Here is a 60,948-nt window from a genome sequence, read left to right on the forward strand (position 1 = left end):
TTGTGCAAAGTGGACTTTCAGGAGCTTTGGCCTCAGTGTGATGTTCTCCCCTCAAAGACGTGACTCTTCATCTGACCCGTCTTCGTCTCCTGCAGATCTTTACTGTTTTCTGCACTTTTATTTTGTTAAACACGTGTAGGACATGAAGTTCAGACTGAAGTTCAGATGAAGTTCAGGTGAAGTTCAGATGAAGTTCAGATGAAGTTCAGATGAAGTTCAGGTGAAGTTCAGACTGAAGTTCAGATGAAGTTCAGGTGAAGTTCAGGTGAAGTTCAGGTGAAGTTCAGATGAAGTTCAGGTGAAGTTCAGATGAAGTTCAGATGAAGTTCAGGTGAAGTTCAGATGAAGTTCAGGTGAAGTTCAGATGAAGTTCAGGTGAAGTTCAGATGAAGTTCAGGTGAAGTTCAGATGAAGTTCAGGTGAAGTTCAGACTGAAGTTCAGATGAAGTTCAGGTGAAGTTCAGGTGAAGTTCAGACTGAAGTTCAGACTGAAGTTCAGATAACGTTCAGGTGAAGTTCAGATCAAGTTCAGATCAAGTTCAGATAAAGTTCAGATAAAGTTCAGGTGAAGTTCAGGTGAAGTTCAGGTGAAGTTCAGATGAAGTTCAGGTGAAGTTCAGATGAAGTTCAGGTGAAGTTCAGATAAAGTTCAGGTGAAGTTCAGATAAAGTTCAGGTGAAGTTCAGATGAAGTTCAGGTGAAGTTCAGATAAAGTTCAGGTGAAGTTCAGGTGAAGTTCAGGTGAAGTTCAGGTGAAGTTCAGGTGAAGTTCAGGTGAAAGTGGAGGTCTTTAATAACGTCTGACAACAGGGATTTACGAGCACGTTTCCTGACGGTTGATGTGGTCAGAGCTCAAAGAAAACTCACGGTGAGAAGGTTCCACAGGAGGAGCCGGGTCGGACACTGAGCTGCAGTTCACTGGAAAACAGTGGAAAAAAGCTTTGAGTAAATACGATGTTTATTCTCAGATCGGTGTAAAACAGACACGAGATACTCACTTCTGCAGTGAGCTTCCACGAAGCCCTGAAAGACAGAAAAGAGAACTTAGAACAGAGTCTAGAGTTCTAAAGAGCGGTGTGTCTGCAAACTTTGTTGTTGTGTCGTTCTCATGTTCTTGTGTTCTCATGTTCTTGTGTTCTCCTCATATTCTTGTGTTCTCATGTTCTCCGTATGTTCTCGTGCTGTTCTCATGTTCCCGTGTTCTTATGTTCTCGTGTTGTTCTCCTCATAGTTTTGTGTTCTCATTATCATGTTGTTCATGTTGTTCTTGTGTCCTCATGTTGTTCTCGTGTTGTCCTCATGTTCTTGTGTTGTTCTCATGTTCTCATAGTTTTGTGTTCTCATTATCATGTTGTTCTCGTGTTGTCCTCATGTTCTCACGTTGTTCTGATGTTCTTGTGTTGTTCTCATGTTGTTCTTGTGTTCTCATGTTGTTCTCATGTTCTCGTGATGTTCTCTTGTTGTTAGCGTGTTGTTCTCATGTTGTACTCGTGTTCTTGTGTTGTTCTCATGTTCTTGTGTTGTTCTCATGTTCTTGTGTTGTTCTCATGTTGTTCTTGTGTTCTCATGTTGTTCTTGTGTTCTCATGTTGTTCTCATGTTCTCGTGTTGTTCTCATGTTGTTAGCGTGTTGTTCTCATGTTCTCGTGTTGTTCTCACGTTCTTGTGTTGTTATTGTGTTCTCATGTTCTTGTGTTGTTCTCATGTTCTTGTGTTGTTCTCATGTTGTTCTTGTGTTCTCATGTTGTTCTTGTGTTCTCATGTTGTTCTCATGTTCTCGTGTTGTTCTCATGTTGTTAGCGTGTTGTTCTCATGTTCTCGTGTTGTTCTCACGTTCTTGTGTTGTTATTGTGTTCTCATGTTCTTGTGTTGTTCTCTTGTTGTTAGCGTGTTGTTCTCATGTTTTACTCATCTTCTCATGTTGTATTCGTGTTCTCATGTTGCTCTCATGTTGTTCTCATGTTGTTCTCGTGTTCTCATGTTGTTCTCATGTTGCTCTCATGTTGTTCTCATGTTGTTCTCGTGTTCTCATGTTGTTCTCATGTTGTTCTCATGTTGTTCTCATGTTGTTCTCGTGTTGTTCTCGTGTTCTCATGTTGTTCTCATGTTGCTCTCATGTTGTTCTCGTGTTCTCATGTTGTTCTCATGTTGTTCTCGTGTTCTCATGTTGTTCTCATGTTGTTCTCATGTTGTTCTCATGTTGCTCTCATGTTGCTCTCATGTTGTTCTCATGTTGCTCTCATGTTGTTCTCATGTTGTTCTCATGTTGTTCTCATGTTGCTCTCATGTTGCTCTCATGTTGTTCTCATGTTGTTCTCGTGTTCTCATGTTGTTCTCATGTTGTTCTCATGTTGTTCTCATGTTGCTCTCATGTTGTTCTCATGTTGTTCTCGTGTTCTCATGTTGTTCTCATGTTGTTATCATGTTGTTCTCATGTTCTGGTGTTCCGATGTTCTCATAGTGTTCTGGTGTTCTCATGTTGTCATGTTCTGGTGTTGTTATCATGTTGTTCTCATGTTCTGGTGTTCTCATGTTGTCATGTTCTGGTGTTCTCATGTTCTCATAGTGTTCTGGTGTTCTCATGTTGTCATGTTCTGGTGTTGTTATCATGTTGTTCTCATGTTCTGGTGTTCTCATGTTGTCATGTTCTGGTGTTCTCATGTTCTCATAGTGTTCTGGTGTTCTCATGTTGTCATGTTCTGGTGTTGTTATCATGTTGTTCTCATGTTCTGGTGTTGTTATCATGTTGTTCTCATGTTCTGGTGTTCTCATGTTGTCATGTTCTGGTGTTGTTATCATGTTGTTCTCATGTTCTGGTGTTGTTATCATGTTGTTCTCATGTTCTGGTGTTGTTATCATGTTGTTCTCATGTTCTGGTGTTCTCATGTTGTCATGTTCTGGTGTTCTCATGTTCTCATAGTGTTCTGGTGTTCTCACACTCACTTTTCATGTTGTTATTGTGTTGTTCTCATGTTCTTGTGTTGTTCTCATACTGTTCTCATGTTGTTCTCATGTTCTCGTGTTGTTACAAGCCTCGAAATAACGGGCCGGACACGGTCAATGACCGGCGCAAAAATCAGTTTTGACCGACTCCAAAATCAACGCTCCGGACACAATGACCGACGCAAATTTTTCGCCGTAATATACATTTTTAATAGGCAAAAACAGCGCGGTGAACACGCCCAAAGCGATTCCTCTGCACAAACTCGGGCGCGCTGTACTACAGACCACGATTATTGCTGTAGTTATACAGCGGAGGAAGGCAGCGGAGCGCATGTGCGCGGGCATTTCCATCGATTAAGTTTCGTTTTGACAGACATGCCGCTTCGCAGTCTTCTCGCTTCTCATTGGCCGAGCGGTGTCCGTGATCTAATGTCGATGAAAGCGGGCATCTGATTGGCCGCTGCGTTCGGTTGCGTTCGGTTGTACTCGGAAATGCCCGGTCTAATTTTGCGCCACAAGTGATATCGAGGTTGGCGGGCGTCAATCTCTCCTCAGTTCGCAATTCAGTCTTTTTAAAGTTGTTTGCAACAAAAGCTGTAATTTTGCACATTAGGGACAATGTCAATGTGGAAGTATCCAAGGGCCCCAAGGGCCCCGCCCCCTTTGGAGTTGTTAGCATCGGGGCAATGTATATATGTTAGTAGTTTATTTTGTAGGCTGTGATTTTATATATTCCACAGGATCTCCTTGTGTTAAATGCTGGTAAACAGTATTTATTTTGTATCTAAGAAACATTATTATATTAAATTAAACAGTATTAAACATCATGATCTCTGGTTTATAGGAATTCAGTATTTGTGCTCTTCATATCAAATAACAGATAAAAGTACTTTGAATTGTTTTACATGCTAATAACCAGGTTTAAAACAACACATTTATCTTGTTCTTATGACGCCGCGATGCCGCGCGTGCTTGTGGGCCCCTGAAATTGCTGGGGGGCCCCTAACTTTTTCAGGTAGGGGGCCCCCCTGGCCCCTAACTTTGAAAATCTATTTTTCAGCCTGTAAATGATAAAGAGACATGTTAATAAAAGTTCATTTTTCATTAATTATGTTATTCTGTTTTCCTTTCCTTGTGACCGATTCAGAATTAGCCATGACAGGTACCAAATGATCGGTACCTGTCATGTTGACAGGGACGTAAAAATAATTATTTCAAGGCTTGTGTTATTGTGTTGTTCTCATGTTCTGGTGTTCTCAGTGTTCTGGTGTTCTCATGTTGTTATTGTGTCGTTCTCATATTGTTCTCATGTTCTCGTGTTGTTATCGTGTTGTTCTCATGTTCTAGTGTTCTCATGTTGTCATGTTCTGGTGTTCTCATAGTGTTCTGGTGTTCTCATGTTCTCCTCATGTTCTCCTCATGTTCTCACACTCACGTTGCAGTTTGCTGTGAAGTGTGTGTAGTCCAGACACTTCTTCAGGGTCAGAGTTTGTTCTGTGAGATTCTGGACCAGTTTTTGGTCGACTTCAGATCTGAACGCCATCACAGTTTTCTGCAACACAAAGAGCTCAGAGTTAAACGCCTGAAGCGTTTGAAACGTCTGAAGTGTCCGAAGCGTCTGAAACTTCTGAGTCCTGGTCCTGGAGCTGAAACATCTGAGAGTCTCAAGAGCCTCGTGTTTCAGGGCGTCGCCTCCAGAGACTGACACGTGAAGAAGCAGAAGTCCTGGTCCTGCACTACATATGTACTTTTGTGTACATAGTAAGCTTATTCTACTATAGCAGATTTGAATTGTTTTTCTTTTTGACTTACTTATGTTGTTTTATCATTGTTTTATGCAGTGTTGTGCCTGAACGTGTTCATTGAACGAAAGTTCTTGAACGCGTTCATAATTTTGGTGAACTTGAACTGAACGAACGGTTTTACTGCTGACGAACGATAATGTGAACGCGTTCATTCTGGTGTCTGTGAACGGCAAATTCGTTCTTTTTATTTTCGTTCAATACGTGTCAGATTTATAGAGACTTCCAGGCGAAAAACACACAGTTAAGTTGCCCAAAAAGAGCCTCTGGCAAGTGTGAGAGCTCCAGAGTTGTAGAGGCCGATAGCGGAGACAGAGATTTTGCGTGTCGCACTGCACTGCGCATGCGCATTAAAACAAAAAGCAGCACGGACACGACCGCAGCGTGTAGTCAACAGAGCAGCAGGAGTCGCCCTTCTATGACCATTTACGTGAGTTTTATGATGAGGTCGGTGAGGATGGGAACAATCTAACATTTCTGTGCAAACTTTGCCCATCAAGTTTTCCCTTATGTTTTTGAAAATATACTGTGGGGCTGAAAGCTGCAACTGCTGCTAGTGTGGACTGAATGGACAGCAACACATGGGGGAAGTCTGTCCCATCAATGTGATTGTAAATCCTGGGTAAGGATTCAAAATTGGATATGAAGATGAAATCTGACACATATTTTCAGCATTAAACTAATACAATAATTGCTGCCTGTGGTTGTATTTGGGCAGTGGAAATAATTTAGAAAAATGATTGCATAATATTTAAAAAAAATAACTGAACTAGTTCATTTTTTGGAGCTGTGAACTTAGTTCAAAATTTTGAATTATGAACTATGAACTGAACTAGTTCATTTTAAAATTTGTGAACTATGAACTGAACTAGTTCATGTAGAAAGTGAACTTTCCCAACACTGGTTTTATGTTGAATCAAAGTTCCTGTTTGTAAATTCATGACAAAGGGAAATAAACCTTTTCTGATTCAGATTCTATTAAAAAACAAAAACAAAAAAAAGCACTTTCTAACTTAAAATAAAACACGTACTTGTTCTCTCGGCCAATCGTGTCTTAACAAAGTCCAAATAATCACATTTAAACACTTATATATTAGGCTGCCCCAAAAAAATTGTCTGTTTGCTGTAACCCGACCCAACATTTTTCAAGTGGGTCGGTCGGTGAATTCTTATTTTTTTTACTTTGAAGGCAAAAAGAAAAGATCAACATTTTGCCATTTTTTGACTCGGAGTGACCGCCAGGGGTCAGGCTTCAAGAGTCCAGGGGTCGGGCTTCAAGAGTCCAGGGGTCGGGCTGCAACAGTCCAGGGGTCAGGCTGCAACAGTCCAGGGGTCAGGCTTCAAGAGTCCAGGGGTCGGGCTTCAAGAGTCCAGGGGTCGGGCTGCAACAGTCCAGGGGTCGGGCTGCAACAGTCCAGGGGTCAGGCTGCAACAGTCCAGGGTTCAGGCTTCAACAGTCCAGGGTTCAGGCTTCAACAGTCCAGGGGTCGGGCTGCAACAGTCCAGGGGTCAGGCTGCAACAGTCCAGGGTTCAGGCTTCAACAGTCCAGGGTTCAGGCTTCAACAGTCCAGGGGTCGGGCTGCAACAGTCCAGGGTTCAGGCTTCAACAGTCCAGGGGTCGGGCTTCAACAGTCCAGGGGTCGGGCTGCAACAGTCCAGGGGTCGGGCTGCAACAGTCCAGGGGTCGGGCTGCAACAGTCCAGGGGTCAGGCTGCAACAGTCCAGGGGTCAGGCTGCAACAGTCCAGGGTTCAGGCTGCAACAGTCCAGGGTTCAGGCTTCAACAGTCCAGGGGTCGGGCTTCAACAGTCCAGGGGTCGGGCTGCAACAGTCCAGGGGTCGGGCTGCAACAGTCCAGGGGTCGGGCTGCAACAGTCCAGGGGTCAGGCTGCAACAGTCCAGGGGTCAGGCTGCAACAGTCCAGGGTTCAGGCTTCAACAGTCCAGGGTTCAGGCTTCAACAGTCCAGGGGTCGGGCTGTAACAGTCCAGGGGTCAGACTTCAACAATCAACCCGATCAGGCGACTTAATCTCCAGATTTTAAGAAATTTCAATCGACCTTTTGTACGTCATTATCCTTTATTTTGGTAGCGAAGGCGAGCGGGGGGAACCATGGATGTATTATATTATCTGGATAGGGTACGCCCCCTCTGCCTCTGGCTCCAAATTGAGTAGTGGCCACTTCGCAGAATTCAGCCTTTTGGTCAGACCATTTCAGGAGTTCGGCCTCTAAAATTACCGAAAATGCTAAATACTTTTTAGTCTAAAAATAAAATAGAAGGAATTTCACTCTTTGACTGTTTCTAAAATACTTTAAAAAATTAATTTTTGACCTCACAGTGAATGGTGTACATACAAATTGTGTTTGTATGTCAATCCTCACGTTTCACACATCGTTCCATATGAAGTGTAAATCAACGATTACAGTTAACACAAGCTAACACAAGCTAACACGAGCTAAAACAAGCTAACGTTTAGCTACACTAAAAGATGCATTGGAACGACACGCCGTGATGGCTCATGCCTTCTGCAAATAAATAACTCATTATTTCTCCTACTAAATGTTCTAAGAGACAAAGGGTTAAGCACAGACCAAGGGAAACTAGAGAAAGAAGGGGAAATATAGTGATGTTTGTATTATGTGCAAAAACTACCAATAATTCAAATATAACCTGCTGAAATGGGTAATATCTTATATATATAAATGTAATGTCGTGTACTCACAGGGGCTGAGACTACATTTGAGGTTTTATTACCAATTTAATAATGAAGTGTGCTGTGTTTAAACACAGCACACGCTTGTTTTCTATAGGAATGTCATGGATTTACTTCCATGGAATATGTAGAGATTTAGAAAACATGTCAATTATGTTCTAACTTCTAAGGTTTAAACTTATGCAAAAGTAAACAACTTTTGGTTCTAGCTTTAAAAATGAATGTGAAAAGAGGAACTTTTGTGTTACAGAGCGAAATGTAAATGTGTCAATAACATATTCCAGTTTTTAAAACATTATATATCGATATTCTAATGATTATTTTTCTCATCTTCTCCAGAGTGAAGCAGCCGTCCAGAGCAGAGCTGTGTCCGTCCTGACCAGTGAGTTTGGTCCCTGTCTGTGCTGACCAGGTCACTACAGGTCACTACAGGTCACTACAGGTCACTACAGACACAAGTAAACTCCTGAAGGTATTTTAATAATAACTTGTGCCTCGACTTAAAGTAAACCGTGAGTAGAATAAGTACTTTGAATTTATAAAATGTCTGTGAGTTTTGTTATGACCAAAAAACACGAAATAATAATTGTTCTGCAAAAGAGCCACTGCTGTGTCATATGTGTCTGTAAAGCAGCTTCAGGACAAACATTTGAAGTGTATGTTATATGACTTGTATCATCTAAAACATGTGAAGTGTATGTTATATGACTTGTATCATCTAAAACATTTGAAGTGTATGTTATATGACTTGTATAATCTAAAACATTTGAAGTGTATGTTATATGACTTGTATCATCTAAAACATGTGAAGTGTATGTTATATGACTTGTATAATCTAAAACATTTGAAGTGTATGTTATATGAATTGTATAATCTAAAACATTTGAAGTGTATGTTATATGACTTGTATCATCTAAAACATGTGAAGTGTATGTTATATGACTTGTATCATCTAAAACATTTGAAGTGTATGTTATATGACTTGTATAATCTAAAACATTTGAAGTGTATGTTATATGACTTGTATAATCTAAAATATTTGAAGTGTATGTTATATGACTTGTATCATCTAAAACATTTGAAGTGTATGTTATATGACTTGTATAATCTAAAACATTTGAAGTGTATGTTATATGACTTGTATAATCTAAAACATTTGAAGTGTATGTTATATGACTTGTATCATCTAAAACATTTGAAGTGTATGTTATATGACTTGTATAATCTAAAACATGTGAAGTGTATGTTATATGACTTGTATAATCTAAAACATTTGAAGTGTATGTTATATGACTTGTATCATCTAAAACATTTGAAGTGTATGTTATATGACTTGTATAATCTAAAATATTTGAAGTGTATGTTATATGACTTGTATAATCTAAAACATGTGAAGTGTATGTTATATGACTTGTATCATCTAAAACATATGAAGTGTATGTTATATGACTTGTATCATCTAAAACATGTGAAGTGTATGTTATATGACTTGTATAATCTAAAACATTTGAAGTGTATGTTATATGACTTGTATAATCTAAAACATTTGAAGTGTATGTTATATGACTTGTATAATCTAAAACATGTGAAGTGTATGTTATATGACTTGTATAATCTAAAACATTTGAAGTGTATGTTATATGACTTGTATCATCTAAAACATGTGAAGTGTATGTTATATGACTTGTATAATCTAAAACATGTGAAGTGTATGTTATATGACTTGTATCATCTAAAACATTTGAAGTGTATGTTATATGACTTGTATAATCTAAAACATTTGAAGTGTATGTTATATGACTTGTATAATCTAAAACATTTGAAGTGTATGTTATATGACTTGTATAATCTAAAACATTTGAAGTGTATGTTATATGACTTGTATCATCTAAAACATTTGAAGTGTATGTTATATGACTTGTATAATCTAAAACATTTGAAGTGTATGTTATATGACTTGTATAATCTAAAACATTTGAAGTGTATGTTATATGACTTGTATCATCTAAAACATTTGAAGTGTATGTTATATGACTTGTATAATCTAAAACATGTGAAGTGTATGTTATATGACTTGTATAATCTAAAACATTTGAAGTGTATGTTATATGACTTGTATCATCTAAAACATATGAAGTGTATGTTATATGACTTGTATAATCTAAAACATTTGAAGTGTATGTTATATGAATTGTATAATCTAAAACATTTGAAGTGTATGTTATATGACTTGTATAATCTAAAACATTTGAAGTGTATGTTATATGAATTGTATAATCTAAAACATTTGAAGTGTATGTTATATGACTTGTATCATCTAAAACATTTGAAGTGTATGTTATATGACTTGTATAATCTAAAACATGTGAAGTGTATGTTATATGATTTGTATCATCTAAAACATTTGAAGTGTATGTTATATGACTTGTATAATCTAAAACATGTGAAGTGTATGTTATATGAATTGTATAATCTAAAACATTTGAAGTGTATGTTATATGACTTGTATCATCTAAAACATTTGAAGTGTATGTTATATGACTTGTATAATCTAAAACATGTGAAGTGTATGTTATATGACTTGTATCATCTAAAACATATGAAGTGTATGTTATATGACTTGTATCATCTAAAACATTTGAAGTGTATGTTATATGACTTGTATCATCTAAAACATGTGAAGTGTATGTTATATGACTTGTATAATCTAAAACATTTGAAGTGTATGTTATATGACTTGTATAATCTAAAACATTTGAAGTGTATGTTATATGACTTGTATCATCTAAAACATTTGAAGTGTATGTTATATGACTTGTATCATCTAAAACATTTGAAGTGTATGTTATATGACTTGTATCATCTAAAACATTTGAAGTGTATGTTCTATGACTTGTATAATCTAAAACATGTGAAGTGTATGTTGTATGACTTGTATAATCTAAAACATTTGAAGTGTATGTTATATGACTTGTATCATCTAAAACATATGAAGTGTATGTTATATGACTTGTATCATCTAAAACATTTGAAGTGTATGTTATATGATTTGTATCATCTAAAACATTTGAAGTGTATGTTATATGACTTGTATCATCTAAAACATATGAAGTGTATGTTATATGACTTGTATAATCTAAAACATATGAAGTGTATGTTATATGACTTGTATCATCTAAAACATATGAAGTGTATGTTATATGATTTGTATCATCTAAAACATTTGAAGTGTATGTTATATGACTTGTATCATCTAAAACATTTGAAGTGTATGTTATATGACTTGTATCATCTAAAACATGTGAAGTGTATGTTATATGACTTGTATCATCTAAAACATTTGAAGTGTATGTTATATGATTTGTATCATCTAAAACATTTGAAGTGTATGTTATATGATTTGTATCATCTAAAACATGTGAAGTGTATGTTATATGACTTGTATAATCTAAAACATGTGAAGTGTATGTTATGTGAATTGTATAATCTAAAGCTGTGACATGTTCTGTTTGTCCCTCAGTCAAACGATGGAGCTGAACGGAGGAGTTTACTGAAGTCCTTTGCACCAGAAGACTGTGCAGCCATGGAAACAAAGTCTTGTTAAATACTGAGATATTCAGTATTCAGTATGTTCTATTTGACTTATACAGGTTGTTTTATCATTGTTCATTGTTTTATGTTGCACTGAATCACCAAGACATGATCTTATGTTTGTGAATTCTGTTCTTTGACAATGGCAATAAACCTTTTCAGATTCTGATTCTAATAAAGTAAAACTTTTTTGGAGCCATGCCCAATGAGCACACTCCATAGGCTTCAATGGCGGCCATCTTGCCTTCCGGGGGCTTGGGGGGAACATGCGGTGGACACGGGCGCCGCCATGTTTGTTGTGATGACGCTGATGGGTGTGTTTCAATCCCAATTTAAATCAAGCCACACCATGATAGAGAATGAGATGAGCGATGGCCAGATCAGTGGCGCCAACAGAGGCAAACCAACAAGTTTAAGATAATACCGGTTCCCTTGTTTATGGTCTGATTTGTTACAGACTGAAAATGATGACGCTTATGCATTGCGAGATGTGTAATTTGTCCCTTGGGATGAAAGATAGGTTTACCAGCGCTATAAAATTATTCGACATGGCGCTTTAGGAAAGAACTGTCGGTGAGTCGGCGAAATATTTGAAGAATTTTAGAATGAAAGAATTTGACGGTTTTTAACAAAATTCAGATTTTTTTCAGTCGGCTAGTTTTATACCAGGTCGGTCAGGTTACGGCAAACAGACATATTATTTTTGCTCAGCCTTAGTCATATTTATATATATAAATTATTATTATTGTCATCATATTTATCATGATTATCGTCTCACGTTCTCATTTTCCCAGCTCGGCTCGGTGCAGTCCTGTGGGAGTCCAGGGCTCAGCTGGTACTGCACCAGGCCTCCAGGGAGCGCTGTGACGGAGCAGGACAGGTGGACCACAGCCGAGAGCGCCACCATCGGGTCCATGAGGAGCACTGCACACAAAACACACGATACAGTGAAGGTCTGAGCGCCCCCTGCAGCCGGAAACATGTACTGTCACTTTAAAGAGCGCCCCCTGCTAAAGAGCGCCCCCTGCAGCCACAAACATGTACTGTCACTTTAAAGAGCGCCCCCTGCAGCCGCAAGCATGTACTGTCACTTTAAAGAGCGCCCCCTGCAGCCGCAAACATGTGCTGTCACTTTAAAGAGCGCCCCCTGCAGCCGCAAACATGTACTGTCAGTTTAAGTATAACGATCCAGCTCTTGATCTGATGATTCGTAAAATCAGCGGCTGGTCCATTATGGGCGCCAACTACGTCAATTTTTTTTGTGTCTGAAAACAATATAATTGATTCAGAAATATCTTATATTCTTATTAGTGTAAATGTGTAAAAAAATAATATATATATGATACTTTGTGGTCAGCTGCGTGGCGCAGCCTTCGTCACTTTTCTACGTACCCGTGCGTTAGGGCCGCGGGTTAGGGTCGTGCGGCGTTTTGAGCCTCATAGAAAAGCAATGGGGATTTTTAGCCAATCAAAAGCTATAGGAGAATAGCGATTGAGGGGCGCTTTCTCCAGCGCCCATTTTAACGTAGTGTTTACGCCATGAAGCTGCGCTGTTTACGCTGGAGAGTGGAGCGACACTCATGCGCACACGGCACACCTCACAGGGAAACATGGCGGCGTCTGTGCGATCTTTGCTTCAGAAGAAAGAAGACTGCAAATAAAGGAAAGTGGACCAGCCCCCTGAGGTCAGACAGGAGGTTAAAGAGAAATCGTCATCTTATAGGTTATTTATTGAAAAAAACTGCACCCCAAAAGGAAAGTGTATTATACACAAATGACTCAGGACTAAACATCAACATGACAGTTTTATGCAGCTAAAATCTGGAACATTCTTCCTGATGATGTGAGACAGGTTTTACTCTGACAATGTTCAAATCTAAGATAAAAACTGTTTTGTTTAGCTGTGTTTATGACTGACTGCACTCTGCACTTCTAATTAGTTTGTGCAAAAATAAACAGCGGCATGCGTTTGATTGTGCTATTACGTTGCTAATACTACGCTATTAATACGCTATTACTATGCTATTACTATGCTGTTGTAATGATTTTTGACAATCCATTGAAGATAAATTTTTGTTTCAGTGCAGTTAAAATTTGTTTGTTTTAGTGAATATAATCTCACTTCTTTTCATGAATAGATGGTTTGGTTATTAGAAAATCCATGAAAAAAATGCTATAAATGACATGTCTTTAAAACAACTTTCCATATAGCAATGTTGTCAGTGATGATTAAATCTAAAAATGTTATACACATGTAGTTAAGGTTCACTAATGCCACTTAGAAGCTGATTAGGTTTTTTAGTTTTTAGTTTATTTTATGAAACAGGCACCAAAATAATTAGTTTACTTAATTAATTCAGTTGTAGATGTGTATTTAAAATACAGTCAATGTAAAATATTCACATTTGGACATGTGTTTGTCACATAATGTCAAACAACCCCCCCTATATTTTTAATCACCAGCGCCACTGCTTCAAATCATGATTGATCTTTTTCACTTTCACTGTCAAATGTTTCATGAACTTTGACTCTTTTGTAACTTATTGTTTGTTTGTGCTTTTTATATTGTTACGTTGGAAACTAAACTAAACTAAACGTCTTCACTGTAAAAACATGGAGGAGGAGAACCCGGAAAACACGGCAGACAAACCGGTCTGAACCGGAGCGTCACGTCACTTTCCCGGAGGAAACTTTTCATAAATTCATGAACGTTTAATGATGTTGCCTCGTGCGCATTCTGGAGCCATAATGTCATTTACGCAGAACCACCACGTTTTTAAAATAACGTGTTTGAGTCTGAGGAAACGTGTTTGAGTCAAATCAAATCAAATCCATTTATTTTTGTAAGGCCCAAAATCACAACAACAGTTGCCTCTGAGGGCCACAGGGAGAAATGCCGAAGTCGAATTAAAGGAAAAGAAAATGTCACTAAAAGTCACTCACCCAAAAAGAAGACGACGGCGTTCTGCATCGGTCCACTCCAAACAAAAAACAAAAGTGAAGTGCGTCTCAAACAAACACGAACTAACAAAGGTCTGAGCAGTGAGAGAAATGGAGAAAGTCCAGCTGCTTTTAGCTCCTCCTGTTTTTAAAGAACTTTCACTTTCGAAATACAACAATCCAAGCAGAAGGCTCCATCTGATGGTGATAAGGAGTTATGACAGAATCTGATCATGATCTGATTTCTGGAGTTATCGGATTATGTAAATGACAAATACAGTTCCATCTGATGTGAGTGATCTGATTTCTGATGTGGGTGATCTGATTTCTGATGTGAGTGATCTGATTTCTGATGTGAGTGATCTGATTTGTGATGTGAGTGATCTGATTTTCTTTCTCAACTTGTACTTTTTGCAGTATTTGCAAAAGTATCAGTACTTTTTTCCCATTTAAATAATTCAAAAATAACTGATATTCCTTACGGAGACCGTAAGGAATATCAACATTTTTTAAATATTTATTACATTTTAATGTCTTTAGATGCAAAAGGTGTTGTTTTGAGCTCGATCGGACGAAAAACCGAGGACAAGTACAATTTTGAAGATATAAAAGTCAAACGTGGTGGTGCCACTTTGTTTCGACAAGGCTGACTTCCTGTTTATCATAGAGCGATGCTGCCAGGTGTGTTTTACTCGTCAAAAGTAGCTCTATCACTGTCCCAAGTCTCATGTGCCTAGGCCAAAGATGAAGAGTTTCATGTTTTCTCTTTTTTGAACTAGTTGGCGCTGTTGCGACGGGCGTTCTCACAACCTCCATTTTATTCGAGTTCGGACCAAGCTGATCGCGTCTATGCCCCCATGTGTGACATTCATCAATGTTCAGGGTGTCAAAAATGCCCGAGTATGAACATGAAGAATAGGAATAAGAAGCCAGGTGAAGAACAATAGACTCCAGCATTCCATTCCATGGCTCGAGCCTAACAAGAATAAAGTCTTTACTACACACATGTACTACTTTTACACACATGTACTACTTTTACACACATGTACTACTTTTACACACATGTAGTACACACATGTAGTACTTTTACACACATGTAGTACACACATGTAGTACTTTTACACACATGTAGTACTTTTACGCAAGAATGCAGACACTCGCAATGGCTTCAGCCATTGCACATTATCTAGTTATAGTTCTTTCAGAGCGAGAAAAAAACAGAAAGTGGCAAAAAAATGACACTTACCACAACAAACTCCGCGCGTAAAGTTCATCTTCTGTGGATTCTCTCCAAAAAGGAAATCAAATCAAACTGTGAGATGCAGATCAGATCTGACCTGATCAAACTGATGAACAAACAAGGAAGACACGCCCTTCACGCCCTAAGCTCCTCCCCCTGTGTTTCCTGTAAAACGGGGGTGAAACTTGTACTAGAGAAACATCACCATGGCAACCGGCACCTCCATGTTGTAAGTGTGAAATGTAAGAACTCAGAGTCACGCACAAAACAGAACACAAACATCACACACTGAAGGAAATGGATTTTAATTCAAATCTTTCACACATTTGTACTTTATAAAGCTCACATTGGGTCATAAACTCTAAACTCTAAAGTACAAGTGAAGTGACACTTGTACTTTCTGCATTCTGCATCAAATACAAACCAGTGTTTTAGGTTCATAGTTCATAGTTCATAGTTCATAGTTCATAGTCCATAGTTCAGAGTTCAGAGTTCATAGTTCTCTGCATCATTAGAACACTTATATTAGACTTTTATGTTCTGACAGATACAGATTTCCACAGAAACAAAATCAGTCTCAAACTGTGGAACCGGACAGAGTTTACTGCAGTACTTTGATTGTACTTTGTTTACTGCAGTACTTTGGTTGTACTTTGTTTACTGCAGTACTTTGATTGTGCTTATTTTACTGCAGTGCTTTGGTTGCACTTCTTTTACTGCAGTACTTTGCTTGTACTTATTTTGGTTGTATTTATTTTACTGCAGTATTTTGGTTCTACTTTGTTTACTGCAGTACTTTGTTTGTACTTTGTTGATTGCAGTACTTTGATGTACTTATTTTACTGCAGTACTTTGGTTGTACTTATTTTGGTTGTACTTATTTTACTGCAGTACTTTGGTTGTACTTTGTTTACTGCAGTACTTTGGTTGTACTTTGTTTACTGCAGTACTTTAGTTGTACTTTGTTTACTGCAGTACTTTGGTTGTACTTTGTTTACCGTAGTACTTTAGTTGTACTTTGTTTACTGCAGTACTTTGTGGTACGGATGCAGCGGCAGCTCGGCGGTAAAGGTGGTGATGTCATAAATGGGTGTGGCCTCTTGTAACCATGGCAACGAGCTAGACAGGAAGTGCAGTTTGATGACCTCAGAATAGGACGAGCTCACAGCGCCATCTGCTGCTGAAAGACGAGAAGAGTCGCCCTCTTCTGAACCGAAGCCCACGACCTGCAACAGACCGGGTTTAGACCGGGTGTAGACCGGGTTTGGACCGGGTTTAGACCGGGTTTACAACGGGTTTAGACCGGGTGTGGACCGTGCAGACCGGGTGTAGACCGGGTGTGGATCGGGTTTAGACCGGGTGTAGACCGGGTGTGGACCAGGTGTGGACCGGGTTTAGACCGGGTGTGGACCGGGTGTGGACCGAGTTTAGACCGGGTGTAGACCGGGTGTAGACCGGGTGTAGACCGGGTGTAGACCGGGTGTAGACCGGGTGTGGACCGGTGTGACTTTTATGTTCTGACAGATACAAGATTTCCACAGAAACAAAATCCTTCTTTCAATTTTCAAGAAAAGAGTCTCAAACTGTGGAACCGGACAGAGTATACTGCAGTACTTTGATTGTACTTTGTTTACTGCAGTACTTTGATTGTGCTTATTTTACTGCAGTACTTTGGTTGCACTTCTTTTACTGCAGTACTTTGGTTCTACTTTGTTTGGACCGGGTGTGGACCGGGTTTAGACCGGGTGTGGACCGGGTGTAGACCGGGTTTAGACCGGGTGTGGACAGGGTGTAGACCGGGTGTGGACCGGGTGTAGACCGGGTTTAGACCGGGTGTGGACAGGGTGTAGACCGGGTGTGGACCGGGTGTAGACCGGGTTTGGACCGGATGTGGACCGGGTGTAGACCGGGTGTAGACCGGGTGTAGACCGGGTGTGGACCGGGTGTGGACCGGGTTCACTAGTATCAGTAAATCCTCACGTGAACGCTGAGTTTTCGTGTTTCCTGTCGCAGTTGGCTGAAGCAAAACTCCAGATCGTCCTGAGAGAAACTGAGCAGAGCGTCCACCTAAGAAGGACACACAGGTCAGAGGTCAGAGCGTCCACCTGAGAAGGACACACAGGTCAGAGAGTCCACCTGAGAAGGACTCACAGGTCAGAGATCAGAGTGTCCACCTGAGAAGGAAACACAGGTCAGAGGTCAGAGCGTCCGAAGGACACACAGGTCAGAGGTCAGGATCCTAAACGCTTGACGACATTTAGAATCTTGGCGTCAGCGGATTTTTTTCTCACCTGGAGGAAAAATGTCTCATTATTTAAGTTTCAGTTTATGAGAAGTATAAATCTGAGAGAAAGAATGTAACAAAAAATATATTTATACATCTGTTATGGCCTCGGCTGTCAATCATCAGTATTGTGAGTATCGTTACAGGAGTATCGCGAGTATCGTATCGCGAGTATCGCACCGTGAGTATCGTATTGTGAGCATCGTATCGTGAGTATCATCAGTATCGCAAGTATTGTGAGTATCGCATCGCGAGTATCGTGAGCATCGTATCGTGAGCATCGTATCGTGAACATCATCAGTATCGCATCGCGAGTATCGTCGGTATCGTATCACAAGTATCGTCAGTATCGTTGGCACCGTATCGCGAGTATCGTCAGTATCGCATCGCGAGTATCGTCGGTATCGTATCACGAGTATCGTCAGTATCGTATCATGAGTATCGTCAGTCTAGTCGGTATCGTATCGCGAGTATCGCAAGTATCGCGAGTATGGTCAATATCGTGAGTACTGTGAGTATCGTATCGAGAATATCGTATCGTGAGTATCGTAGCGCCAGTGATCGTGAGTATTGTGAGTATCGTAGGGATAGTATGGTCAGTATGGTGAGTATCGTATCGCGAGTATCGTGAGTATGTTCAGTATCGTGAGTACCGTGAGTATCGGGAGTATCGTATCGAGAATATCGTATCGTGACTATCGTAGTGCCAGTATCGTGAGTATTGTGAGTATCGTATGGTGAGTATGGTCAGTAAGGTTGGTATCGTCAGTATCGTATCGTAAGTATCGTCAGTATCTTATCGTGAGTATCGTATCGTCAGTATAGTATCGTCAGTATCGTGAGTATCATACCTCTCGGAGCGCGCGGTCGAACACGTACTGCTGCGTCACGACTTCGCTCCAGTTGCGCTCGACTTCTTGGCCCAGGTGAGAGTCTTGGTTCTGCTTCTGCTTCACCAGAGCCTCCACCTGCGTCTGGAAGGCGTCTGCGCTCAGGAACGACAGGCGCCCCCCGAAGGCCTGGAGGAACGCCTCCATCTTACACTCCACCCAGTCTGAGCTGCAGAGAGCAGAGGGAGGGCATCTGACACACTCTGAGCAGCAGAGGGAGGGCATCTGACACACTCTGAGCAGCAGAGGGAGGGCATCTGACACACTCTTAGCTGCAGAGGGAGGGCATCTGACACACTCTGAGCAGCAGAGGGAGGGCATCTGACACACTCTGAGCAGCAGAGGGAGGGCATCTGACACACTCTGAGCAGCAGAGGGAGGGCATCTGACACACTCTGAGCAGCAGAGGGAGGGCATCTGAGCAGCAGAGGGAGGGCATCTGACACACTGGAGCACTGACCTGAACTTTGTGGCATGAGTCTGAACCGTGATGGACATTCCCAGGACGCCTGAAGTGTTTCTGTAGGACGGGAAAACCTGGTACCTTAACCACACAGAGAGACCTGGTTTAGACCTGGTTTAGACCTGGTTTAGTCCTGGTTTAGTCCTGGTTCAGACCTGGTTCAGACCTGGTTTAGACCTGGTTTAGTCCTGGTTTAGTCCTGATTTAGTCCTGGTTTAGTCCTGGCTAAGACCCGGTTTAGACTTGGTTTAGACCTGGTTTAGTCCTTGTTTAGTCCTGGCTTAAACCTGGTTTAGTCCTGGTTTAGTCCTGGTTTAGACCTGGTTTAGTCCTGGTTCAGACTGACCCCAGAGTCTCTTTTGTTCGCAGGAAGTCGAAACACGGCTCCTCCATGTGGCTCTGAGAGACAGGTCAGAGGTCAAAGGTCAGAGGTCAGATAAACCTTACAGTTTTATTACAAATATTTTTTCGCTTGAGAAACTGATGGAACATTTTTAAAGTGAAAATCATAGTGACTCCGCCTCCTTTGGGACGCTTCCAAAGCAGTCTTGAGAGGACACATTATAGACATCGCCTCTGAAAACCAAAAAAAAGGAGAAAAAGCTAAAAGATCTGCAAGAAAAATGTAAATTGTTGGAGAAAATCGTGCCAAGAAAGGGAGAGTAATGTGGTGCCGGGGGTTCCTGTACGGTCCATATACTGAGAGTAATGTGGTGCCGGGGGTTCCTGTACGGTCCTTATACTGAGAGTAATGTGGTGCCGGGGGTTCCTGTACGGGCCTTATACTGAGAGTAATGTGGTGCCGGGGGTTCCTGTACGGGCCTTATACTGAGAGTAATGTGGTGCCGGGGGTTCCTGTACGGTCCTTATACTGAGAGTAATGTGGTGCCGGGGGTTCCTGTACGGGCCTTATACTGAGAGTAATGTGGTGCCGGGGGTTCCCGTACGGGCCTTATACTGAGAGTAATGTGGTGCCGGGGGTTCCTGTACAGGCCTTATACTGAGAGTAATGTGGTGCCGGGGGTTCCTGTACAGGCCTTATACTGAGAGTAATGTGGTGCCGGGGGTTCCTGTACGGGCCTTATACTGAGAGTAATGTGGTGCCGGGGGTTCCTGTACGGGCCTTATACTGAGAGTAATGTGTTGCCGGGGGTTCCTGTACGGGCCTTATACTGAGAGTAATGTGTTGCCGGGGGTTCCTGTACAGGTTTTACTGGCAGATGACAGACGCTTGAGTCTGACGGAGGAAGTGAAGAATCCCTGGGTCAAATCTGTGCTTACAACGTGGAAGGAGCTGATCAGAACATACAAACTAAACAAAGATGTTAAAATCTTAAACTGGTAAAGCTTTATGACCAAAGGTTTTGTACCAAATAGAACTGACCTGAGACTCAAGGTCTGGAGTACAAAAGGTCGAAAGGTTTTTCACCAGATTGTAAAAGAGAATCACATGAAAAGCTTTGATATGTTGAAAGAGAAACAGGACTTTTATAGGTTTTATGTCTATCAAGGCTTATAAAGCAGAACTTTCAAGGGGAATATTATCTTAAGTCTATAAATCCATTTTTAATCTGGCCAACTACTAAATATATTAAAAACAAATGATAAAGAGAAGCTCATGTTGTTTTGACAGATGAAGAGTGTGTCCATCTCAGAGGAGTACCCCACATCCACGTCTTGTTTTGGTGAAGTGCGCCTATTTTCTTCATAACTCCAGGTCAAAGGTCTCATTCTTCACAGGGAAATGCAACTGTTGTAGAAACAGCGCCACCAGGAGGCAAACCACTGTCACGTGTTCTGGGACTGTCCTGTGGTGTGACGTGTCTTTGCAGAGACTCACCACCAGGAGCTCCATCAGAACGTGCTGCTTCAGATTCTTCAGTCCAGACTGAAACACAAGAGTCCAGACCCGGTTCAGGCCCCGGTTCAGACCTGGTTCAGACACGGTTCAGACTCGATTCAGGCCCGGTCCTGACCCGGTGCAGGCCCGGTTCAGACCCAGTCCTGACCCGGTGCAGGCCCGGTTCAGACCCAGTCCTGACCCGGTTCAGACACGGTTTAGTCCTGATTCAGACCCGGTTCAGACCCTGTTTAGACCCGGTTCAGGCCCGGTTCAGGCCCGGTTCAGACCCGGTTTTACCTGGTAGTAGACGGTGACCTCAGAGTGGGCGTCGTCGTTCACACACTTGACTTTACACAGAAGATGTTTCTGAGGAAGTTCCACCACACGGAACTGAACAGGGGCCTCTGCTGGCAGCGGCGGGAACTGCAGCGCACTAATGAGTTTAATCATGAAAAACACCATCATTGTAAACAAAGTCATGATTCACTCTATATATTTAAATAAGTCAAATATAACTCACTCCAGGAAGCACTGGAGGAACTCTTTGGACTCCTGTGGACAGAGAAAACAAAATCATCGTCTTTCTGTGCGAACAAATACATCAAATAAACACTTCTCTGTGCACGTAACACTCTGTCTCTGTCTCTGAGACAGAGACAGGAGGAGAGACAGGAGCAGAGACAGAGACAGAGACAGAGGCAGGAACAGAGACAGAGACAGGAGCAGAGACAGGGACAGAGACAGAGAGAGGAGCAAAGACAGGGACAGAGACAGAGACAGGAGAAGAGACAGAGGCAGGAGCAGAGACAGAGACAGGAGACAGAGACAGGAGCAAAGACAGAGACAGGAACAGAGACAGGAGCAGAGACAGAGACAGGAGCAAAGACAGAGACAGGAGCAGAGACAGGGACAGAGACAGAGACAGGAGAAGAGACAGAGACAGAGACAGAGGCAGGAGCAGAGACAGAGACAGAGACAGGAGACAGAGACAGGAGCAAAGACAGGAGCAAAGACAGAGACACGAACAGAGACAGGGACAGAGACAGAGGCAGAGACAGGGACAGGGACAGGACCTGACAGGAGACGTTGCCCTGCACCAGTCCTTCCACAAACAGCTGCTGCTTAAACTCGGACACAAAGTCCTGGAAATGGTCCAAGTTCAGACCCTGAACCAGAACCTGGTGTTTGTGGACCACAGACCAACGACTGGGCTCCAGGATTCGGAGACGAACATCTCTGAGAAACGAGAGAACACAGGAGAACATCTGTGAGAGGAACGAGAGAACACAGGAGAACATCTCTGAGGAACGAGAGAACACAGGAGAACATCTCTGAGGAACGAGAGAACACATGAGAACATCTGTGAGAGGAACGAGAGAACACAGGAGAACATATGTGAGAGGAACGAGAGAACACATGAGAACATCTCTGAGGAACGAGAGAACACATGAGAACATCTCTGAGGAACGAGAGAACACAGGAGAACATCTCTGAGGAACGAGAGAACACATGAGAACATCTCTGAGGAACGAGAGAACACAGGAGAACATCTCTGAGGAACGAGAGAACACAGGAGAACATCTCTGAGGAACGAGAGAACACAGGAGAACATCTGTGAGAGGAACGAGAGAACACATGAGAACATCTCTGAGGAACGAGAGAACACAGGAGAACATCTCTGAGGAACGAGAGAACACAGGAGAACATCTGTGAGAGGAACGAGAGAACACAGGAGAACATCTCTGAGGAACGAGAGAACACAGGAGAACATCTCTGAGGAACGAGAGAACACAGGAGAACATATGTGAGAGGAACGAGAGCACACAGGAGAACATCTCTGACAGGAACGAGAGAACACAGGAGAACATCTCTGACAGGAACGAGAGAACACAGGAGAACATCTCTGAGGAACGAGAGAACACAGGAGAACATCTCTGAGGAACGAGAGAACACAGGAGAACATATGTGAGAGGAACGAGAGAACACATGAGAACATCTCTGAGGAACGAGAGAACACAGGAGAACATCTCTGAGGAACGAGAGAACACAGGAGAACATCTCTGAGGAACGAGAGAACACAGGAGAACATCTGTGAGAGGAACGAGAGAACACATGAGAACATCTCTGAGGAACGAGAGAACACAGGAGAACATCTCTGAGGAACGAGAGAACACAGGAGAACATCTCTGAGGAACGAGAGAACACAGGAGAACATCTGTGAGAGGAACGAGAGAACACAGGAGAACATCTCTGAGGAACGAGAGAACACAGGAGAACATATGTGAGAGGAACGAGAGCACACAGGAGAACATCTCTGACAGGAACGAGAGAACACAGGAGAACATCTCTGAGGAACGAGAGAACACAGGAGAACATCTCTGACAGGAACGAGAGAACACAGGAGAACATCTCTGACAGGAACGAGAGAACACAGGAGAACATCTCTGACAGGAACGAGAGAACACAGGAGAACATCTCTGACAGGAACGAGAGAACACAGGAGAACATCTTTGACAGGAACGAGAGAACACAGGAGAACATCTCTGAGGAACGAGAGAACACAGGAGAACATCTCTGACAGGAACGAGAGAACACAGGAAAACATCTCTGACAGGAACGAGAGAACACAGGAGAACATCTCTGACAGGAACGAGAGAACACAGGAAAACATCTCTGACAGGAACGAGAGAACACAGGAGAACATCTCTGACAGGAACGAGAGAACACAGGAGAACATCTCTGACAGGAACGAGAGAACACAGGAGAACATCTCTGAGGAACGAGAGAACACAGGAGAACATCTCTGACAGGAACGAGAGAACACAGGAAAACATCTCTGACAGGAACGAGAGAACACAGGAGAACATCTCTGACAGGAACGAGAGAACACAGGAAAACATCTCTGACAGGAACGAGAGAACACAGGAAAACATCTCTGACAGGAACGAGAGAACACAGGAGAACATCTCTGACAGGAACGAGAGAACACAGGAGAACATCTCTGACAGGAACGAGAGAACACAGGAGAACATCTCTGACAGGAACGAGAGAACACAGGAGAACATCTCTGAGGAACGAGAGAACACAGGAGAACATCTCTGACAGGAACGAGAGAACACAGGAGAACATCTCTGACAGGAACGAGAGAACACAGGAGAACATCTCTGACAGGAACGAGAGAACACAGGAGAACATCTCTGACAGGAACGAGAGAACACAGGAGAACATCTCTGACAGGAACGAGAGAACACAGGAGAACATCTCTTACTTGCCAAGTCGCTCTGGGGTGATGAGTTGGTTGTAATAAACCTTCTTGAGCTGCTCAGAGAAAACCTCGAACACAGAAGAGTCTGTTCTGAAGTCTGACAAGTGAGACACGACCATCTTCACCAAGAGCTGAGGCAGAGACCGGGGTTAAACCAGGACTAAACCAGGACTAAAGCAGGTCTAAACCAGGACTAAACCAGGTCTAAACTAGGACTAAACCAGGACTAAACCAGGACTAAACCGGGTCTAAACCAGGTCAGACTCACAGACAGTTTGTGGTTGAATCCCTGCATCTGGATCATCATTCCGTGTTCTGCTGCCACCAGTTTGTAATCGAGCAGCGCCACACGAGCCGCGTATGCCGGCTCCGCCAAGTTATGAGCCAAGACCAGGAGGTCAAAGAGCACCAGGCTGCAACCAGAGGAGGAGGGGTCAAATGTCAAAGAGCACCAGGCTGCGACCAGAGAGGGGAGGGGTCAAATGTCAAAGAGGACCAGAGAGAGGAGGGGTCATATGTCAAAGAGGACCAGAGAGAGGAGGGGTCATATGTCAAAGAGGACCAGAGAGAGGAGGGGTCAAAGATCAACGAGGACCAGAGAGAGGAGGGGTCAAATGCCAAAGAGGACCAGAGAGAGGAGGGGTCAAATGCCAAAGAGGACCAGAGAGAGGAGGGGTCATATGTCAAAGAGGACCAGAGAGAGGAGGGGTCAAAGATCAACGAGGACCAGAGAGAGGAGGGGTTAAATGCCAAAGAGGACCAGAGAGAGGAGGGGTCAAAGATCAAAGAGGACCAGAGAGAGGAGGGGTCAAATGTCAAAGAGCACCAGAGAGCGGAGGGGTCAAAGATCAAAGAGGACCAGAGAGAGGAGGGGTCAAATGTCAAAGAGCACCAGAGAGAGGAGGGGTCAAAGATCAAAGAGCACCAGAGAGAGGAGGGGTCAAATGTCAAAGAGGACCAGAGAGAGGAGGGGTCAAAGATCAAAGAGCACCAGGCTGGGACCAGACTCTCTCTGGTCCTCTCGACCTTGAACCCTAAAGGTCACAGATCAAACGCACTTCTCTGGGCTCCTCTGGACGACGGGCGAGATCAGGTGGAAGCGAAGGTGAGCTGCAACACAAACACGTGACAAACACGTGACAAACACGTGACTACGCATGAGTCATGTGTTCTGAAACAGGTGACTCTAGCAACAGGTTAGAGCAAACAATAGTCAGATGATCCTGAAATCAAGACGTTTGAAGTTAATTTCACAGTCTGAGTCACCTCTGACCTTTTCACAGTCGGAGTCACCTCTGACCTTTTCACAGTCTGAATCACCTCTGACCTTTGGGGATCCTGAAGGTGTCGTCCCTCTTGTACCACAGTGCCCCCCTCTGGCTGCTCTGCACACGCTCAGGGAAGTGTGAGTTGTGTGTGTCTGCGGTTCTGAGGCTGAAGTCTGAGGCTGAAGGAGACACACACAAGGTCAGCGTGTGGGTGAGTGAGTGTGTGTGTGTGTGTGTGTTATATGTGTCGTGTGTGTGTTTGTGTCATGTGTGTGTGTGTGTGTGTGTGTGTGTGTCATGTGTGTGTGTGTCATGTGTGTGTGTGTGTGTGTCATGTGTGTGTGTGTGTCATGTGTGTGTGTGTGTGTGTGTCATGTGTGTGTGTGTGTCATGTGTGTGTGTGTGTGTGTGTGTGTGTCATGTGTGTGTGTGTGTGTGTGTGTCATGTGTGTGTGTGTGTGTGTGTCATGTGTGTGTCATGTGTGTGTCGTGTGTGTGTGTGTGTCATGTGTGTGTCATGTGTGTGTCGTGTGTGTGTGTGTGTGTGTGTGTGTGTGTGTGTCATGTGTGTGTGTCATGTGTGTGTCTCTCACAGATGAAGTGGTTTGGCTCTGGCAGATAGAGGTCCAGGTTCAGCTCAAAGTCTGAGGTCCAGAGTTTGCTCCAGACTTCAGGAAGATCTGACCACAACATCACGTGTTTATTCTGCTGCTGGAGGTCGTCATAGAGACAGGACTAATCATCACTAGAATTGATCATCTGTTCCCATCACCTTGGACGCTGTAGCTGCTCCCAAACCACTTCTCTGTGACCTCACATTGGCCCTGATGCCACGGAGACAGAAGCATGAAGTTTGCTCTGAGCGGAACGAGTGGCGAGAGAGCGGCAGAGATCACCTACAGAAAGAGAGGCAGAGATCACCTACAGAAAGAAAGAGAGAGGCCGAGATCACCTACAGAAAGAGAGGCAGAGATCACCTACAGAAAGAAAGAGAGGCAGAGATCACCTACAGAAAGAAAGAAAGAAAGAAAGAAAGAAAGAAAGAGAGGCAGAGATCACCTACAGAAAGAAAGAGAGCGGCAGAGATCACCTACAGAAAGCAAGAGAGGCAGAGATCACCTACAGAAAGAAAGAGAGCGACAGAGATCACCTACAAAAAGAAAGAGAGCGGCAGAGATCACCTACAGAAAGAAAAGAAAGGCAGAGATCACCTACAGAAAGAAAGAAAGGCAGAGATCACCTACAGAAAGAAAGACAGAGATCACCTACAGAAAGAAAGAGAGCGGCAGAGACAGAGATCACCTACAGAAAGAAAGAGAGCGGCAGAGATCACCTACAGAAAGAAAGAGAAGCAGAGATTACCTACAGAAAGAAAGAGAAGCAGAGATCACCTACAGAAAGAAAGACAGAGATCACCTACAGAAAGAAAGAGAGCGGCAGAGACAGAGATCACCTACAGAAAGAAAGAGAAGCAGAGATCACCTACAGAAAGAAAGAGAGCGGCAGAGATCACCTACAGAAAGAAAGAGAAGCAGAGATCACCTACAGAAAGAAAGAGAGCTGCAGAGATCACCTACAGAAAGAAAGAGAGCTGCAGAGATCACCTACAGAAAGAAAGAGAAGCAGAGATTACCTACAGAAAGAAAGAGAGGCAGAGATCACCTACAGAAAGAAAGAGAAGCAGAGATCACCTACAGAAAGAAAGAGGCAGAGATCATCTACAGAATGTCCCGCCCCTGCCCCACACCCCCTGACTAGCCCCGCCCCCGGCCCCGCCCCTGGTCTGGAATAACAAACCTCGGGGTTGAACTGGAGCAGAAGGTCGTCTCCCGTCAGGAAGTGCTCTTTAGGGAACAGCTGCATGTTCTCACAGAAACGACTCACACAGTCAACTGGGTCCATCTGCAAACAGCCGAAAGGTGTGGGTCAAACTGAGGAACAGCCGAAAGGTGCGGGTCAAACTGTGGATTGGCCGAAAAGTGCGGGTTGTACTGGGGAACATCCGAAAGGTGAGGGTTGAACTGAGGAACAGCCGAAAGGTGTGGATTGGAGAACAGCCGAAAGGTGCGGGTCAAACTGACGACAGCCAAAAGGGTCTGGTCAAACTGAGGACAGCCGAAAGGTGCGGGTCAAACTGAGGGACAGCCGAAAGGTGCGGGTCAAACTGAGGGACAGCCGAAAGGTGCGGGTTGAGGAACAGCCGAAAGGTGCGGGTCAAACTGAAGAAAAGCCGAAAGGTGCGGGTCAAACTGAGGTACAGCCGAAAGGTTTAAGGTGAACACAGCTTTCTTATTAAATGTTTCAGATCAACAGGTCCAGGAGCATCAAAGTGTCGCCACCTGGTGGTGAACACGCTCAGCTCTCGTTTAACAATCAGTCACATTGTTAGAGTTCATTCAACGCTCTTCATTTTGAGTTTGTCCCTCTTAAGTTTGGATTTAGGCAGTTTGACATGATCATGTCCAGAAGTACTAAAGTATAAAAGTACAGAAGTACAGAAGTACACAGAAGCTGGCTCTGTACCTGCTCCTGATAGAGGAACTCATTGTCCTGGATCTTCTGGATTTCTTCATAAATCCTGAAATAAACACAAAGAAACTGTGAATCTGTAACAGAACATGAGCGATAATGTGTCCTCCAGGGGGCGCTGTCACATCAGTTCAAACACATTTAACACTGCACGTTTACAGCACGTTTACAGCACGTTTACAGCACGTTCACTGCACGTTTACAGCCCGTTTACAGTACGTTTACTGCACGTTCACTGCACGTTTACAGCACGTTTACAGCCCGTTTACAGTACGTTTACTGCACGTTTACTGCACGTTTACAGCACGTTTACAGCACGTTTACTGCACGTTTACAGTATGTTTACTGCACGTTTACAGCACGTTTACAGTTTACTGCACGTTTACAGTATGTTTACTGCACGTTTACAGCACGTTTACAGCACGTTCACTGCACGTTCACTGCACGTTTACAGCACGTTTACTGCACGTTTACAGCACGTTTACTGCACGTTTACTGCACGTTTACTGCACGTTTACAGCACGTTTACAGCACGTTTACTGCACGTTTACTGCACGTTTACAGCAGGTTTACAGCGCGTTTACAGTACGTTTACTGCACGTTTACAGTATGTTTACTGCACGTTTACAGCACGTTTACAGCATCTTTACTGCACGTTTACTGCACGTTTACAGCACGTTTACAGCACGTTTACAGCATCTTTACTGCAAGTTTACAGCACGTTTACTGCACGTTTACTGCACGTTTACAGCACGTTTACAGCACGTTTACAGCACGTTTACAGCACGTTTACTGCACGTTTACAGCACGTTTACAGCAAGTTTACTGCACGTTTACTGCACGTTTACAGCACGTTTACTGCACGTTTACAGCACATTTACAGCACGTTTACTGCACATTTACTGCACATTTACTGCCTTTATGACAGACACTAAGACCTTTGGGTGATTTTGAGCCTCAGACTCAGATCTGATCTCGGTTCATCATGGTTCCTCAGAGTGTTTAAAGGGTCTGACCTTCACTGAGGGTCTGACCTTCGCTGAGGGTCTGACCTTCGCTGAGGGTCTGACCTTCGCTGAGGGTCTGACCTTCGTTGAGGGTCTGACCTTCGCTGGGGGTCTGACCTTTGCTGAGGGCCCCGAGTCTGCAGCAGCTTCAGATACTGGAAAAGCACGTGAGCGACCTGCGGGGGAGTGGCAGGGGTTAACAGGGGGAGGGGTTAACACGAGCCATATCTGAGCAGAATATTACGTTTTACATCAGGTTGGGAAAAGTTGAACAGAAAAAAAGAGAGATTGTGTCATCATTGATATTTTAGGCTAAATTGGAGAATCAAGTTCAATGTAAGAAAAATGTGCAAAGGAACGACAAAAACATTCAACGACACTCAAACAAACCAAGAAATAAAACAATTAATTCCAGTCTTTTGGGCCTGCTTTTGGACCTGGTTCTGGCTCTGGTTCTTTTGGACCTGGACCTGGTTCTGGTTCTGGTTCTGGTTCTGGTGCGGGTCGTACCTCGTAGACGTTGGCGTATCCTTGCTCCGTCAGAGTGATGGTCACAGAGAAGATGGAGTAGGTCGAGTTCTGAACAAAACCAGTTTCATGGTTTCCACCGAAAAGAGCCAAAGCCCAGGACCTGAAACAGACAGGGCTTAAGACCAGGACTGGACCAGGACTAAAGCAGGACTGGACCAGGACTAAAGCAGGGCTAGACCAGGACTAAAGCAGGGCTAGACCAGGACTAAAGCAGGGCTAGACCAGGACTAGGCCAGGACTAGACCAGGACTGGACCAGGACTGGACCAGGACAAGACCAGAACTACACCAGAACTAAAGCAGGACTAAACCAGGACTAAAGCTCAGACTCACTTCTTGCGCAGCAGACTCAGGACGCTGCCTGTTCCTTCGTGTTCGATCAGCCACGAGACGTAATGCAGCGGCTTCACCCTGAAACACCAAACCAGATCAAACCAGATCAAACCAGATCAAACCTGATCAAACCTGATCAAACCGGATCAAACCTGATCATTAAACCATGTGGCGTCAGTGACACAAACACACCCGTGTTTTTAGTGAATATTCATGTTCATAATCCAGTTCTCTTATTTCAACACAAATCTATAATCATGTCACTTAAGACGCCCTGATTTCACCTGATTTCACCTGATTTCACTTGATTTCACATGATTTCACGTGATTTTAGACTTTTGCTGCTGCGTCACAAGAGGGCGATGCAGTGATGAGGTCAGACCTGTAATGCTGAGCTTGAGGAGGCAGAGCCCAGCTGATGGTCAGAGCGTTGACCTTCTTCACTGGAACCACTGAAAAACACAAACAAGATCTAAACCGGGTCTAAACCAGGTCTAAACCAGGTCTAAACCAGGACTAAGCCAGGTCTATACCAGGTCTAAACCAGGTCTAAACCAGGACTAAGCCAGGTCTATACCAGGTCTAAACCAGGTCTAAACCAGGACTAAGCCAGGTCTATACCAGGTCTAAACCAGGTCCAAACCGGGTCTAAACCAGGACTAAACCAGGTCTAAACCAGGTCTAAACCGGGTCTAAACCAGGACTAAACCAGGACTAAACCAGATCTAAACCAGGTCTAAACCAGGACTAAAGGCTGTGCTCTGACCTCTGTAGAGTTTGTTGAAGTGTGGAGTGTCAAACGGGGCCTGGAGGTGAGAGAAGTCCACGGCCGCTTCACCACTGACGCAACAAACACGACAAACACGACAAACACAAAAGTGTATTTAAGGACAAACACTTTTAAACAAATAAGTGTGACATCACAGGTCGACACAAACCACTCAGTTTGTCTGAGTCTCTAAAGACGTACGAGGGAACATTAACGAGTCCAATCTGAGCTATTCTGGTCTCAGTCTGGGCTCTTCTGGTCTCAGTCTGGGCTCTTCTGGTCTCAGTCCGGGGGCTCTTCTGGTCTCAGTCCGGGGGCTCTTCTGGTCTCAGTCCGGGGGCTCTTCTGGTCTCAGTCCGGGGGCTCTTCTGGTCTCAGTCCGGGGGCTCTTCTGGTCTCAGTCTCAGTCTGGGGGGTCTCAGTCCGGGGGCTCTTCTGGTCTCAGTCTCAAGTCTCAGTCTGGGGGCCCTCAGGCCCAGGTGGGACTCACTTGTTAGGGATGTGGATGAAGATCTCTCTGACCCACGACTCCAGAGTGTCCAGGGATTCTGCAAGAACAACACAGTCCTGGGTCAGTCTGAGTCCTGGTCCAGTCCTGGTCCAGTCCTGGTCTAGTCCTGGTCTAGTCCTGGTCCAGTCCTGGTCTAGTCCTGATCTAGTCCTGGTCCAGTCCTGAGTCCTGGTCCAGTCCTGAGTCCTGGTCCAGTCCTGGTCTAGTCCTGGTCTAGTCCTGGTCCGGTCCTGGTCCAGTCCTGGTCCAGACCTGGTCCAGTCCTGGTCCAGTCCTGGTCCAGTCCTGGTCCAGTCCTGGTCTAGTCCTGGTCCAGTCCTGGTCCAGTCCTGGTCTAGTCCTGGTCTAGTCCTCCAGTCTTGGTCTAGTCCTGGTCTAGTCCTGGTCCAGTCCTGGTCTAGTCCTGGTTTAGTCCTGGTCCAGTCCTGATCCAGTCCTGGTCTAGTCCTGATCTAGTCCTGGTCCAGTCCGGGTCTAGTCCTGGTCCAATCCGGGTCCAGTCCGGGTCCAGTCTAGTCCGGTCCTGGTCCAGTCCTGGTCTTAGTCCTGTTCCAGTCCTGGTCTTAGTCCTGGTCTTAGTCCTGGTCTTAGTCCTGGTCTAGTCCAGTCCTGGTCTTACCTCTGGTACAGTCCTGGTCTTAGTCCTGGTCTAGTCCAGTCCTGGTCTTACCTCTGGTACAGTCCTGGTCTTAGTCCTGGTCTTACCTCAGATCCAGTCCTGGTCCAGACCTGGTCCAGTCCTGGTCTAGTCCTGATCTAGTCCTGGTCTAGTCCTAGTCTAGTCCTCCAGTCCTGGTCTAGTCCTCCAGTCCTGGTCTAGTCCTGGTCCAGTCCTGGTCTAGTCCTGGTCTAGTCCTGGTCCAGTCCTGATCAGTCCTGGTCTAGTCCTGATCTAGTCCTGATCCAGTCCGGGTCTAGTCCTGGTCCAATCCGGGTCCAGTCCGGGTCCAGTCCGGGTCCAGTCCGGGTCCAGTCTAGTCCAGTCCTGGTCTTAGTCCTGGTCCAGTCTAGGTCCAGTCCTGGTCTTAGTCCTGTTCCAGTCCTGGTCTTAGTCCTGGTCTAGTCCAGTCCTGGTCTTACCTCTGGTACAGTCCTGGTCTTACCTCTGGTCCAGTCCTGGTCTTACCTCTGGTCCAGTCCTGGTCTTACCTCAGATCCAGTCCTGGTCTGGTCCAGTCCAGTCCTGGTCCGGTCCAGTCCTGGTCTGGATCAGTCTTAGTCTTGGTCCAGTCCTGGTCTTACCTCTGGACTGCACTGTCAGGGTCATGTACTGAGCGGTGTAGTACCTCCTCCAGAACTGTCGGAGGCGCTCATACGTGTTGATGCCTCTCTCTCTGGGCTCCAGCTTCAGAGTTTGAGTGTTTCCTGCGGCACAAAATAAAAAGTCCTACTTCATCTGTACTGAGCAGGAGGCGGTGCCACGTGTGACAGATGACCAATCAGAGGCTAGAGCTGACCAACGGCCGCTTACTCTGTTCCTTATTAAGCCCGAGCGCGAAACACTCGCCCACTTCCAAACACTCACTAATGCACTCCTCCACTGTAAACGGGCGAAGCCCGTGCAAAAGTGCGCACTGAACGAGCACTTTACATTACGTTCCCCATCTCTTGCATGTTCCGTGCATATAAACATGTAATGCAAAAATTAAACATTATTACTGTATAGAGGGCCAAAAACACAAAGTGGGCAGAGCCCACTCAAAATTAACAAAAGTACCCGTCAGTGACCAGGGACCCACACCATGAGGTAGGAAAGCGCGAGCTGTATAGTTTATGATATTTGAAAAATGGGAAACATTGTTTTCGCATCGGAATATTATTCTTTCTTTCTTTTTCTTTCTTTCTTTCTTCTTCTTCTCGGGACAAACCCCCCTATTTTTCACCCAGTGAACATTGACGAAAAGTCACAAAAATTTGCACACCTCTAAAAATCGTGCCTCTCTACATTCTGGCTGTCTCCCTTTTCTAAAATAAAAAAAATGGCACATCAGCGCCCCCAAATGTACCAAAAATGCATTGAGAGATAATTTCGTAGAATCATGAAATTTGGCGCAGAGGTAGATGGTGACAAGAGAAGCAAAAAATATTATTACGGCAACGCCGTCCGCCCAACCAAATGTCGGCCATATTGGTTCAAAAATGGCTTAGCATGACTCAGGAGTGTTTACAAACGTCATACTTTCCCAAACTCCTCCCAGGGCGTTGGCCCTAAAAAGCTGAAATTTGGTAAAAATGGTGTTGAGGAGTGGGACATCAAAAGTTATTCAAATTCCATTGATACCTGTCACGGTCTCTGGGCGGCGAAGCCGCAAACTTTAGCTAGAATTTGAGAAATCTCCCAAATTTAACATTTCTGCCGTTCTCGTAGATAAAGTCCGAATTGCGTCAAATTAGTTGTTAAACTCTTTGCCCTAAACCTACTTGAAGTGAAATAAATAAATTTGGCGCCACAGCGCCCCCTACAGATTTTATATAGAGGTTAAATGTTTATTTTTGCGAAATTATATGAAGTTTGACACACAACTCAATTTTTGCATCCCCATCAAAAAAGTCAACGAGACCAATGTCATAATTGTTACGGCTTTGCCAACAATGACCGAAACCTCCTATCTTATTCCAATGGGGAAATTGCCAGAACATGCTCATACTTTATACTTTCACGAACTCCTCCTAGGGCGTTTGCCCTATTAATCTGAAATTTGGGGTAAGAGTTATACACATTTTTATTCAAAGAGTCACGGTGTCTGTGCGGCAAAGCCGCACATTTTGCCAAGAATTCAAAATAAAATTGCTTTTTGAATGGTAAAACAAAGGGTGGAAGATGTGACAGCGTCACAGATTCAGCAGTAGATGTAATAAAAGGACAATTGGGGCGCGTTAGGCGCGTGGCGAGGGCCGATCATTGCCACTTGCGGCTATATTTCTTATTAGGCCCGAGCGCCACAAGCTGGCGAGAGGCCTATTAATCTCGTAAGGCCGTGCGAAGCACGGCTGCGAAAGTGCGCACGTAGTGCGCACGAAATCGAGCGCAAAGCGCTCGCCCACTTCCAAACACTCACTAACGCACTCCTTCACTCACGCACGCCCCGTGCATACTAATTAATAGTAGGAAAATGGAACATTACCGTTGTAAACGGGCGAAGCCCGTGCAAAAGTGAGCACTAAACGAGCACTTTACATATAAAGCACTCATTTGCCCTAAGTAGCTCACGAATACGTTCCCCATCTCTTGCATGTTCCGTGCATATAAGCATGTAATGCAAAAATTGAACATTATTACTGTATAGAGGGCCAAAAACACAAAGTGGGCGGAGCCCACTCAAAATTAACGAAAGTACCCGTCAGTGACCAGGGACCCACACCATGAGGTAGGAAAGCGCGAGCGCTTTCCGAAAATGTATAGTTTATGATATTTGAAAAATGGGAAACATTGTTTTCGCATCGGAATATTATTAGGCCCGAGCCCCAGCAGGGCGGAGGGCCTATTGCTCCCGCAACGCTGCCGAAGGCAGCGTTGCAACTGTCTGCCCCGTCGCCCCTGGCAAGTACAGTGAACTAGCCCATGCCGAAGGCATGGATCATGCATACTTACTCCTGCTATGACAGAAATAGTCAACAATTTGTGAATGGGCGTAGCCCATTCACAAATTGTTGACAACAGCAGCGCGAAGTGCTGCATTCCTCCAAAAACCCTCCTGGCATCGTCCCGTACGCGAGAATCCATGCCGCAGGCATGGGCCATGCTTGTTTCTGCTCAAATCAATGGAAGTCTATGGGGAGTGGGCGGGGCATCCCGACGAAATAGGGAGTGACGAGCGCGTAAGCGCTCGTAATGATGATTCCACCCCATGGCGGCATCGGGAAGGCTTAGAGCTTTCAAACGATGTATAATTTGTTGTTATAGTGGAAACGGCTATATTGTTTTTGCTAAAAATATTATTATTTTTAGGCCCGAGCCCCAGCAGGGGGAGGGCCTATTGCTCCCGCAACGCTGCCGAAGGCAGCGTTGCAACTGTCTGTACCCCGTCGCCCCTGGCAAGTACAGTGAACTAGCCCATGCCGAAGGCATGGATCATGCATACTTACTCCTGCTATGACAGAAATAGTCAACAATTAGTGAATGGGCGTAGCCCATTCACTAATTGTTGACAACAGCAGCGCGAAGCGCTGCATTCCTCCAAAAACCCTCCTGGCATCGTCCCGTATGCGAGAATCCATGCCGCAGGCATGGGCCATGCTTGTATCTGCTCAAATCAATGGAAGTCTATGGGGAGTGGGCGGGGCATCCCGACGGAATAGGGAGTGACGAGCGCGTAAGCGCTCGTAATGATGATTCCACCCCATGACGGCATCGGGAAGGCTTAGAGCTTTCAAACGATGTATCATTTGTTGTTATAGTGGAAACGGCTATATTGTTTTTGCTAAAAATATTATTCTTATTTTTCTTGTTCTTCATCGCTTTGAACTCTAATTTGACCCCCTGAACATGCTCAAAAACTCACCAAACTTTGCCCAAAATTCAGAATCGGCGAAAAATTTTGTTTTTTCTGGGCCATTTTTTTTTTCCTAAAAAAATTGCGCGACAGCGCCACCGACAAAAGTCAAAATACATTGCGCCTATGGGAGACGCCCCGAGGTCAACTTTGTCGTAGAGCTACGAAATTCGGAACACGCATTCCTCTTGTGAGGACAAAAAAAAAATATTATTGTGGCCACGCCCCCAGACTTACCTTATGGCCGCCATCTTCCTTTGAAAATGAAAACACGCTGTGTTAGCCATTTTGTTCACGTCAAACTTTGACGAACTCCTCCTAGGGCGTTTTGCCCACCGACTTCAAAATCGGCGTACGTCCTCTGGACAAGTGGGGGATCTAAAGTTATCCAATTTTTTGAGATACCTCTTACGGTCTGTGTGCGGCGCAGCCGCAAAGTTGGACAACTTATTTTGGGATATTGCAGATCTAAAAATTGTTCCCATTTGATCAAAACAAGTCCGATTAGGACCAAATTTGAATCAGTTGTTCAACTTTCTAGTTTGAACCAGTTTATGATAACAAAATTGAAATGGGCGCGATAGCGCCCCCTACAGAGTGACCTTTAAATTAACATTGAAGGTCAAAAATTTGTTTTACCAAAATTTTCTAAACTTTACCCAAAATTCTATTTTGGCGTCCCGATCAAAAAAGCCAATCAGACAAATGCCTTAATTTTTACGGCGTAGTCGTAGCGATGACATAAACCTCCCATGTTATCCCTATGGGAAAACCGCTAAATCTCTCGAATATCCACATTTTTCTGTTTCACACTTTAACAAACTCCTCCTAGTGCGTTTTGCCCACCGACCTCAAAATCGGTGTACGTCCTCTAGACAAGTGGGGCATCTAAAGTTATCCAAATTTTAAGGATAGCTTTTACGGTCTCTGTGCGACAGAGCCGCAAACGTTTCCCAGAATTCTGACTATTTGGCCTTCAGAGTGGCCTATACACAATAGTTTTTCCAAATGACATGATATTTTGAACAAAATTCTAATTTGCCATCCTGATCATAAAAGTATGAGAGCCAAAGTAATATTTTGTACGACGTAACCGTAGCGATGACAGAAACATCCCATGTTATCCTTATGGGAAAATCGTAGAATCGCTCAAATCACCACATTTTTACGCTTCACACTTTAACGAACTCCTCCTAGGGCGATTGCCCGATCAAGTTCATATTTGGAGAATATCATCTACACAAGCGGGGCATCAAAACTTATCCATATTTTGATTCTAAGTGCTACGGTCTCTGTGTGGCCGACCCGCAAATATATGTCAGAAATGGGAAAACAGCGAAATCTCTGAAATGTTCACATTTACGCTTCACACTTTAACAAACTCCTCTAAGGGCAATAGATCGATCAAGCTTATATTTGGGGAAAATCATCTACACAAGCGGAGCATCAAAAGTTATCCATATTTTTATTCCAAGTGTCACGGTCTCTGTGCGGCGGACCCGCACATTTGACTGACACTTGTGTTCATTTACACTGGATTGGCCATGTCAATTGTGTCGCCGTCTGTCAAGTTCTTTTTTAATTCAACACAATAAGGGCGCCATCTTTATCAAGTCGAAAGCGCAGAGTCGGAAGGGCGGCGGCCCGCGAGGGCCGTTGGATGCCGCTTGCGGCTTTAATTTTTCTTGTTCTTCATCGCTTTGAACTCTAATTTGACCCCCTGAACATGCTCAAAAACTCACCAAACTTTGCCCAAAATTCAGAATCGGCGAAAAATTTTGTTTTTTCTGGGCCATTTTTTTTTTCCTAAAAAAATTGCGCGACAGCGCCACCGACAAAAGTCAAAATACATTGCGCCTATGGGAGACACCCCGAGGTCAACTTTGTCGTAGAGCTACGAAATTCGGAACACGCATTCCTCTTGTGAGGACAAAAAAAAAATATTATTGTGGCCACGCCCCCAGACTTACCTTATGGCCGCCATCTTCCTTTGAAAATGAAAACACGCTGTGTTAGCCATTTTGTTCACGTCAAACTTTGACGAACTCCTCCTAGGGCGTTTTGCCCACCGACTTCAAAATCGGCGTACGTCCTCTGGACAAGTGGGGGATCTAAAGTTATCCAATTTTTTGAGATACCTCTTACGGTCTGTGTGCGGCGCAGCCGCAAAGTTGGACAACTTATTTTGGGATATTGCAGATCTAAAAATTGTTCCCATTTGATCAAAACAAGTCCGATTAGGACCAAATTTGAATCAGTTGTTCAACTTTCTAGTTTGGACCTGTTTATGATGACAAAATTGAAATGGGCGCGATAGCGCCCCCTACAGAGTGACCTTTAAATTAACATTGAAGGTCAAAAATTAGTTTTACCAAAATTTTCTAAACTTTACCCAAAATTCTATTTTGGCGTCCCGATCAAAAAAGCCAATCAGACAAATGCCTTAATTTTTACGGCGTAGTCGTAGCGATGACATAAACCTCCCATGTTATCCCTATGGGAAAACCGCTAAATCTCTCGAATATCCACATTTTTCTGTTTCACACTTTAACGAACTCCTCCTAGTGCGTTTTGCCCACCGACCTCAAAATCGGTGTACGTCCTCTAGACAAGTGGGGCATCTAAAGTTATCCAAATTTTAAGGATAGCTTTTACGGTCTCTGTGCGACAGAGCCGCAAACGTTTCCCAGAATTCTGACTATTTGGCCTTCAGAGTGGCCTATACACAATAGTTTTTCCAAATGACATGATATTTTGAACAAAATTCTAATTTGCCATCCTGATCATAAAAGTATGAGAGCCAAAGTCATATTTTGTACGACGTAACCGTAGCGATGACAGAAACATCCCATGTTATCCTTATGGGAAAATCGTAGAATCGCTCAAATCACCACATTTTTACGCTTCACACTTTAACGAACTCCTCCTAGGGCGATTGCCCGATCAAGTTCATATTTGGAGAATATCATCTAGACAAGCGGGGCATCAAAACTTATCCATATTTTGATTCTAAGTGCTACGGTCTCTGTGTGGCCGACCCGCAAATATATGTCAGAAATGGGAAAACAGCGAAATCTCTGAAATGTTCACATTTACGCTTCACACTTTAACAAACTCCTCTAAGGGCAATAGCTCGATCAAGCTTATATTTGGGGAAAATCATCTACACAAGCGGAGCATCAAAAGTTATCCATATTTTTATTCCAAGTGTCACGGTCTCTGTGCGGCGGACCCGCACATTTGACTGACACTTGTGTTCATTTGCACTGGATTGGCCATGTCAATTGTGTCGCCGTCTGTCAAGTTCTTTTTTAATTCAACACAATAAGGGCGCCATCTTTATCAAGTCGAAAGCGCAGAGTCGGAAGGGCGGCGGCCCGCGAGGGCCGTTGGATGCCGCTTGCGGCTTTAATTTTTCTTGTTCTTCTTCAGCGCTTTGATCTCTAATTTGACCCCCTGAACATGCTCAAAAACTCACCAAACTTTGCCCAAAATTCAGAATCGGCGAAAATTTTTATTTTTTCTGGGCCATTTTTTTTTTCGTTAAAAAATGGCGCGACAGCGCCACCGACAAAAGTCAAAATACATTGCGCCTATGGGAGACGCCCCGAGGTCAACTTTGGCGTAAAGCTACGAAATTCGGGACACGCATTCCTCTCGTGAGGATAAACAAAAAAAATCATTGTGGCCACGCCCCCAAACTTACCCTATGGCCGCCATCTTCCTTTGAAAATGAAAACAAGCTGAGTTAGCCATTTTGTTTACGTCAAACTTTGACGAACTCCTCCTAGGGCGTTTTGCCCACCGACTTCAAAATCGGCGTACGTCCTCTGGACAAGTGGGGCATCTAAAGTTATTCAATTTTTTGAGATACCTTTTACGGTCTGTGTTGGACAACTTATTTTGGAATATTGCAGGTCTAAAAATTGCTCCCATTTGATCAAAACCAGTCCGATTAGGACCAAATTTGAATCATTTGTTAAACTTTCTAGTTTGGACCAGTTTAGGCTGACAAAATTGAAATGGCAGTGATAGCGCCCCCTACAGAGTGACCTTTAAATTAACATTGAAGGTCAAAAATTAGTTTTACCAAAATTGTCTAAACTTTACCCAAAATTCTATTTTGCCGTCCCGATCACAAAAGCCAATCACAAAAATGCCTAAATTTTTACGCCGTAGTCGTAGCGATGACAGAAACCTCCCATGTTATCCCTATGGGAAAACCACAAAATCTCTCAAATTACCACATTTTTATGTTTTACACTTTAACGAAGTCCTCCTAGTGCGTTTTGCCCACCAACCTCAAAATCGGTGTACGTCCTCTAGACAAGTGGTGTATCTAAAGTTATCCAAATTTTAAGGATAACTTTTACGGTCTTTGTGCGACGGAGCCGCAAACGTTTCCCAGAATTCTGACTATTTGGCCTTCAGAGTGGCCTATAAACAATAGAGTTTTTCCAAATGACATGATATTTTGAACAAAATTCTAATTTGCCATCCTGATCATAAAAGTATGAGAGCCAAAGTCATATTTTGTACGGCGTAACCGTAGCGTTGACAGAAACATCCCATGTTATCCTTATGGGAAAATCGTAGAATCGCTCAAATCACCACATTTTTACGCTTCACACTTTAACATCTCCTCCTAGGGCGATTGTCCGATCAAGTTCATATTTGGAGAATATCATCTACACAAGCGGGGCATCAAAACTTACCCATATTTTGATTCTAAGTGCTACGGTCTCTGTGTGGCGGACCCGCAAATATATGTCAGAAATGGGAAAACAGCGAAATCTCTAAAATCACCACATTTTTACGCTTCACACTTTAACGAACTCCTCCTAGGGCGATTGCCCGATCAAGCTCATATTTGGGGAAAATCATCTACACAAACGGGGCATCAAAAGTTATCCATATTTTGATTTTAAGTGGTACGGTCTCTGTGCCGTGGAGCTGCAAATATACTGTCACAAATGGGAAAAACGCCAAATCCTTGAAATGTTCACATTTACGCTTCACACTTTAACAAACTCCTCCGTGGGCAATAGCTCGATCAAGCTTTACTTTGGGAAATATCATCTACACAAGCGGGGCATCAAAAGTTATCCATATTTTTATTCCAAGTGTCACGGTCTCTGTGCGGCGGAGCAGCAAATTTGACTGACACTTGTGTTGATTTGCACTGGATTGGCCATGTCCAATGTGTCGCCGTCTGTCAAGTTCTTTTTTTATTCAACACACAATAAGGGCGCCATCTTTATCAAGTCAAAAGAGCAGAGTCGGAAGGCCGGCGGCCCGCGAGGGCCGTTGGATGCCGCTTGCGGCTTTAATTCTTCTTCTTCTTCTCGGGACCAACCCCCCTATTTTTCACCCAGTGAACATTGACGAAAAGTCACAAAAATTTGCACACCTCTAAAACTCGTGCCTCTCTACATCCTGGCTATTTCCCTTTTCTAAAATAAAAAAAATTGGCGCGTCAGCGCCCCCAAATGTACCAAAAATGCATTGAGAGATGGGAAATGACCCAAAAAAAATCTGATCGTAGAATCATGAAATTTGGCGCAGAGGTAGATGGTGACAAGAGAAGTAAAAAATATTATTACGGCAACGCCGTCCGCCCAACCAAATGTCGGCCATATTGCTTCAAAAATGGCTAAACATGATTTTGGAGTTTTTCCAAACGTCGTACTTTTACGAACTCCTCCCAGGGCGTTGGCCCTAAAAAGCTGAAATTTGGTGAAAATGCTACTGAGGAGTGGGACATCAAAAGTTATCCAAATTACATTGATACCTCTCACGGTCTCTGTGCGGCGAAGCCGCAAACTGCAGCTAGAATTTCAGAAATCTCCCATATTTAAAATTTCTGCCGTTTGCGCAGATAAAGTCCGAATTGCGTCAAATTAGAATCAGTTGTTAAACTCTTTGCCCTAAACCCACTTGAAGTGAAATAAATTCATTTGGCGCCACAGCGCCCCCTACAGATTTTATATGGAGGTTAAATGTTTAGTTTTGCGAAATTATATGAAATTTGACACACAACTCAATTTTAGCATCCCCATCAAAAAAGTCAATGAGAGCCATGTCATAATTGTTATGGCGTTGCCGTAACGATGACCGAAACCTTCCATGTTATTCCAATGGGGAAATCGCCAGAACATGTTTACACTTTATACTTTCACAAACTCCTCTTAGGGCGTTAGTCCTATTAACCTGAAATTTGGTGAGACTCATCTTCAGGGGTGGACCATCAAAAGTGATCCACATTTTTATTCAAAGAGTCACGGTGTCTGTGCGGCAAAGCCGCACATTGTGCCAAGAATTCAAAATAAAATTGCTTTTTGATGGTAAAACAAAGGGGAGAAGATGTGACAGCGTCACAGATTCAGCAGTAGGCGCAATAAAAGGACAATTGGGGCGCGTTAGCGCCCCCTCCTCTTGCGGCGTGGCGGCGGCGTGGCGAGGGCCGATCATTGCCGCTTGCGGCTATATTTATTCTTATTCTTGCGTATGAGTTCATGTAATTTAATGCTTTGTTGCAGCTTGAAGCCCGGTGACTGTCGGACTGTGGACTCCACTTTTCACAGCCGTGACAGCATTTTCTTCATCCTGACCCTCAAAGATAGTGTGATGGACCGGGTTTAGACCTAGTTTAGACCTGGTTTAGACCTGGTTTAGTCCTGGTTTAGTCCTGGTTTAGTCCTGGTTTGGACCTGGTTTAGACCTGGTTCAGACCTGGTTTAGTTGTGTTCTTACCCCAGGAGAACTTGCCCATTGGATGTCCAGGTTTGGAGAGACTTCCGAAAAGCATTTCTTTGCGCTGAGAGTCTGACGACCGAGCCAACTGGAACTCTGTGAGAGACACTGAATTTAGATACGCCCCCATGCCCCCCAGACACGCCCCCTGCCCACTCAGACACGCCCCCAGACACGCCCCCTGCCCACTCAGACACGCCCCCTACCCCCCAGACACGCTCCTGCCCACACATTTCAACCTAAACCAGACTTTTTTCTTTTATAGTCATTTTAGATGAATATTGTGACTTAACATTTCCAAAATATAAACTAATGACCCATAAACTAAACAGAACTGACCGCTGTCCACGACCTCCAGCTCTCGATCCACAGCATCTTCAACCATCAGAGGACACACGAAGAACTGAGACCATCTGCACCAGATCAGCTTTAGATCAGCTTTAGACCAGGTTTAGACCTGGTTTAGACCTGGTTTAGACCTGGTTTAGACCTGGTTTAGTCCTGGTTTAGTCCTGGTTTAGTCTTGGTCCTGGTCCCGGTCCTGGTCTCTAACCTGTCCAGAGCGGATCTGAAGTGTCGTTCCTCGATGTGGAAGTAGAACACGGTGCGTTCAGAGTCGGTGAAAGCGTTGTCACTTCCTGCGTGTTTCTTCAGAAAAGCGTCAAAGTCGTTTTCCTCTGGAAACTTCTCACTTCCCATGAACACCACTGATACACAACAGACACACACAACACACACACACACACACACACAACACACACACACACACACACACACACACACAACACACACACACACACACACACAACACACACACACACACACACATATACACACACACACACACACACACAACACACACACACACACACACAACACACACACAACACACACGCGCACACACACACACACAACACACACACCACACACACACAACACACACACAACACACACAGAACACTCACACGTTAGATACACACAGAGCTACACAACGTATCACAAACGAATCGAAGACAAGATGCAACTCTTAAACCAACAAAAAACAAAATAACAAAAAAACGACCTTGCTAAAAAATGTCCCATCTAGTCCAAAGTCTTGTAAAAGTGTCAATTTTATGTTCCATCAACTGTGAATTGTTTTTAATTGTCTCATAAATTGGGCAAATAGTTCCATGTGCAAAGCAAACAGGAGGAGAGACCAGGCACAGCCCTGTCTGACCCCTCTGTCCAGAGTCAGTGGATCTGTCATGTGACCATCGTAAAGTGCCCCAATATTTATCATAATTAACTCATCTACTTTTGTGTTTATTACTTTAAATAAATAAGTCCAGACTTATTCTTCCATCTTTGTTTAGTGGTGTTTGTGTTTGTCTCATTGTGTGTAAAGATGGTCTTGTGTTGTCTTGTGTGTGTCGTTTGTCATGAATCCTGTCTGATCTTTTTGGATTCAGTTTGGGAGGATTTGTTCCATTCTTTTGGACATAATTGAGGTTTATAAACAATAGTCCACATTCAGAAGAGAAATAGTCTATATGAGGCACAGTCAAAAGTTGATAAGTCCAGTAGTTTGTGTTGTTGCAGCTGTGCAGAGCTTAGCTTTAGCTTGTATGCTAACGACACGGGGAGATAAAGGACACTTCCACCAGTGATCATTTTGTCGACTACATAATTTTGTTAATGTTTTTGTCATATTTTTGCTGACCAAAACTAAAGGGCAAGTAAAGAAAAGTGATCATAAAGACTAAGAAGAAAACTTGAGAGACGGTTATGAGATTTATATGAGAAGTCCAGCCTAACCCGGTCTGACCCGGTCTGACCCGGTCTGACCCGGTCTGACCCGGCCTGACCCGGTCTGACCCGGTCTGACCCGGCCTAACTTAAGGAGGATCTGGACTCACTGTGCTCCAGGAAGTGAGCAAGTCCTGGAAGATCGTCTGGATCACTGAAGCTTCCCACAGCCACACACAGAGCAGCAGCAGCCTGAAAGAGGGTTAGTCCTGGTTTAGACCTGGTGTAGACCTGGTTTAGACCTGGTTTAGTCCTGGTTTAGTCCTGGTTTAGTCTGTACGCTGTATTTATCAATGAAACCTGATCAGAGCGATCAAGTAGACAGACTTAGTGCTTGTGTGAAGGAGATAAAAACCTGGATGACACTTAATGATCTGCTTCTTAACCCTGAACAAACCGAGGTCATTGTGCTGGTCCTAAACATGTACGAGATGCTTTCTCTGAGCAGATAGTCACACTGGACAATGTCAGTGTAGCCTCCAGTTCTACTGTAAGAAACCTCAGAGTCTTATTTGACCAGGAGCTCTCGTTTAAAGCTCATATAAATCAAGCCTGTAAAACAACCTATTTCCATCTGCGTAATATAGATAAAATCAGAAGAATCCGGCCTAAAACCGATGCTGAAAAACTTATCCATGCATTTGTAACGTCTAGATTAGACTGTAACTCCTGCTCACAGCGTGTCCTAAAAGCTCCATAAAAAGCTTTCAACTGGCTTATTACATTTATATATATTTTTTAAATTGTATTCAACAGAATTAATAGAAGCTGTTTTATTGTTGTCATACTCTCAAAATGTAACATGTTCTTTTATTAGTTTAGTCGTTCAATTCTCCTGGACGAGTTTAAAATATGAACTTTATTAAAACATAAATCACAAAACCAGGCAGAAAAATCACAATTGAATATTTCTGTTTGTGTGTAAAATAATAAAGTTAAACTAAAGTATGTGTTAGGTGAAGTACAGGTTAGTGGCCACATGGAGGCGCAGCTGCAGTATGTTTTAATATGAGATTCTTAAACACACAACCTGTTTCTCTGAGGTATTCTGTGGCTGCACGCCTTCCCCCTTCCCAGACGCCTCCCCCTCCCCAGACGCCTCCTCTGGACTGTCCTGGAGCTGAGAGGAGCAGGACTTAGAGCTCAAGCTGAGGTCAGAGATCAGCAGAACTCTGAGGCCGTTCGACAGCTCTAAGTATCTGAGGAAGAAGAACAGAGTTTCACATGAGTCTGTAATGCTCTTATCATTAGAGAGGGCAGGGGCGGGTCCAGTGCGGGTCCAGTGCGGGTCCAGGGTGGGTCCAGTGCGGGTCCAGGGCGGGTCAAACTGCCTCATACGGTGACCAGTCTTTATTCAAATGAGTCGAAGTTTAAACAATAATGTCCTGTTAATCGTCCTTTTTCCTTGTAAAAACCTGCTCATTGTGAACATTAAAGCGCCCCCTACAGGTCTGACCACTCATTGAACTAAAATGCAGTAAGATAAATATATTTAGATTTTGGCTAAAAGTTATAACAATATTATCACATAATAGCACATTTTTAGGTTTATAATTTCAGCAGCAAAAACTGGGCCAAAACTCATCGAACATCACAATTATTTTTTTTGACAAATAAAAACATACAAGAGATTTTATTTTGTTTAAATCAACTTTAGTCAAAAATGGTCCATCTTAAATTCTGCATAAACATCTGGAATGAGCGTCACTGTGATGTCACTTCCTGTCAGTTTCTACAGATTTTTCCACGTTTTCTCCACAAATACCTGCTCGATTTATAAGTACAACATGTATAAATACACCAGATAAAGTCAACATTAGAGAATCGTAAAAACCTGTCATAGAGATTTACATAATCAGACTACTCCAGAAATCAGATCATGATCAGAGTTTTGTTCTGCGCAAAGTCACAAACCTGTATTTCTTTGGGTCGTTGGGAGACTTGAGGATGTCCGGATCTCCCTGGTCCTGGTCTAGAACCGGGTCCGGACTCCGGTCTGGACGACTCGGGTCTGACATTGTCACTTTCACTGAGGCTCGATTAAGCTTTTAAAAGCATGAATAAAAACATGTTAAACTCTATTACAAAGGAAAAAATACAATTGTTTAGTTCAAACATAGAGTCTGTAAGACAAATGCTGACGAGTCGACACACATATATATATATTAAATATTAGATTATATATATTATATAGATATTAGATTATATATATTATATATATATATATATATATATATATATATATATATATTATATATATAATAGATATAATCTAATATCTATATAATATATATAATCTAATATAATCTAAATCTAATATCTAATATTTAATATATATGTGTGTTGACTCGTCAGCATTTGTCTTACAGACTCTATGTTATCATATATTGATATAGTCAGACTTCCTATACAGTCTCTTCATTTAAGTCCAGGCTTAAAACGTTCCTCTTCAAAATCGCTTATGGTCAGACTAGTTAGGAACAGAAATATAAATCCACAGCTCTAGCTATGCTGCCCTAGGAGTAACTATGCTGGGGGAAGTCTCCCTCGTGTCTCCCTCGTGTCCGTCTGTCCGTCTGTGAGAGTCGGATCTCTCCTTCACTGGAACTCCTCCAGGTTTCTACGCTTTTTTCCCAAAGAGGTTTTTTTTGTAGTTTTTCCTGGCCGAGAAGGAGAGTCTAAGGACAGAGGACCCTGGGACATCGTCCCTCGCCACCACAGACATTGTCTGACTCCATCGCCACCACAGACATTGTCTGACTCCATCGCCACCACAGACATTGTTGATTCGGCCCTCAGAGGCGACTGTTGTTTTGATTTTGGGCCTTACAAAAATAAATTGATTTGATTTGATATATATATATATATATATATATATATATATATATATATATATATATATATATATATATATATATATATATATATATATATAAATAGAGACATTATTAAATTTAAATGTCAAAAGAGAATAAACTATTTCAGATTTACACCTTTATTTGGTTTAAAATGTGTTTAAAAAGTCTCAATGTTCAATAGAATTAATCTCTTGACGTCGAACGCTGAAAATAAAAATAAAAATTGCATTTGAGCTTCATAAAAGTATAGTTTGTGGTAAAGTTTGTAATATACCGTGTTATAACAACAAAATAATACATTACATTCAAATTAAAAAGCACTATTTTAGAATGCAATGTATCCAACATTATCTGTGTAACAATAAGATGAGCTGTTAATGAGTTTATCTCGGCTTACGGAGCTTTCATCCCGCCGCGGCCGAAAACCAGCTTAAACCCCGGGGAAGAACGTGAAAAGCTCCGGGAGAAGCTCTGGTAGACGCTCCGGGGGAAGAGGGTGAAGCTCCGGGAGAAGGAGAAGCTCCGGGAGAAGGAGAAGCTCCGGGAGAAGCTCCGGGAGAAGCTCCGGCAGAAGAGGGAGAAGCTCCGGGAGAAGCTCCGGGAGAAGCTCCGGGAGAAGCTCCGGGTGAAGCTCCGGCAGAAGAGGGAGAAGCTCCGGGAGAAGCTCCAGGTGAAGCTCCAGGTGAAGCTCCGGTAGACGCTCCGATAGAAGCTCCGGTAGACGCTCCGGGCCGCGGCGAAGAGTTTAATCCAGGAAAAGCGTCTCACTTCGGGGTTTTATCTTCGTTTTCGGGCTTTTGAGTTGAGCGGAGGCTTGAGTCGGATTAAAGAGCGGAGCCACAACAGAGCGTGTGATTGGTTCAAACTGTGGGACTGCGGAAACACGCCCACTCTTAACTTTAATGTAAATTTCAAAATAAAACAAATGTTGTAATGTGGAAAATAACAACTTAATAGAAATGTTGATATTCATATTTAAATAAAAGTATGTAATCTATTCAGTACAAAATATGATGCTTATGAATTAAAAACCTAAATAAAGACTCTTTTAGACTGAAGTGACGTTTCAGCTTCCTGTGTGAAGGGGACATTTTGAGGACCATTCAATGGATATTATATTGTGTTATGAATTGATAATTACTATGGCAACAGTGACTGAAACCCAAGGACAAAATAAGATAATAAGTTTGACTCAAACTGTTACAAAACAAAGACAAATAAAGAAGGAACAAATGAACCGACACCAGTCAAAGTAAGTTACTGATTAAAGTGTTTTATTTATTACTAAATTGCATCTATAATATACAAACATTCACAATATTTGTACAATCACTTTGTGCTTTTGCTCCGATTTTTCAGGAGACGACGATTTGACAGAAAAACTCTACATGGATAATATGAATAATCATCTGCTTTTACGACGGCATAAAAATAAATAACACTTCTAGCTCTATCTTTACACGTCACCGAGAAAAGAACGTTCATGACACGCGTGTAGCTACGGAACACGGCGGCGGGATATACTTGCAAATATTCATGGGGAAAACGCACAAGTCCACAGGGTTTTTCTCGTTTTGTCGCGCCTGTTTCTGAGTTAAAGTCACAAAACTGTGTGAAAGGGAAGGGCATCCGGCACAAAACGGTCAGAAAAATACATTTAAAAATAGCTAATCAAAAGCACCGCTAACTGCGCCGCTAACTGCACTGCTATCAGCACAGCCAACTGCACCGCTAACAGCACCGATAACTGCATCGCTAACTGCACCGCTAACAGCACCGATAACTGCACTGCTAACTGCACCGCTAACAGCACCGATAACTGCACTGCTAACTGCACTGCAAACTGCTCCGCTAACGGCGCCCCTAACTGCACCACTAACAGCACCGCTAACAGCACCACTACCCCAGTCCAACCCGGGTGTGTCCCAAAATCTGGTCACCCTACATTAGCAGTGTTTTAGCATTAGCAATGGTTAGCATAAGCAGGGTTTTAGCATTAGCAGTGTTTTAACATCAGGAGCAGTTAGCATTAGCAGTGTTGACTCGAGCTGTTTAAAACGCTTTTCCGCTGCACATAAATACAAACATATAATGTGTTATTTATGCATTTTAATAATTAGATTGATACATAAATAGATAATACTAATATAATAATAGATGTAATAATAAATACAGCTTCAAAATAAGTTTATTAAGTCAGACTAAACACGGAATTCATTGAGTTTTAGGTGTTTTAATGGCGTTGTCCATCTGCAGCATTGTGTGTGCTGCCTCCAGTGGCCACATGAGGCATCACACTGGCCTGGGTTTGATGGAAGCTGCTACAGGGGGCGGAGTTTGAAGCGTGCCAACTGTTTGACCAATCACGCTCTTCTTAGACATCCGCAGCTCTGCCCACAGCTTCAGAAGTGCATTTTCCCTTTATTATTATTATTTTGTTAAATTAAACGTCATAAATTTGTTTCTAGGCTAATCGCTAACGAGCACGAGACGTATCATTTTATTTAAGATCTGTTTCTGAAACGTCATAAACCGTTAAATTATTATAAACGTTTAGCGGAGAGTTTTTTTGGGCTTGTGAAACTCAGAAACAGACGTGAAAATCCACACACGCCCCAAATCTTTATCGAAATTACTGCACGACACGACGGCCCTCACGACAACGATCTGAAAAGCACGCGACAATCGCACGGAACGAAAGACAACACCATGTGACCGGGAGGGGCTCGGGATTGGTCGCGGAGGAGGAGTGGGCGTGGCAAACAGGGCTGCAGCCGCTGAGAGGATTTTAATGACCAAACCAAAGTCAAGCGCTGCCCCCAGCTGACCGAACTCTAAACACAGGGGGAAAGACACACCGCTAACTGCACCGCTAACAGCACCGCTAACAGCATCGCTAACTGCAATGCTAACAACACCGCTAACTGCACCGCTAACTGCAATGCTAACTGCACCGCTAACTGCACCGCTAACACCACCAGTCCAATCCGGCTGTGTCCAAAAATCTGGTCACCCTACATTAGCAGTGTTTAAGCATTAGCTGCAGTTAGCATTAGCAGTGTTTTAACATTAATAATGTTTTAGCATTAACAGCGGTTAGCTTTAACCATGTTTTAGCATTAGCTGTGTTTTAGCATTAGCAGCTGTTAGCATTAGCAGCATGGCACTGTGTGGCTGCAGCCCTGAGCCCACACAAGTCTTTTATTTGAGTCTTTTTCAAACGGCAGAATCAGCTTTTTGTGGAACGGCGGCAGTGCTCATCAGTGTGGCGCCCCCTGCTGGCATCAGTGCGGCGCCCCCTGCTGGTGGCAGTGCTGAGCTCAGACGTTTCAACTCGGAACGAAACATGAAAAATTATCCTATTTATTCTCCCGTGCTTCAGCTAACGTGTGGTCCACGGTTTTATCATCAGTGCTTTTTCTTTTACCCTGTGAATCCAGACAAGGGCAGCGTTTCACGACCTGAAGTGGAAAAAAGACCCTCCAAAACAACACACAATAAACAAATAAATAAATAAATCAGTCAGACTTCTCTCTGCTGGCTCAGAAGGCGTTTGGGTTTTCACCGTCTTTGATTCCACTTTAGATCACAAAACAGTTATTACTCTGAAGGACGTAAACGACCGCCATTTTGTTTTTCCTTCATTACATTAAACGACACACTTCTATCAACAAGGTTTGTGCGTCTTTTGGCAACTTTATTGAAATGTTTAAACGCAATGGCACACACAGTTTTGTCTTTTTTTACTGCCTAAAATATTGACGTAATCGGGGACGTTTCGCCCCTAAATCCACAAAACAGCAGTAGACTTGTAAATATACTACATCTACATTTCAGAGTAAAGATGGCGTTTGACTCGACATGTGGCGAGCGGGCGGTGGACGGCAGTGATCAGACGTTCAGAACACTTCTACAGGCAGTACCGCCTTTGCCCACTATAGCGGAACACGTCACAGAAACAAACGCTCTGCTCACTTCCTTGAACGCCAGCGCCAGCGCTAACGCTAACGTATTCTGCACAGCAAAGTCAGCGCTAACGCTCCCGTATTCTGCGCAGCAACGTCAGCACTAATGCTCCCGTATTCTGCGCAGCAACGTCAGCGCTAACGCTCCCGTATTCTGCGCAGCAACGGCAGCGCTAACGCTCCCGTATTCTGCGCAGCAAAGCCAGCGCTAACGCTCCCGTATCCTGCACAGCAACGTCGAGACGCGCGGTCACCTCTGCTGGCATCAGTGTGGCGCCGTCTGCTGGCAGCAGTGTGTGATCTCTGCCGACCGCTGCTCACGCCTGTCTGTGACCAGCAGAGGGCGCAGTGCCAGCATGTCCAGCAGAGGGTGTGGTATGAGTGACCAGCAGAGGGCGCAGAGTGAGCGTGCAGACTAGGGGAGCGCGGCGGTGGCGTGAGGGCGTGGCTGTGGCTTCAGCAGCACTTCTGAGGGAGCTGCGCGGGTTTATCCGTCAGTCGCGTAGTCTTGGTTCCCGGCAGCGCTGGAGCCTCCACGTCCACGCGCTCTGACATCTTCACACAGATGATGTCCACCAGACGCTCGAACACCTGACGCACGTTTATGTTCTCCTTTGCACTCGCCTCGTAGTACTCGAACCCTGCAGCAGGGGGTGCAAGAGAGGGAGAGGCCCGCTAGTACAGGAGGATGTGCAGGAGTATTTGCAGTAGTATTTGCAGTAGTATATTAGCAGTATTTGCAGTAGTAGTACTTGTACGTATCCAGCTGGTCTGCCAGGTGTTTGCAGTAGTATTTGCAGTAGTATTTGCAGTAGGAGTACTTGTACGTACCCAGCTGGTCTGCCAGGTGTTTGCAGTAGTATTTGCAGTAGTAGTACTTGTACGTACCCAGCTGTTTTTCCAGGTGTTTGCAGTAGTATTTGCAGTAGTATTTACAGTATTTGCAGTAGTAGTACTTGTATGTACCCAGCTGGTCTGCCAGGTGTTTGCAGTAGTATTTGCAGTAGTATTTACAGTATTTGCAGTAGCAGTACTTGTACGTATCCAGCTGGTCTGCCAGGTGTTTGAAGTAGTATTTGCAGTAGTATTTACAGTATTTTCAGTAGCAGTACTTGTACGTACCCAGCTGGTCTGCCAGGAGTTTGCTGTAGTATTTGCAGTAGTATTTGCAGTATTTGCAGTAGTAGTACTACTACGTACCCAGCTGGTCTGCCAGGTGTTTGCAGTAGTATTTGCAGTATTTGCAGTAGTAGTACTTGTTCGTACCCAGCTGGTCTGTCAGGTGTTTGCAGTAGTATTTGCAGTATTTGCAGTGGTAGTACTTGTACGTACCCAGCTGGTCTGCCAGGTGTTTGAAGTAGTATTTGCAGTTGTAGTACTTGTACGTAGCCAACTGGTCTGCCAGGGGTTTGCGGTAGTATTTGCAGTAGTATTTGCAGTAGTAGTACTTGTACGTACCCAGCTGGTCTGCCAGGTGTTTGCAGTAGTATTTGCAGTAGTAGTACTTGTACGTACCAAGCTGGTCTGCCAGGTGTTTGTAGTAGTATTTGCAGTAGTATTTGCAGTAGTAATACTTGTACGTACCCAGCTGGTCTGCCAGGTGTTTGCAGTAGTATTTGCAGTAGTATTTGCAGTAGTAGTACTTGTACGTACCCAGCTGGTCTGCCAGGTGTTTGCAGTAGTATTTGCAGTAGTAGTACTTGTACGTACCCAGCTGGTCTGCCAGGTGTTTGAAGTAGTATTTGCAGTAGTATTTGCAGTAGTAGTACTTGTATGTACCCAGCTGGTCTGCCAGGTGTTTTTAAGTAGTATTTGCAGTAGTATTTGCAGTAGTAGTACTTGTACATACCCAGCTGGTCTGCCAGGTGTTTGAAGTAGTATTTGCAGTAGTATTTGCAGTAGTAGTACTTGTACATACCCAGCTGGTCTGCCAGGTGCTTTCCTTTCTCTGGAGGAACGATTCGCTCTTCGTCCATGTCACATTTGTTCCCGACCATGATCACCTGAGCGTTATCCCACGAGTACGTCTTAATCTGAGTCGCCCTGAAAGAGACCAGAACCAGGGCTGAACCAGGCTGAACCAGGCCAGAACCAGGGCTGAACCAGGCCAGAACCAGGGCTGAACCAGGCCAGAACCAGGTCTGAACCAGGTCTGAACCAGGCCAGAAGCAGGCCTGAACCAGGCCAGAACCAGGTCTGAACCTGGCCAGAACCAGGGCTGAACCAGGACTCAATCAGGTCTGAACCAGGCCAGAACCAGGGCTGAACCAGGCCAGAACCAGATCTAAACCAGGCCAGAACCAGATCTAAACCAGGGCTGAACCAGGCCAGAACCAGATCTAAACCAGGCCAGAACTAGGTCTAAACCAGGCCAAAAACAGGTCTGAACCAGGTCTGTACCAGGCCAGAACCAGGTCTGTACCAGGCCAGAACCAGGTCTAAACCAGGCAGAACCAGGGCTCAATCAGGTCTGAACCAGACCAGAACCAGGTCTGAACCAGGCCAGAACCAGGCCTGAACCAGGCCAGATCCAGGTCTGAACCAGGCCAGAACCAGGTCTGAACCAGGCCAGAACCAGGACTCAATCAGGTCTGAACCAGGCCAGAACCAGGTCTGAACCAGGCCAGAACCAGGACTCAATCAAGTCTGAACCAGGTCTGAACCAGGACAGAACCAGGCCAGAATCAGGTCTGAACCAGGCCAAAAACAGGTCTGAACCAGGTCTGTACCAGGCCAGAACCAGGTCTAAACCAGGCAGAACCAGGGCTCAATCAGGTCTGAACCAGACCAGAACCAGGTCTGAACCAGGCCAGAACCATGCCTGAACCAGGCCTGAACCAGGCCTGAACCAGGCCAGAACCAGGTCTGAACCAGGCCAGATCCAGGTCTGAACCAGGCCTGAACCAGGCCAGATCCAGGTCTGAACCAGGCCAGAACCAGGTCTGAACCAGGCCAGAACCAGGACTCAATCAGGTCTGAACCAGGCCAGAACCAGGTCTGAACCAGGCCAGAACCAGGACTCAATCAAGTCTGAACCAGGTCTGAACCAGGACAGAACCAGGCCAGAATCAGGTCTGAACCAGGCCTGAACCAGGCCAGAACCAGGTCTAAACCAGGCCAGAACCAGGCCTGAACCAGGCCAGAACCAGGTCTAAACCAGGCCAGAACCAGGTCTGAACCAGGCCAGAACCAGGTCTGGTTTTTAACACCGATGAATATTTGACTTTCAATCCGACGCTAAATAAACTTTTATTATGTTCAAAGTTCTGAAACTGGATTGAAACAGTTTTACACACCCCTTAAACCCGGAATATAACCAGACTAAATCTGGATTATTACCAGACTAAACCTGTATTACAACCAGACTAAACCTGGATTATAACCAGACTAAACCTGGATTATAACCAGACTAAACCTGAATTTTAACTAGACAAAACCCGGACTGTAACCAGTCTAAGTGGTTCTGTACCAGTCCTGCACAGCGTTGAAGGACTCCTCGTTGGTGATGTCGTACATGAGGATGAAACCCATCGCCCCGCGGTAATACGCCGTCGTGATGGTACGGTAACGCTCCTGTCCCGCCGTGTCCTGCAGGGGGAGACAGAGAGTCAGAACCAGGTCAGTAAAAGATCTAAACCAGGTCTAAACCAGGTCTAAACTAGGACTAAACCAGGTCTAAACCAGGTCTGAATCAGGTCTAAGCCGGGTCCAAACCAAGTCTAAACCAGGTCTGAACCAGGTCTAAACCAGGTCTAAACCAGGTCTGAACCAGGTCTAAACCAGGACTAAACCAGGTCTAAACCAGGTCTAAACCAGGACTAAAACAGGTCTAAACCAGGTCTGAATCAGGTCTAAACCGGGTCCAAACCAAGTCTAAACCAGGTCTGAACCAGATCTAAACCAGGTCTGAACCAGGTCTAAACCAGGTCTAAACCAGGACTAAACCAGGACTAAACCAGGACTAAACCAGGACTAAACCAGGACTAAACCAAGACTAAACCAGGACTAAACCAGGACTTAGCCAGGACTTGGACAGGACCAAACCAGCAGCAGAGTCTATCTTCCAAACTCTTTTTATCCTCTGTTTCCATGACAACAGCTGCTCATCAACGGTTTCCCTGGAGACGCACAGCAGGAGGCGGCGGCCAATCAGAGCAGACCAACAAAATCATGCTGGACCATCATCGGACCAATCACAGCACAGGACAGGAGCAGTCTTTTCTCTCTGTGACCCTGTTTTAAGTGATGAAATGTCCCACACTGGAGCAAAGCACGTTAGCAACATAAAGCTAGCAAAGCACGTTAGCAATACAAAACTAGCAAAGCACGTTAGCAACATAAAGCTAGCAAAGCACGTTAGCAACACAAACCTAGCAAAGCACGTTAGCAACACAAACCTAGCAAAGCACGTTAGCCACAGCTGTTTCCTGTTTATGGCCGCACGGCACTCGCTTTGTTAAGAGCCACAATCTGATATTTCCAGTTCAGATCTTTCTCTCGCGCGTTCAGATCTTTCTCTCGCGCGTTCAGATCTTTCTCTCGCGCGTTCAGATCTTTCTCTCGTGCGTTCAGATCTTTCTCTCGTGCGTTCAGATCTTTTTCTCTCGTGCGTTCAGATCTTTTTCTCGCGCTCGTTCAGATCTTTCTTGCGCGCATTCAGATCTTTCTCGCGCATGTTCAGATCTTTCTCGCGCATGTTCAGATCTGCCTTGCGCGCGTTCAGATCTTTCTCACGCACGTTCAGATCTTTCTCGCACGTGTTCAGATCTTTCTCGCGCGTGTTCAGATCTTTCTCGCGCGTGTTCAGATCTTTCTCGCGCATGTTCAGCTCTGTTGCGTGTTCAGCTCTGTTGCATGTTCAGATCTTTCTTGCGCATGTTCAGCTCTTTGGCGTGTTCAGATCTTTCTCGCACGTGTTCAGATCTTTCTCGCGCGTGTTCAGATCTTTCTCGCGCGTGTTCAGATCTTTCTCGCGCGTGTTCAGATCTTTCTCGCGCGTGTTCAGATCTTTCTCGCGCGTGTTCAGATCTTTCTCGCGCGTGTTCAGATCTTTCTCGCGCGTGTTCAGATCTTTCTCGCGCGTGTTCAGATCTTTCTCGCGCGTGTTCAGCTCTGTTGCGTGTTCAGCTCTGTTGCATGTTCAGATCTTTCTTGCGCATGTTCAGCTCTTTGGCGTGTTCAGATCTTTCTCGCACGTGTTCAGATCTTTCTCGTGCGTGTTCAGATCTTTCTCTCGCGTGTTCAGATCTTTCTTGCGCGCATTCAGATCTTTCTCGCGCATGTTCAGATCTGCCTTGCGCGTGTTCAGATCTTTCTCGCACGTGTTCAGATCTTTCTCGCGCGTGTTCAGATCTTTCTTGCGCGTGTTCAGATCTTTCTCGCGCGTGTTCAGCTCTGTTGCGTGTTCAGCTCTGTTGCATGTTCAGATCTTTCTTGCGCATGTTCAGCTCTTTGGCGTGTTCAGATCTTTCTCGCACGTGTTCAGATCTTTCTCGCACGTGTTCAGATCTTTCTCGCACGTGTTCAGATCTTTCTCGCACGTGTTCAGATCTTTCTCGCATGTGTTCAGATCTTTCTCGCACGTGTTCAGATCTTACTCGCGCGTGTTCAGATCTTTCTCGCGCGTGTTCAGCTCTGTTGCGTGTTCATATCTTTCTCGCACGTGTTCAGATCTTTCTCGCGCGTGTTCAGATCTTTCTCGCGCGTGTTCAGCTCTGTTGCGTGTTCATATCTTTCTCGCATGTGTTCAGATCTTTCTCGCATGTGTTCAGATCTTTCTCGCATGTGTTCAGAACTTTCTCGCATGTGTTGAGAACTTTCTCGCGCATGTTCAGCTCTTGCTCGCACACGTTCAGCTCTGTTGCGTGTTCAGCTCTGTTGCGTGTTCAGCTCTGTTGCGTGCTAGGTGCGTGTTCAGTGCGTGTTCAGTACCCAGATCTGCAGCTTGATCCTTTTGTCGTTGCGGTAAACGGTCTTGACCTTGAAGTCGATGCCGACGGTGGAGACGAAGGAGTTGCTGAAGGAGTCGTCTGCGTATCTGAAGAGGAATGAGGTCTTTCCCACAGAACTGTTCCCGATGATCAGGAGCTTGAACATGTAATCGAAGTTCTGGTCCGAACCGTCTCTCTGACCGAAGCGCTGGTCTGCCTTCGCCATCTGGGGGCGCCAGAGAGCAGGCTTCAACCACAAACACCAGGTGTAAACCAGGTCTAAACCACGACTGAACCAGGACTAAACCAGGACTAAACCAGGACTAAACCAGGGCTAAACCAGGACTAAACCAGGGCTAAACCAGGACTAAACCAGGGCTAAACCAGGACTGAACCAGGTCTAAACCAGGGCTAAACCAGGACTAAACCAGGTCTAAACCAGGCTTAAACCAGGCCCAAACCAGACCTAAACCAGGTCTAAACCAGGACTAAACCAGGTCCAAACCAGGACTAATCCAGGACTAAACTAGGTCAAAATCAGGACTAAATCAGGTCTAAACCAGGAATAAACCAGGTCTAAAGCAGGTCTAAACCAGCACTAAACCAGGTCTAAACCAGGTCTAAACCAGGAATAAACCAGGACAAAACCAGGTCTAAACCAGGAATAAACCAGGGCTAAAGCAGGACTAAACCAGGACTAAACCAGGCCTAAACCAGGACTAAACCAGGTCTAAACCAGGTCTAAACCAGGTATAAACCAGGACTAAACCAGGACTAAACCAGGCCTAAACCAGGACTAAACCAGGACTAAACCAGGTCTAAACCAGGTATAAACAAGGACTAAACCAGGACTAAACCAGGTCTAAACTAGGCCTCTCTGTCTCGCAGTAGAACATTCATTTTTCATCATAAATTTCTTAAAAAATAAAGATTCTTGACTCGGTTTGGGACTCGAGCCCGTGACCTGCCGTTATTACGGGGTCTTTCTCCCGCGGAACCGCGCGGCAGATGCGGTGCGTGTAGACACTCCCGTGCGTGAAACCGGACATATGTGAGGCCGCGGGGAAATGTGTGGCTCTGCGCGTGTTTTCTCACCTTTTCCGCACGGTTCTGAAGCTCTCCGTGACTCTGCGCTGCAGCTGCGGACAAACGCGGAACGATTCAACGCCTCGACGCGCCAACAACCGGGACGCGGCGGAAAAACGCGAAAGCTGGCGCGTTTCAGAGGCGGAATGAAAGAAGAACGGCAGAAGCTGTGAGAAGGGAGCGGCAGACGCGGCAGGAGGCGGCAGGAGGCGGCAGGACGTGGCAGAAGGCTTCCGCAGCAGGTGTTTGCCCGGAGACAGGAGTCGGTGTCGCGGAGATGTGCGCTTCGCGGCGCGTTCAGGAGCGTTCAGGAGCGGCGCGTGAGCGGCGCGTTCGGGAGCGTTCAGGAGCGGCGCGTTCAGGAGCGTTCGGGAGCGGCGCGTTCAGGAGCGTTCAGGAGCGGCGCGTTCAGGAGCGTTCGGGAGCGGCGCGTTCGGGAGCGTTCGGGAGCGGCGCGTTCAGGAGCGGCGCCGCGTCAGGATGAGTCACATCTGACGCCGCGTTCACGGACACGCGGAGAAATGGAAAATGCAGAAAGTGCGGGACAAAAACAGTTTTTAGTCTTAAACCTGAAGCTCTGACACTTTTATTTATTCGGTCCAAAATCATCAAGTTATTTTACTAAATGTAAATCTGCCCAATAGAACTGTCTTCTGCTCGTGGCCACGCCGTGTTTGACCACCAGAGGGCGCCACAGACAGTTATGAATGGAAGTTATAATCAAGTAATAACCACTTTTAGCTCCTGATGTAAAGTTTGTCAAACACATGACCAAAGCCACACGTGACGAAGAACATGCCAGATTTGATAATAATAATAATAATAATAATAATCCATTTTATTTATTACGCACTTTACATACATTTATTTTGAGTTTAAACTTAAAGCAGAACTGTGTAACATTTCCACCTTGTCAAAGTCTTTGTTATGTGACGGTTCAATGTGTGTTTGAAGTGCGCCCCCTGCTGGCTCTGTTTAAACTGTGTCGTAAGAGAACATGTCTTATTATGATAAAGACAAAATGTGAGGTACTTTTGTCTGTTTTGAGACAGACCTGCAGGGGGCGCTGCAAGGAGCTTTTTCAGGAAACATCAGAAAAAACAAAGTGTCGTTTAAAAGCTCAAATTCTTTATAGTTTAAAGGTGGAATGGAAGATTTTTTTCAGCAATTTTTTTAATCATATTTCCTCGTGGCGTGGATAAATCATTTGTCCTGCCACGTATCAATCATAAAACGCACCTATCGCTCACCTGCAGCCGCGTGCGGTTCGTCCCCACGTTTCCGCGTGCCTAAGCGCATGGATCTATCATAATATAGTTCCCTCAGTGTACGGGGCAAAATGAAGACGGAGAAAGACAGTTCGAGCTGACGCAGAAGTGGACAGAAATCTACTGGAGACGAGAGATGCGATGTGATCCGTTGCGCTAATAAACAAACGCACGTGTGTGTTGTATCAGTCCGCACGGGGGAGTGAGCATGCGCACTTCCGCCTGCGTTCTCAAATCACCGATAAATCATCCATTGCGCCTTTAACGCATTTAATACAAAACTCACTGGAATCGAAATGACGCGATCAAACAAAACATCCTGTAATTCTGTCATTTTAGATCTGAAACTGTCACTTTTACAACGGTACATTTTACATATCAAACATATTTAGATATATACAACCTGTGACGAAGGAATCGCCCCGTTGCTGCCGGGTGCTTGATTGACAGGCTGAGTAGCCAATCACGAGTTAGCATAGGCAAGTTAGGTTGAGGATGCTACGTGTTTGCAGAGTTTTAGTTGTTTTCCTGCAAATCGTGTAGAGATATATTTACCTTTTGTCCAGTCTTTTCCATATTTTTGAATTTTATCTTTAAAAAATGTACTCAAATAGTTTGCAGTTTCACCTGGTTTGGTTTAATAAACTATGATTCCAGAAATGTATTTGTTGATTTTTTATTCTTTCCCAATGTTTCATCTAATGTTCCCCAAACGTTTGCATAATCACATCTTTAATTTGACCTTTATAATAAGAACATCTTTTACTTCTGTTCAGTTTGGTCACATCATGTCTTAAGTTTCGATACTTGTTCCATAATTCCACATTATTAGAATCAATTGCTTCCTTTTTGTCCCTTTGCTTCATGAGGTCATTGAGCGTCCTCATGGGGGCCTGTTCATCCATAACATGGGGGCCTGTTCATCCATAACATGGGGGCGTGTTCATGTTAACCCTACCCATCCACCCATGTTAACCCCACCCATGCACCCATGTTAACCCCACCAATTCATGTTATCCCCACCCATCCATGTTAACCCCACCCACCCATCCATGTTAACCCCACCCATCCATGTCAACCCCACCCACCCACCCATGGTAACGACACACACCCACCCATGTTAACCCCACCAATTCATGTTATCCCCACCCATCCATGTTAACCCCACCCACCCATCCATGTTATCCCCACCCATCCATGTTATCCCCACCCACCCATGTTAACCCCACCCACCCATCCATGTTAACCCCACCCATCCATGTCAACCCCACCCACCCACCCATGGTAACGACACACACCCACCCATGTTAACCCCAACCCATGTTAACCCCACCCATCCACCCATGTTAACCCCACCCATGCACCCATGTTAACCCCACCCATGCACCCATGTTAACCCCACCCATGCACCCATGTTAACCCCACCCATGCACCCATGTTAACCCCACCCATCCACCCATGTTAACCCCATCCACCCATGTTAACCCCACCCATCCATGTTAACCCTACCCATCCACCCATGTTAACCCCACCCATCTATGTTAACCCCACCCACCCATGTTAACCCCACCCATCCATGTTAACAGGCTCTTCCTCCTCCTCCACCATCTAAATCTACTACAATGATATTTATTATTGAATCTAAATGTGTTTCTGTATCGAGTCATAACATCATTCTTAAACTGCACACGTTTAAATGAGCTCTTTGTGAGTGTGATGCATCATTAGAAAGCTTAGGCCTTCTAGTTTCTGCAGATGTGCATATGAACACTGTCAGGGCATCAGAACTCACACTACAGAAGCCCAAACATACAAAATACATCCTTTTTTTAGTCTCGCCTGAATATTATCCATTTGTAAAGGTCCTAAGCAGGACATACTTCATT

The 60,948-nt window shown here is 44.4% G+C and overlaps 2 protein-coding genes across 2 annotated transcripts; both read right to left on the minus strand.

Annotated features, from left to right (window-relative positions):
• Window positions 1–15,970: 15,970 nt before the first annotated feature.
• LOC140354354 (nardilysin-like) lies at window positions 15,971–45,973 on the minus strand. The gene is made up of 30 exons (XM_072439327.1): window positions 45,870–45,973; window positions 44,986–45,154; window positions 44,066–44,147; window positions 42,721–42,874; window positions 42,507–42,580; window positions 42,168–42,263; window positions 32,164–32,286; window positions 30,901–30,958; window positions 30,408–30,481; window positions 30,024–30,093; window positions 29,642–29,719; window positions 29,289–29,409; window positions 28,896–28,954; window positions 27,766–27,820; window positions 27,040–27,144; window positions 26,015–26,138; window positions 25,836–25,922; window positions 25,302–25,421; window positions 25,033–25,084; window positions 24,243–24,387; window positions 23,978–24,105; window positions 21,783–21,945; window positions 21,230–21,261; window positions 21,007–21,142; window positions 20,707–20,754; window positions 19,213–19,265; window positions 18,864–18,947; window positions 18,365–18,572; window positions 17,210–17,296; window positions 15,971–16,455 (listed from the first exon to the last, which is right to left on the minus strand). Exons 1-30 carry the CDS (start codon window positions 45,971–45,973, stop codon window positions 16,252–16,254), a joined length of 3,093 nt encoding a protein of 1,030 aa, XP_072295428.1. The 3' UTR covers window positions 15,971–16,251.
• A 2,097-nt stretch (window positions 45,974–48,070) lies between these two features.
• Window positions 48,071–58,019, minus strand: rab3b (RAB3B, member RAS oncogene family). The gene is made up of 5 exons (XM_072438837.1): window positions 57,804–58,019; window positions 56,710–56,934; window positions 54,248–54,366; window positions 52,697–52,821; window positions 48,071–51,419 (listed from the first exon to the last, which is right to left on the minus strand). Exons 2-5 carry the CDS (start codon window positions 56,932–56,934, stop codon window positions 51,235–51,237), a joined length of 654 nt encoding a protein of 217 aa, XP_072294938.1. The 5' UTR covers window positions 57,804–58,019; the 3' UTR covers window positions 48,071–51,234.
• Window positions 58,020–60,948: the final 2,929 nt, after the last annotated feature.

The sequence above is a fragment of the Eucyclogobius newberryi genome, unplaced genomic scaffold (genome assembly GCF_026437365.1).
Source record: "Eucyclogobius newberryi isolate DKJ021-1_F unplaced genomic scaffold, fEucNew1.0.hap1 SCAF_9, whole genome shotgun sequence".
Classification (NCBI taxonomy): Eukaryota; Metazoa; Chordata; class Actinopteri; order Gobiiformes; family Gobiidae; genus Eucyclogobius; species Eucyclogobius newberryi.

What these genes read in the sequence shown, in the direction of transcription:
- LOC140354354 (XM_072439327.1), bottom strand. Translation starts at nt 45,973, where the DNA reads ATGTCAGACCCGAGTCGTCCAGACCGGAGTCCGGACCCGGTTCTAGAC. An exon ending in AGTTCCTCTATCAGGAGCAG is followed by an intron (nt 27,145 to 27,765) that starts GTACAGAGCCAG and finishes GGCTGTTTGCAG; the next exon opens with ATGGACCCAGTTGACTGTGT. An exon ending in CACGAAAACTCAGCGTTCAC is followed by an intron (nt 16,456 to 17,209) that starts GTGAGGATTTAC and finishes GGTCTGTTGCAG; the next exon opens with GTCGTGGGCTTCGGTTCAGA.
- rab3b (XM_072438837.1), bottom strand. Translation starts at nt 56,934, where the DNA reads ATGGCGAAGGCAGACCAGCGCTTCGGTCAGAGAGACGGTTCGGACCAG. An exon ending in TTCAACGCTGTGCAGGACTG is followed by an intron (nt 52,822 to 54,247) that starts GTACAGAACCAC and finishes GGTCTCTTTCAG; the next exon opens with GGCGACTCAGATTAAGACGT. An exon ending in GCACCTGGCAGACCAGCTGG is followed by an intron (nt 51,420 to 52,696) that starts GTATGTACAAGT and finishes CCCCTGCTGCAG; the next exon opens with GGTTCGAGTACTACGAGGCG.